This window comes from Porites lutea, chromosome 6, assembly GCF_958299795.1.
Source record: "Porites lutea chromosome 6, jaPorLute2.1, whole genome shotgun sequence".
In the NCBI taxonomy this organism is placed as follows: domain Eukaryota; kingdom Metazoa; phylum Cnidaria; class Anthozoa; order Scleractinia; family Poritidae; genus Porites; species Porites lutea.
In genome coordinates this window covers 33,104,670-33,176,456 of record NC_133206.1, presented here as the reverse complement: position 1 = coordinate 33,176,456, position 71,787 = coordinate 33,104,670, and the positions used below count along the sequence as shown (strand labels likewise).

Genomic DNA, 71,787 nt, shown 5'->3' with positions numbered 1-71,787 from the left:
GGTGTGTGCGTTGTCCCATGTTTCCCATCAGACAACCTGCGATAAGGAGCTACCTTCACGAGTACAACAATCCTGATCGCACGTTACCTTAAAATGTATGACTAGTTGATAATCCTCCAAACTAATCTACTTTCGCCAATAAGTGGTAAAGAAACACCTCAGTCTTGAGCATTTTTTGCTTGTACAGCCAACCTTTTTTTCGCTAATTTTGTTTTGACAACAAAATCTGACGTTAAATGAAACATCCGTTTCCTTTTTGATTTAATCTTTTGGCTCTAAACTGAATTCATAAAAAGGAGTGAAATCCAAACCACAATTGCGAAACTACTCTAACTAACTGCCTTTAACTAGAGAAACCACTAAACGTGCAAGGACAAGCCAAATAAGGTTTCCATGCAACTGTTGAATGGCTTTATGTCTCTAGTTTGCTAAGTTATGCTTTAATAAAATTCTGGTTGAACCTTACCAATAAAAGCTTCACATACGCAGCGTTTAGTCTGGCAAGTGAAGTGTGACAGATTAATTGAATTTGGCGCAACTAGGCAGAAGCTTGCGATGACGTCCAAGATGATGATGATGATGATGACGATAACGGACTCGTAGTTCATTCGAAGAAAGTCTAAACAAACGCCGAAGACAAGCCGATGTATGGAAACCGGTAAACGAATAAGCAAATTGATGATCGAAAACCTGAAAAGGAACCCATGAAAGGAAAATGGAAAAGGGGAGGAGCCTTACCTCACCAGGGGACCCGTTAGTACTTAACTACAATTAAATTAAGCCGAAAATTAAGTCGACGGACTACAGGCCGAACGTGTGTGGAAAGTATGCTTTGTAAGGTTCATCCAGAGCTTTAAATATTATCCTCCCACTTCCCGCCCCAATTGACTGACCAGAAATTCGACGCTTCTCTCATAAGGCAGCTGACTGGGTTGGCTGTGCTGTACTGTTTGAAGTAGGACTTTTTTCGTGCGAATGATGATGTTTCATGTTTATTGGACGTACTATGGCTCACACAGGCTTCTTTGCACCCTACTGTACTGCAACTGACTGACGACCTGCAAAAACTAAACACAACTCTCAACAACAGTTAATATTTAGTGAGTGTCAATAAGAATCGAAAAAGTATAAAAGTTAAAATGGAAAAAAAATCAGTAAACCAATTTTTCAAGGGAAAAAAATGTGAACACTACCAAATCATCTAGTGTAGAGGTTGATAAACATCTTTGAAATGACGGTATGTGTTGATGTCCAGTTCCACTCCGTCGTTTATAGTATTATGACCAAGATCTCTGTTGTCCTGATAGGAATTCGCTAAACTCTTCTTTATTATGTCAAGTCCTCTCTCTATCAGTTGATAATCAAGACAGGGCTGCGACATCAATAGTTGCTGGGCGGTTCTCCTGTGTTCTTCTTTTCTTGTACTCCTTCCATGGCCATATGATTTCCAGTACTCCAAATAAGCATCTATCATGAAATGTTCAATACGGCTCTTGAATGCTGTTATCCCTCTCCTTCCTCACTCTACTGTGATGTTCCCAGCCCAGCAGGATATCTATACTGATATATCTTTTCCTTCCACTTCATTGCATTAAGATTCACGATCTGGTAAAACCCTCTGAAAGTTGACACATCCCTTATTGTAAATCAAGAGTTAGGTACCCATCTTGTGTTCTTCTGACAAAAGCATAGATAAAGTATTCCTCGTTTTTAACACTGGCATCGTTGTCTTCAAGTGATTTCCAGCTGGTTCACCTTTGCAGCAAAAGGCAATCATTGCATTTAGCCTTAGGAAATATCTTTCTTTTTACTTTCTATATACTGATATATCTTTTCCTTCCACTTCATTGCATTAAGATTCATGATGTGGTAAAACCCTTTGAAAGTTGACACATCCCATATTGTAAATCAAGCGTTAGGTACCCATCTTGTGTTCTTCTGACTAAAGCATAGATAAAGTATTCCTCGTTTTTAACACTGGCATCGTTGTCTTCAAGTGATTTCCAGCTGGTTCACCTTTGCAGCAAAAGGCAATCATTGCATTTAGCCTTAGGAAATATCTTTCTCTTTACTTTCTATTCGATGAAACATTTCATTTTGTACCTTGTGAAATAAATTTCAAACAGAACCGGTGCTTATTTGCAGCGTTCTCTATCCCCCACTAAACCAGAAAACCAGGCAGTCGTAGACCTGTTAACTTACAAACAGTTGTAAGCTCCTTTATAGTAATTCTCTTGATATGTCTTCTTATGCCAACCAAAGATCTCAAATGGATTCTCTGTTTCTTGATAATCATCCCAGAAATAGAACAGTGCAAAGAGTAAACTTCAAAGAGGTGACCTTAAAAGTAACGTAAGCAAGAATAGAGGGTTACGAAACGTACCCTTCTTAGTTCATGCGTTCGGCATTTTTCAAGCAAAGTAGAGTGCACAATTAGCCAGCCCAGCTTTCTTAGGGAACACAAAGCATGCAGATAAAAGAAAACCGACATACAAAAAAATGAAGGAAAGGAGATTTGACTATCGTTCGGAAGTGTATACTTAACTGGAGTTAATTTGTCATTCGTCGAGCAAAGGTAAGAGGCGTAAATCCCATGAAAGCCTTAAGAAAAAAAAGACAATAACATATAGTAGACGAAAGGACATTCCAACTTTTTAAGAGGTTGAAGAAGGGCAAGAAATATTAGCCCTTATTTCTTCGTTTGGTGTGAGAACGCAACCAATAAGCCAAAACAGCAGTAAACTTTCATCTCTCTCAAACCAACCATTCTATTTTGAGTGACGTTTCCTTATTTTTCGCGTAAAAGGCGGGTAGTTTCTCTCCCTTTTGTCATTTGTCACCAAAGCGCCCTTTGAAATCTTTCCTGCTTACTTTTCAAGTCAGTTTTTCTTGCTTTTTTCTTGAATATTTTCCACCAGGTAGGAGGCGAAGCTCTAACTACTTATCAAACTTCTGTTAATTCTCCACAAAATTCTGCTTTTTCGTATTCATGCCAGTTATTCGTTACTGTTATCTGTCTGATCCACGTTTTATTCTTTATCTTCTCTGTTTTCCTTCTTGTTATCTTCTACTTAAAGAAACTCGTCTACGCATGTAGCATTCATATTATGGATTCATCTTGTTATCTTGCAAGCTCTGTGAAGACTTCCTTTATATCGCTGGTGCTAACTTCAGTAGGGAACCATAAATGCCACTAAGGATCGACAACTCCTGACCATAATGCATCTACGCCATGACCAGATTGTGATCCCTCTCTTTTGCACCTCTGGAAAATCTAACATCTAATTAGCAGTACCTCTGTTTTTTCGTCACTGTGTTTATCGATCCACCCGTGATCTTGTGTTAGTTTAGGCCGTTCCGTACTACAACAATTCAGCTTGAGACTACCCAAAAACTAAAGGTCGCTAAAACAGCCTCAACTGAGAAATATCTAGACCATGACCAAGTAGTGGTCCATTTCTTTGTTTGCACCTCCGTTCAATCGTGCATCTAGCAAGGGCTTTGTCCATGTTTTTCGTCAATCTGGTTATGCATCCAAGCGAAATTATGTTTGAATCGATCTTGTGTTATTTTGGAGATGTCTCTACCGTTTTGGGAACACATAGCAATTAGAGTATAGAACAAACCCTTGACTATTAATGTAAAATGAAATACAGGTAAGAGGTTTGAATACGCTTCCGAATTGCGTCCTTTACATTTAGACATTTTTTCGTTAGTAGAGCAAAGGTGAGCAGCATACATCTCTTGAAAGCCTTGGGCAACAGAAGAATAGTGAATCAAACTAGACGAAAGAACACACCGACGTATTCATAGGTTGAGCAAGGGCAAGAGTTATCAACCGTTCATTTTCTGATTGGCTGTTAGAGCTGCAATGCAAGTCGTCTCGCCTCTTTGTGCCCAATCTTTTGATCACTTTTAATTCAATCCTGGGAAGAAGCGTTTTGCTCTTTTAGAATCCATTACAGTTAGTCTCTTCTCGTAATCTACCGCCTATCCACGTTTTACTTTCTCTCTTGAATATCTTCCTTTTTCCTGCTACGTAACAATTTTGCTGAGCATCTCCAATTACGATTCAGGTTTTGGATCCACCTGCTCTATATCACTAAAGCCAACTTCAACTGAAATCTATATATGAAAATAACGGTTGGTATCCAGGCCATGACCAGCTAGTGTTTGTTCTCAATGTTTGCATAGTGAGAGACTTTCTTCATTTCTTGGACAATCTGACCGTAGATTCCTGCGGTATTATGCTTGATCTTGTGTTCCACCAGGTACTTTCTTACTTATCAGTTTGCGTTCCTTGTGGTACAATGCGGGACGTTTCCATAGAGGGTCAAAGCGATAATAAGTTAAAGGAATCCTTTTATGCATCTAGCATTCCAATTCAGGATCCATCTTGTTGTCTTGCACTTTTCGTGTGGAAAATCTGACATCTAGTTAGGAATTCCTCTATTTCTTGGTCACTCTGTTTATTGATCCACCTCTGATCTTGTGTAAGTTTAGGCCGTTCCCTACCACTACACTTCAGCTTCAACCTATACATAAAACTAAGGGCCGGTACCTCAGCCCTAAGATTGATTTATCTAAGCCATGACCAGATAGTGGTCAATTTCTTTGTTTCCACCTTTATCCAATATTACATCTATTGAAGACTTTCTCCATTTTTGGTCAATCTGGTTATGGATCCAAGTGGAACTATGTCTGATCTTGTATTGCGTTGAAGATGTTTCTTCTCTTTAGGGGACCACATAGCGTGAAGACAACAGAGTAAAGAACAACCGCTCTAAAAATAAACACACCGTAAGAGGTTTTGATTGAGATCAATGTGATAATAGATTCACGTGTTATTAAGAATGATCTTGGGTTCGATTAGGCAGTTTGTTACTTTTCAGATTGCGTTCCATGGGGTACATTGCTCCGATTCCATTGAGGTCCACAACCGACGTCAATGAATTGATTAACTGCCTGTTAATTCTAAAGTACGTACTTAGCATTCACAAGCACGTTCACTAAAACCAGCATTCTTTTAAAGCGCATCAGACATCTGTTTCAGCTCTTCACAAAACATTTCTTTGATTTCCTCCTCCACTTACAAATTTGGTAAGTTTCCTACAAGTATGTCATCTTGCGCACTGTTCAATGGAAACCTTCTGCCAATATATCTTGCTCATCGATTCCTCGAAACTAGTTCTTAATGACATTACTGAAAGGCTGCTTCCTATGTCGTCTTTTCCTGATCTAAATAATTCTCTAGTTATCGGCTCATGTGAGCTTAGAAAATTACTCCTCAACTTGCGTCTTTAGTTAAAAAGCGCAGCGACTTGAATATCCTTCTGTATATCTTTAAACGCCTTTGGTTCTCTATTCTCGTCTTCGGCCAGGTTCTTGTCTCTCAGTCCTAACAAGAAACCACCAACCATCCTTATTATTACAACCCGTTCCTTGACGGACTATTGATTCTTACCTCGTATAGCGACAATCGTTTGCTCTATAACCCCAACCTTTAAATCATCCGGCTAAACTTTCTGGTGTAACAATCTTGCCCAAGTCTTAGCCACATACCATGAACGAGGATCGTCTTCTTTACAACTTCTTTGACATCTTTGGTTATTCTTTCTGTTGAGTGCCGTGGAGGTCTTTGCATTCCTCGTGTTTCGTTTCTCGTTTCCAGGAAGCTGGAATCAGTTAATCTTCTTCTTAACATCAACAGATTAACGTCAGGAAAGTAATAGTTTTTTTTTGAAACTCCACAAAGTCCTGTCTGTGCGTAAGAGCAAAACATTAAACAGTCTAAGGAAAGAAGAGTATTGGTCGCAGTAAAGCTTCAAAAGTTTATCGCCCATAGTTTAGTAAAGAAACAATTGCTCTGCATTTCATTTGATATTCTTTAATTTCTTGTTTTCGTTTTTCTTGACACAAGGTGAGCAAATGCGTTTCCTCAGAGCAATAGTTTGACATTAGGGACACTAGCTTTTGAGTGAAGTTCAATGATTCGCTTCCAGTAGCGTAGTATCTGATAAAGGTAACAGGCTTAAAGAACTGCGTGCAAAGACAACGACTGATAGTATCTGGAAGACGTAGTAAGCAACTAGAAGGCACAATGTGCGCCTTCAATAGTGTGACTGAATAAGGCTAGGGTAGAAACAATGAGACGGAAGATCCCTCTGGAATATCATAAAATAAAGAGGGAGATATTTGATTTCATTAGCATAGTAGGTTAAGATAACACGCTTACATCGCTATTTGCAAAGAAAAGCAGCGATTATTTCTTGTCTTTCTGGAACAGCTGGAGAGCAGAGGTGCAATTAGAAAGAAGTCTAAATGTGTACTTTCAAAGAACGGTATAGCTAAGGTAAAAGCTAGGGAGCAGAAATTGTTCTTCCATTGTTTGTGAAGGTTAAAAAAGTTTCTGAACTGAACAGAACAGAGGGAGGAAGGTAAGATCCCCTTTAGATGGTTGTCTCACGTTTGTAGCTGAGACCTCCTTGTTCTTTTCCTGAAAACAACCTGTACTAAAAAGAGACAAACGTTCTACCAGAAATTAGTAAAACAACAACGTATATGCAATTGTCATCAACTTCAGTTCTCTTTAAGAGAGTTATCAATGGCAAATAGGTTTGAATCCGAGACACGTTTTTCATGTTGTGTTTTTGTTTCTCACTGCTGTTTTCAAAAGTGAAGACAAGAATCTTAAGTTCTTTATGTTTTTTTGAAAAAATGCTAGTGGGTTTGAATCCCATAAGGCACACTTCAATATAACTTCTATCGTTATGTGTTTACAAAATTTCTTTTTTTAACGGAAGATTGCGCCAGTTAACAGCCCCTCTTGCAAAAAGTTTAACGTCAGTGATGACGTCAATGAGTTTGAATCCTGTGATGCACTATCCTTAAATTTGTTTCTTTCTTATGCATACTTACAGTGCAGTTACGTCCCGCATACATTCGTCATAATACTTAACCGGACCTAACGCCTGTATGCACTCAACCTGAAAAAAAAAAACATACTGCAAGGTAAATCTCGGAATTGAAAATATAATTTATAATACGTACCTTAAAATTGCTAAATCATCACGCCAGACGATGTATGCTTCGTTAAGGGAATCATCTAAAAGCTTCTGTCGTCGGTACAAAATGAAACGCGTAGCTGAAGAAGGGATGTTCTTCTGGCAGGCTGTAAGGTCTGATTCTTCTGGCAGGTTGTAAAGTCTGACTCTTCAGCAATGAAAGCTTAAAAGCAGAGTAGCCGTTTGATCTTGTATGAAACAAAGTCTTTTAGATTGATAGCTTCGGCATTAAAATCTTCAAGACGGATAACTTGTCGTCTTTAAAATGGTGACATCCTCTTGACAGTGCAACTTAAATTTCTCCTGTTGCATCTTGAAGCAAGAAAACTGACATCTAGAAAACTCTTATGACAACTGATGTCCATTTGTTTGGTTCTTTGCGCAGCTATCACATTGCAAGAAAAAACCTGAAAAGGAAGCTTTCCTGAAAAAAATTGTTTCATGTTAGTACCCAACCCTCTAAATAATTTATGTTTAAGAGAAAGACGTCAGTCATGTTGTTTGGTTGATTTTATTTTTTGTCGATGTTACAGCAGTTTACATGACCAATGCTTATTGTCAGTAAAAGATCTTTTGGTTCGATCCACCTGTAGAGAAATGACCAGTTAGTTTGTTTAGCTTATAGTAAAGCAATTATCTAACATAAGAAAAGACACAAGACAACATTTTTTTGATGTTTTTATTTATTTCTAGAAAAAGAAAATTACAAAAATTAAAAGTAAGGCGAGTCGGTGATGAAACGCGCTCCTACATGAAAAATTTGGCATCCAGGGTACTCAACCGAGGAGTGTTCATGTGTCCGCTTAAAACTTAATCGACACCTCGAATGAAACACTCCAGGGTCCCCTAGATGGTACATGCGCAGAATTTGTAACGGCTGCTATCGAGACTTTGTCGATACCAAGCCTTGTCGTTGAGAGACACCGAAATCAGTAAAAGGCCGAAAGCCGAACTGAAATAAAATCCGAGCGTCGAGCCGAATCAAATGCCAACGAAACGGTAAGTTATATACACTATTCACTAACCTGATGCCATCGTCAAGTGTTGTGCTTGAGCCTATTTACTTTGGTGCAACGTTTGCTAAAAATAATCCGAATGATTTGATTGATATAGCTCAATGAGATATTTGCAAATTTATTGAAAACAGTTTTAGCGAAACGTTGTACCAGTTAAATCTGCTCTACCTTAAATTTGGGGTTGCTGTTACACTATGCGAGCTGTCTCCATCCAGGCGCAGCTTAAACGTAGACAAAGCTTCTTGTACGGGAAATATGGAAGTACTGCATTGGCGAAATCCAGGCGATGAGTTGAAGATACATCAGACGTTGAAGTTCGGCCGGCCAATTATTTAGGTACTACTATGTAATGTTTAAAAGTACCTATCTACCTAAGCTCATTGGGGAGGTACTATAGGCTCCGTTCTTGATTATCTCCATGAGTTTTCTGGTTGCTCCGTCACTGATGCAGTATTAGTTACCTAGTAAACTTAACTACCTATCGCTAGATGTCTAGTCGTGTCTTCGGCCGGCCTCTTCCTTTACCATACCATAAGCACACAACGTCAGGAACCCTCCACTCATTGTCTGTTTGTAGTACTACCATGGTGGACCAAGTGTCGTGGGCTGTCGATGAGAAGTGTGACGTCTACCTGCGCCTACAATTTGTAGACAATATGCGCCTGCGTTGTGCAATGCAGGACTTCCTAAATGGGAAATTCCTCCCACAAGGCAAGATTAACAAAAAGACATACACGCTTGTCCAATTGCTAGCCCTGCCATAGCAAGAACATTTTCCCATTTACCTAATATCTCTATAAACTAACTATAGCACGCCAAGCAGACACAAGAGCTATGCAAGACTCTCGCGCTTGTGATACACGCAAGGGAAAGACCATAAAAGATCTCTCTTCATCAAGCGAGTCTCCCACGCGCGCCTCCTGATCTATTTTCATAACACTCTTGTAGCGCTGCAAGGCAAGCTACTATCTTTACTATCTTCTCGTCGCGATGCTGATCCTCTGATGATGTGTCCATCTCGTAGACTGGGCTTGAGGGGTTTTTCACTATCTAACCTATGGTGTGTGCGTTGTCCCATGTTTCTCACCAGACAACCTGCGATAAAGAGCTACCCTCACGAGTACAACAATCCTGATCGCAGGTTACAAATGTATGACTAGTTGATAATGCTCCAAACTAATCTACTTTCGCAAATGAGTGGTAAAGAAACACCTCAGTCTTGAGCATTTTTGCTTGTACAGCCAACCTTTTTTCCGCTAATTTTGTTTTGACAACAAAATCTGACGTTAAATGAAACATCCGTTTCCTTTTTGATTTGATCTTATGGCTCTAAACTGAATTCATAAAAAGAAGTGAAATCCAAACCACAATTGCGAAGCTACTCTAACTAACTGCCTTCAACTAGAGAAACCACTAAACGTGCAAGGACAAGCCAAATAAGGTTTCCATGCAACTGTTGAATGGCTTTATGTCTCTAGTTTGCTAAGTTATGCTTTAATAAAATTCTGGTTGAACCTTACCAATAAAAGCTTCACATACGCAGCGTTTAGTCTGGCAAGTGAAGTGTGACAGATTAATTGAATTTGGCGCAACTAGGCAGAAGCTTGCGATGACGTCCAAGATGATGATGATGATGATGATGATGACGATAACGGACTCGTAGTTCATTCGAAGAAAGTCTAAACAAACGCCGAAGACAAGCCGATGTATGGAAACCGGTAAACGAATAAGCGAATTGATGATCGAAAAACCTGAAAAGAAACCCATGAAAGGAAAATGGAAAAGGGGAGGAGCCTTACCTCACCAGGGGACCCATTAGTACTTAACTACAATTAAATTAAGCCGAAAATTAAGTCGACGGACTACAGGCCGAACGTGTGTGGAGAGTATGCTTTGTAAGGTTCATCCAGAGCTTTAAATATTATCCTCCCACCTCCCGCCCCAATTGACTGACCAGAAATTCGACGCTTCTCTCATAAGGCAGCTGACTGGGTTGGCTGTGCTGTACTGTTTGAAGTAGGACTTTTTTCGTGCGAATGATGATGTTTCATGTTTATTGGACGTACTATGGCTCACACAGTCTTCTTTGCACCCTACTGTACTGGAACTGACTGACGACCTGCAAAAACTAAACACAACTCTCAACAACAGTTAATATTTAGTGAGTGTCAATAAGAATCGAAAAAGTATAAAAGTTAAAATGGAAAAAAAAATCAGTAAACCAATTTTTCAAAGGAAAAAAATGTGAACACTACCAAATCATCTAGTGTAGAGGTTGATAAACATCTTTGAAATGACGGTATGTGTTGATGTCCAATTCCATTCCGTCGTTTAAAGTATTATGACAAAAATCTCTGTTGTCCTGATAGGAAGTCGCTAAACTCTTTTTTATTATGTCAAGTCCTCTCTCTATCAGTTGATAATCAAGACAGGGCTGCGACATCAATAGTTGCTGGGAGGTTCTCCTGTGTTCTTCTTTTCTTGTACTCCTTCCATGGCCATATGATTTCCAGTACTCCAAATATGCATCTATCATGAAATTTCCAGTAAGGCTCTTGAATGCTGTTATCCTTTTCCTTCCTCACTCTACTGTGATGTTCCCAACCCAGCAGGATATCTATATGACCGTGTTTAAATGAAAACAGTCGGATATATCTTTTCCTTCCACTTCATTGCCTTAAGATTCATGATGTGGTAAAACCCTTTGAAAGTTGACACATCCCATATTGTAAATCAAGCGTTAGGTACCCATCTTGTGTTCTTCTGACTAAAGCATAGTTAAAGCATTCCTCGTTTTTAACACTGTCATCGTTGTCTTCAAGTGATTTCTAGCTGGTTCACCTTTGCAGCAAAAGGCAATCATTGCATTTAGCCTTTGGAAATATCTTTCTCTTTACTTTCTATTCGATGAAACATTCCATTTTGTACCTTGTGAAATAAATTTCAAACAGAACCGGTGCTTATTTGCACCGTTCTCTATCCCCCACTAAACGAGAAAACCAGGCAGTCGTAGACCTTTTACCTTAGAAACAGTTGTAAGCTCCTTTATAGTAATTCTTTTGATATGTCTTCTTATGGCAACCAAAGATCTCAAATGGATTCTCTGTTTCTTGACAATCATCCCAGAAATAGAACAGTGCAAAGAGTAAACTTCAAAGAGATGACCTTAAAAGTAACGTAAGCAAGAATAGAGGGTTACGAAACGTACCCTTCTTAGTTAATGCGTTCGGAATTTTCAAGCAAAGTAGAGTGCACAATTAGCCAGCCCATCTTTCTTAGGAAACACGAAGCATGCAGATAAAAGAAAACCGACGTACAAAACAATGAAGGAAAGGAGATTTCAATATCGTTTGGAAGTGTATACTTAACTGGAGTTAATTTGTCATTCGTCGAGCGAAGGTAAGAGGCGTAAATCCCATAAAAGCCTTAAGAAAAAAAAGACAATAACATATAGTAGACGAAAGGACATTCCAACTTTTTAAGAGGTTGGAGAAGGGCAAGAAATATTAGCCCTTATTTCTTCGTTTGGTGTGAGAACGCAACCAATAAGCCGAAACAGCAGTAAACTTTCATCTCTCTCAAACCAACCATTCTATTTTGAGTGACGTTTCCTTATTTTTCGCGTAAAAGGCAGTTTGTTTGTCTCCCTTTTGTCATTTGTCACCAAAGCGCCCTTTGAAATCTTTCCTGCTTACTTTTCAAGTCAGTTTTTCTTGCTTCTTTCTTGAATATTTTCCACCAGGTAGGAGGTGAAGCTCTAACTACTTATCACACTTCTGTTAATTCTCCAAGAATTTCTGCTTTTTCGTATTCACGCCAGTTATTCGTTACTGTTATCTGTCTGATCCACGTTTTATTCTTTATCTTCTCTGTTTTCCTTCTTGTTATCTTCTACTTAAAGAAACTCTTCTACGCATCTAGCATTCATATTATGGATTCATCTTGTTATCTTGCAAGTTCTGTGAAGACTTTCTTTATATCGCTGGTGCTAACTTCAGTAGGGAACCATAAATGCCACTAAGGATCGACAACTCCTGACCATAATACATCTACGCTATGACCAGATTGTGATCCCTCTCTTTTGCACCTCTGGAAAATCTAACATCTTATTAGCAGTTCCTCTGTTTTTTCGTCACTGTGTTTATCGATCCACCTGTGATCTTGTGTTAGTTTAGGCCGTTCCGTACTACTACAATTCAGCTTGAAACTACCGATAAAATTAACGGTCGCTAAACCTCTCAACCTTCTCAACTGAGAAATATCTAGACCATGACCAAGTAGTGGTCCATTTCTTTGTTTACACCTCCGTTCAATCGTGCATCTAGCAAGGGCTTTGTCCATGTTTTTCGTCACTCTGGTTATGCATCCAAGCGAAATTATGTTTGAATCGATCTTGTGATATTTTGGAGATGTGTCTACCGTTTAGGGAACACATAGCAATTAGAGTATAGAACAAACCCTTGAATACTAACGTAAAATGAAATACAGGTAAGAGGTTTGAATACGCTTCCGAATTGCGTCCTTTCCATGGAGACATTTTTTCGTTAGTAGAGCAAAGGTGAGCAGCATACATCTCTTGAAAGCCTTGGGCAACAGAAGAATAGTGAATCAAACTAGACGAAAGAACACACCGACGTATTCATAGGTTAAGCAAGGGCAAGAGTTATCAACCGTTCATTTTCTGATTGGCTGTTAGAGCTGCAATGCAATTCGTCTCGCCTCTTTGCGCCCAATCTTCTGATCACTTTTAATTCAATCCTGGGAAGAAGCGTTTTGCTCTTTTAGAATCCATTACAGTTAGTCTCTTCTCGTAATCTACCGCCTATCCACGTTTTACTTTCTCTCTTGAATGTCTTCCTTTTTCCTGCTACGTAACAATTTTGCTGAGCATCTCCAATTAAGATTCGGGTTTTGGATCCACCTGCTCTATATCACTAAAGCCAACTTCAACTGAAATCTATATATGAAAATAACAGTTGGTATCCAGGCCATGACCAGCTAGTTTTTTTTCTCAATGTTTGCATAGTGAGAGACTTTCTTCATTTCTTGGACAATCTGACCGTAGATTCCTGCGGTATTATGCTTGATCTTGTGTTCCACCAGGTAGTTTCTTACTTATCAGTTTGCGTTCCTTGTGGTACAATGCGGGACGTTTCCATAGAGGGTCAAAGCGATAATAAGTTAAAGGAATCCTTTTATGCATCTAGCATTCCAATTCAGGATCCATCTTGTTGTCTTGCACTTTTCGTGTGGAAAATCTGACATCTAGTTAGGAATTCCTCTATTTCTTGGTCACTCTGTTTATTGATTCACCTCTGATCTTGTGTAAGTTTAGGCCGTTCCCTACCACTACACTTCAGCTTGAACCTATACATAAAACTAAGGGACGGTACCTCAGCCCTAAGATTGATTTATCTAAGCCATGACCAGATAGTGGTCAATTTCTTTGTTTCCACCTTTATTCAATATTACATCTATTGAAGACTTTCTCCATTTTTGGTCAATCTGGTTATGGATCCAAGTAGAACTATGTCTGATCTTGTATTACGTTGAAGATGTTTCTTCTCTTTAGGGGACCACATAGCGTGAAGAGAACAGAGTAAAGAACAACCGCTCTAAAAATAAACACACCGTAAGAGGTTTTGGTTGAGATCAATCTGATAATAGATTCACGTGTTATTAAGAATGATCTTGGGTTCGATTAGGCAGTTTGTTACTTTTCGGATTGCGTTCCATGGGGTACATTGCTCCGATTCCATTGAGGTCCACAACGGACGTCAATTCATTGATTAACTGCCTGTTAATTCTAAAGTACGTACTTAGCATTCACAAGCGCGTTCACTAAAACCAGCATTTTTTTACAGCGCATCAGACATGTGTTTCAGCTCTTCACAAAACATTTCTTTGATTTCCTCCTCCAGTTACAAATTTGGTAAGTTTTCTACAAGTATGTCATCTTGCGCACTGTTCAATGGAAACCTTCTGCTAATATACCTTGCTCATCGATTCATCGAAACTAGTTCTTAATGACATTACTGAAAGGCTGCTTCCTACGTCATCTTTTCCTGATCTAAATAATTCTCTAGTTATCGGCTCATGTGAGCTTAGAAAATTACTCCTCAACTTGTGTCGTTAGTTAAAAAGCGCAGCGACTTGAATATCCTTCTGTATATCTTTAAACGCCTTTGGTTCTTTATTTTCGTCTTCGGCCAGGTTCTTGTCTCTCAGTCCTAAACTAGAAAACACCAACCATCCTCACTCTTACAACCCGTTCCTTGACGGACTGTTGATTCTTACCTCGTATAGCGACAATCGTTTGCTCTGTAACCCCAACCTTTTAAATCATCCGGCTAAACTTTCTGGTGTAACAATCGTGCCCAAGTCTTTGCCACATACCATGAACGAGGATCGTCTTCTTTACAACTTCTTTGACATCTTTGATTATTCTTTCTGTTGAGTGCTCTTGAGGTCTTTGCATTCCTCGTGTTTCGTTTCTCGTTTTCAGGAAGCTGGAATCAGTTAATCTTCTTCTGAACATCAACAGATTAACGTCAGGAAAGTAATAGTTTTTTTTTGAAACTCTACAAAGTCCTGTCTGTGCGTAAGAGCAAATCATTAAACAGTCTAAGGAGGAGAAGAGTATTGGTCGCAGTAAAGCTTCAAAAGTTTATCGCCCATAGTTTAGTAAAGACACAATTGCTCTGCATTTCATTTGATATTCTTTAAATTCTTGTTTGTCGTTTTTCTTGACACAAGGTGAGCAAATGCGTTTCCTCAGAGCAATAGTTTGACATTAGGGGCACTAGCTTTTGAGTGAAGTTCAATGATTTGCTTCCAGTAGCATAGTATCTCATAAAGGTAACAGACTTAAAGAACTGCATCCAAAGACAACGAGTGATTGTATCGGGAAGACGTAGTAAGCAACTAGAAGGCACAATGTGCGCCTTCAATAGTGTGACTGAATAAGGCTAGGGTAGAGACAATGAGACGGAAAATCCCTCTGGAATATCATAAAATGAGGAGGCAGATATTTGATTTCATTAGCATAGTAGGTTAAGATAACACGCTTACATCGCTCTTTGCAAAGAAAAGCAGCGATTATTTCTTGTCTTTCTGGAACAGCTGGAGAGCAGAGGTGCAATTAGAAAGAAGTCTAAATGTGTACTTTCAAAGAACGGTATAGCTAAGGTAAAAGCTAGGGAGCAGAAATTGTTCTTCCATTGTTTGTGAAGGTTAAAAAAGCTTCTGAACTGAACAGAACAGAGGAAGGAAGGTAAGATCCCCTTTAGATGGTTGCCTTAAGTTTGTAGCTGAGACCTCCTTGTTCTTTTCCTGAAAACAACCTGTACTAAAAAGAGACAAACGTTCTACCAGAAATTAGTAAAACAACAACGTATATGCAATTGTCATCAACTTCAGTTCTCTTTAAGAGAGTTATAAATGGCAAATGGGTTTGAATCCCAGAAACGTTTTTCATGTTGTGTTTTTGTTTCTCATTGCTGTTTTCAAAAGTGAAGACAAGAATCTTAAGTTCTTTAAGTTCTTAAGTTCTTAAGTTCTTTATGTTTTTTTGGAAAAAATGCTAGTGGGTTTGAATCCCATAAGGCACACTTCAATATAACTTCTATCGTTATGTGTTTACGAAATTTATTTTTTTTAACGGAAGATTGCGCCAATTAACAGCCCTTCTTGCAAAAAGTTCCACGTCAGTGATGACGTCAATGAGTTTGAATCCTGTGATGCACTATCCTTAAATTTGTTTCTTTCTTATGCATACTTACAGTGCAGTTACGTCCCGCATACATTTGTCATAATACTTAGCCGGATCTAACGCCTGTATGGAAGCTGCACTCAACCTGAAAAAAAAAACATACTGCAAGGTAAATCTCAGAATTGATATATAATTTATAACACGTACCTTTAAATTGCTAAATCATCACGCCGGAAAATGTATGCTTCGTTAAGGGAATCGTCTAAAAGCTTCTGTGGTCGGTACAAAATGAAACGGGCAGCTGAAGAAGGGATGTTCTTCTGGTAGGCTGTAAAGTCTGATTCTTCTGGCAGGTTGTCAGCAATGAAAGCTTAAAAGCAGAGTAGCCGTTTGATCTTGTATGAAACAAAGTCTTTTAGATTGATAGCTTCGGCATTAAAATCTTCAAGACGGATAAGTTGTCGTCTTTAAAATGGTGACATCCTCTTGACAGTGCAACTTAAATTTCTCCTATTGCATCTTGAAGCAAGAAAAATGACATCTAGAAAACTCTTATGACAACTGAAGGCCATGTGTTTGGTTCTTTGCGCAGCTATCACATTGCAAGAAAAAACCTGAAAAGGAAGCTTTCCTGAAAAAAAAGTGTTTTATGTTAGTTCCCAACCCTGTAAATAAGACGTCAGTCATGTTGTTTGGTTGATTTTATTTTTAGTCGATGTTACAGCAGTTTACATGACCAATGCTTACTATCAGTAAAAGAAATTTTGTTGGGTCCACCTGTAAAGAAATGACCAGTTAGTTTGTTTAGCTTATAGTAAAGCAATTATCTAACATAAGAAAAGACACAAGACAACAGTTTTTTATGTTTTTATTTATTTCTAGAAAAAATAATTACAAAAATTTAAAGTAAGGCGAGTCGGTGATGAAACGCGCTCCTAGATGAAAAATTTGGCATCTAGGGTACTCAACCGAGGAGCGTTCATGTGTCCGCTTAAAACTTAATCGACACCTCGAATGAAACACTCCAGGGTCCCCTAGATGGTACATGCGCAGAATTTGTAACGGCTCCTATCGAGACTTTGTCGATACCAAGCCTTGTCGTTGAGAGACACCGAAATCAGTAAAAGGCCGAAAGCCGAACTGAAATAAAACCCGAGCGTCGAGCCGAATCGAATGCCAACGAAATGATAAGTTATATAAACTATTCACTAACCTGATGCCATCGTCAAGTGTTGTGCTTGAGCCTATTTACTTTGGTGCAACGTTTGCTAAAAATAATTCGCATGATTTGGTTGATATAGCTCAATGCCGAGATATTTTGCAAATTTATTGAAAACAGTTTTAGCGAAACGTTGTGCCAGTTAAATCTGCTCTACCTTAAATATGGGGTTGCTGCCACACTATGTGAGCTGTCTCCATCCAGACGCGGCTAAACCATAGATAAAAGCTTCTTGTACGGGAAATATGGAAGTACTGCATTGGCGAAATCCAAGCGATGAGTTGAAGATACATCAGACGTTGAAGTTGGGCCGGCCAATTATTTAGGTACTACTATGTAATGTTAAAAGTACCTATCTACCTAAGCTCATTAGGGAGGTATTATAGGCTCCGTTCTCGATTATCTCCATGAGTTTTCTGGTTGCTCCGTCACTGATGCAGTATTAGTTACCTAGTAAACTTAACTACCTATCGCTAGATGTCTAGTCGTGTCTTCGGCCGGCCTCTTTCTTTACCATATCATAAGCACACAAAGTCAGGAACCCTCCACTCATTGTCTGTTTGTAGTACTTCCATGGTGGACCAAGTATCGTGGGCTGTCGATGAGAAGAGTGACGTCTACCTGCGCCTACAATTTGTAGACGATATGCGCCTGCGATGTGCAATGCAGGACTTCCTAAATGGGAAATTCCTCCCACAAGGCAAGATTAACAAAAAGACACACACGCTTGTCCAATTGCTAGCCCTGCCATAGCAAGAACATTTTCCCATTTACCTGATATCTCTATAAACTAACTATAGCACGCCAAGCAGACACAAGAGGTATGCAAGACTCTCGCGCTTGTGATACACGCAAGGGAAAGACCATAAAAGATCTCTCTTCATCAAGCGAGTCCCCCACGCGCGCGTCCCTATCTTTTTTCATAACACTCTTGTAGCGCTGCAAGGCAAGCTACTATCTTCACTATTTTCTCGTTGCGATGCCGATCCTGTGATGATGTGTCCATCTCGTATACTGGGCTTGAGGGGTTTTTCACTATCTAACCTATGGTGTGTGCGTTGTCCCATGTTTCCTATCAGACAACCTGCGATAAGGAGCCTCCTTTACGAGTACAACAATCCTGATCGCACGTTACCTTAAAATGTATGACTAGTTGATAATCCTCCAAACTAATCTACTTTCGCAAATAAGTGGTAAAGAAACACCTCAATGTTGAGCATTTTTGCTTGTACAGCCAACCTTTTTTCCGCTAATTTTGTTTTGACAACAAAATCTGACGTTAAATGAAACATCCGTTTCCTTTTTGATTTGATCTTATGGCTCTAAACTGAATTCATAAAAAGAAGTGAAATCCAAACCACAATTGCGAGGCTACTCTAACTAACTGCCTTCAACTAGAGAAACCACTAAACGTGCAAGGACAAGCCAAATAAGGTTTCCATGCAACTGTTGAATGGCTTTACGTCTCTAGTTTGCTAAGTTTTGCTTTAATAAAATTCTGGTTGAACCTTACCAATAAAAGCTTCACATACGCAGCGTTTAGTCTGGCAAGTGAAGTGTGACAGATTAGTTGAATTTGGCGCAACTAGGCAGAAGCTAGCGATGACGTCCAAGATGATGATGATGATGATGATGATGATGACGATAACGGACTCGTAGTTCATTCGAAGAAAGTCTAAACAAACGCCGAAGACAAGCCGATGTATGGAAACCGGTAAACGAATAAGCGAATTGATGATCGAAAAACCTGAAAAGGAACCCATGAAAGGAAAATGGAAAAGGGGAGGAGCCTTACCTCACCAGGGGACCCGTTAGTACTTAACTACAATTAAATTAAGCCGAAAATTAAGTTGACGGACTACAGGCCGAACGTGTGTGGAAAGTATGCTTTGTAAGGTTCATCCAGAGCTTTAAATATTATCCTCCCACTTCCTGCCCCAATTGACTGACCAGAATATTCGACGCTCCTCTCATAAGCTGGCTGACTGGGTTGGCTGTGCTGTAATGAATTTGGAGGCTGTCTTTAGAGGAAAGCGGGCTGACTGTGTGTTGAACTTTGGACACTGGTTCAAAAATTGCCATAGCAGGGACAGTGGTGAGCTAACGAGAAAAAAAACACATAGAAAATTAAAATTTGGCATCAGGCATTACTGTAGAACCAGGGAGGATTAGTGTCTTTTGTGTTTGTTTATTCAGACTAACGTTTATGGGGTTTTAATGGAAAAATCGGCTGATGTAAAGTAAAAGGTCCGAGAGTTGTTGTTTTCGTTTTTTTTATTCCACTTTTTTGAATACGTGCGCTTTTTTAACTCACTAAGCAAAAACAGTTCGTTTGAACTTACACAGAAACAGTTTGACTTGTCTCTTAAGGAAAGGATTATTCTTTTTTAGTAGTGTTTTCCTCACTGAACCAGCTCAAATTCTCGGCATGATTTATAGCCTTAAACGAACTGAAATGCCATAGCGCGGTAAAAAACAACGATGAGCAATTCCTCGAATAACTTATACTTACTTCGATAAAGGCTGATTTTACAACCACATAACTATTAAGAGTATAGCATCATTTTTCCTTCCCTATGTTCTATTTTCAGAGAGAAGAGTACGGACCGAGATGTATGCTTATTTTTTGTAACCCCCTGGTTATTTAATATCTTTCTCTATTTCATAACTTGAATTTCTAAAATTTGTCGCACACTAGAAATTGCTTACGGAGACAATATCGCGTTAATGCTAAGAACCGTTTTCTATGGACAGTACTGTATCTGCCTACTGTTTTTTTTTTGTTTCCAGAGAGCAGCTGAAATGCACGCTACAAATTAATTTTTTGAAAATCAAGGAAGACGAGTCAAAGGGTAGGGTTTTGTTTCTCCTACATTCGCCTTTGAAATGGGTTTGCATGGAATCTTATAGAGCTAACAGTATAGCAGACAAATCCTTAACATACTGAATATCCTATTAGGATCATTTATAATTTGCAGTTTGAAGAGAGCAATCTCTAATTCTTTTTTTTATTCAACAAAAATAACACTTGGCTTCCTGCTTGCTTTATTGTATAAATGACCGGTTTTAAAAGACCGGCGAAATTTTATTAAGCCGACAAAACATTGTTGAGCATTTAAACGAGCTTCGCTGTCAATTCGCTGTCACTATCAATTACTGCATATAGCGCTGAGGTTACGAAAACTTCGAGTTAAACTGTTTTCACGGTTTTTCTCAACTTTTCTGGTCCACCCTTTATTCATCTTCTCTACTTCAAGAAATAAATTATCTTGGCAAGTAACTGTTTTGGTTCAACACTTATTTCTATTATAAATGAGTTACGTACACAAAAATATTTTTAATAGCACAGTGGTGACTCGAAGTGAAAAAGAAGTCTGTCTGCAGAAGTTATGTTGTTCAGGCTTTAACCTGGTTGTACAAATGATTGGTTTTATTTTTGGATGACGAAGCTAAGAAAAGTTTCTGTTTGTTTCTGCAAGCTTTACGTTTGTTATTGCTGTGTACAGCCGGTTGCGGCAACTTCAAATAAAACATATACTTCTCTGTTTTTGTCAATTTTTCGGTCACATCGTTTTTTCTTCTCCCTCCTTAACAAACAAAATTATCTTAAGATAATTGTTTTCGTTTAATTTTAATTCATTTTGGCGATTAAAAAAATTATTTACTATGAATAATTTTCGCAAAGTTGTGAAGGGCCCGCATTGTAATGTTGTTCAAACTTTACGGTGTAAGTTCTTCATTCGTATTTACTGTAAACGTTTAAAAAAAAACGTCGTAAAAGTTACTAAAAAAGACAATTAACAGACTCTCGCATTGCTAAAGAAAACATTGAAATTATTTTGCTTTAAAAGGAAAAAGATAAACTAGAGCAACAATTCTTACTTTTTTAAGTTTGCCGCCACGCGCGAAGTTGCACATCTAAAATTGAATCCTGGTTATCTTGCTTTGAACTCTCGTTTCAACAGTAAATTTCTGAAAAGAAAGCAGTTGAACATGTGTTAACATCTATTATCTTTGGCTGATAAATACTAATGTAAAAATAATTTATTCTGGATGAGAAAACAATAGATTTTCAGTCACTCGACTTCTTTGAGTCGCAACTTTGCACGAAAATTGGAAAGCAAGTCACTAACCTGTTTCTTTTTTTCTCTCATGTAAGTTATATGCTTGAGAAGTCTTGAGACACCTTCTACACCGTTTCCTTTTGATAAACTGGCGAAGAAGGAAGGAATAGTTATGTTTTTTCCCCATTTTGTGAAGACGTGTCGCTGCTTTCACACTCGTATGTTTGTTTGGCAAGAACGTGGCTCAAAAAATTTTTTCTAGCAGAGTTTCAATTTGGCGCCGACTATACCACGTGGTTAAATACTTATCCGTGATTGGTTTATCGCTTTTTTCCTTGGCAGGTGTCAAAGGCTTGTTAATCATCCAATCAAGGGCCAAATTCAGTTTCTAGGAAATGGCTTTTTTAATTTAACATTAGTTTATTTAAGTTACAAGCGAATTCAATTGATCTACTCTCCCTGCAGCCTTGCAATGTAGTTTTTTGTAATGTACTTTTTCTTCATACGGCGTTTCACAAATTTTTCACTTTTTTCAACCCAAAAAATAAACGTTTAAGCGAATCTAGTCACGTGGTCTCCAAGGGAAGCACGAACATTGGGAGCAAAATACATGAAGTATCCACCTTCGTTTTGTTTCCTGGTGAGGATTTCCTTGTCTGCGATTTCTTTCGTGCATTTTTGACCAGGAAAAGCTAACTCTGAAGATGCCTAACAGATCGAAAGTAAGATATCTACAACAGACGATGGATCCGTCAAGGTAAGGCTAGTGAAACAAAATCAATTCTGTTGCATTTTGAAGCCACACCCCCCGGTTTAGGACTCTATAAAATAACCAGTGAACTAACCCGTAAAAATTTCAGTAAATAAATGCATTTATTCCTGATAACTTCAGTATGAAATGACTCTTTCCCTGGGTAATTTAATGAATAGACATTTTGACCGAATTCTGCAAAGATTCTTTGTTATTTCTGAAAAAATGTCTTTTAAAATAGAGGTTGTAACTAAGCTATTCGAAACTAATTATTCCATTTCTATAGCACACATCTAGAGAGCTTTGCCTCTTCTTAACTTAAGTGAAGGAAATGTGATGAAGTCCAGTCCCATTTGACAAGTAGGGTGATCCTGTTGCATGGAAAGAGCAAACACAAACATAAGGGTGCTCATACAGGTGGCCGGGCAGGGCGGGGTGGGGGTTTATATTACTGTTAAAATGGCACAATGCAAAGCATATAAACTCGATGATCAGTTATGTGTTTGCACCCTATTAATTTCTGTTATGTTCTGGCTTCCCTTGAGTGTGATCCCGTTTAATAACTAGTTGTCCATATAAAGCCAGTGTCCATAAAGCAGGATTTTACTGTACTTATGAAGAAATTATTTGTAATAGGCTCACCTTTGACTTTAAGTTTCCAGTATGGAAATTAAGATGGTCTGTGATAAGCTTTTCTTTATTGTTTCATTTTCCCCCTCAAATGTTACTTCTCTTGTTTGATAAATGGGTAGCATGTGTTTTAAAACTTCACCAACTTTGTTCTCCACAAAATAAAATCAAAAATCTTACCAATGAAAACAACCGCCATGATTCCGTCATGTGTGGTCTTCTGCAGTAAGGTATAAAAGCAATCTTAAGTTGTCCAGTCAAGTTTCTAGACTGTGTAGTTTTGCCATTTCTGGGTAACTCAAGCTAGCTCTTGCTAAGATAATTTAACAAATATTGAGGCGTCTCGACAAAAGAATTTGATGACATAATTCTAACCGAAGATATCTAAAAAAATAGCGGACATAAAAGTCAGGCCTTTTGATTATTTGTTTCAGACGTAAAAGAATCTACAAGAATCTCACAGTAGTGCAAGGGCAATCATGGAAGCCCATTATTAGAGTTTGAGGACACAACTGGGACATGGCCTCAGGGGGGGTACTGCCATATATGGGCTATATGGGTATGTGCCGCTGTAAAGGGTATGGTTTTCAAGCAGTTTACTCTAGGATAGGGTGTATAAATCAGAGCATTTAGGTCTAGAATAGGGTATCATTTTTCAGGAAACTGATCAGTTGGTTGAAGATTTTTAGTGATCTCGGTAGTTTCTGGAAAACAGGTACTCTAGGGTAGGGGGGATTTGGGGAGTTTACTCTAGTATAGGGTTGCAAAATTCAGCTGAGCTAGCTCTGGTATAGCAGCACATCCCCTCCCAGAAATTCCTAAAGTACCCCCGTCCGGGGACATGGCAGTGTGATGGAATAGTGAATACTGTGGGCCTTGAAATATTATTGTCAGTTTGAGTTAAATTATTAAAAGATAATGTGTCAGTCTTTGAGATAGAATTGCAGTGTAAATAAATTAACCAGGAACAAGTTCAGAGATCAATTCATTGGTTCTTTAAATAAACAAAAACTTCAGTTCTGTTGTTGACAGTTTTAATGACTGTCAGCCACCTTAATCAAAACTGAGAACATCTGTAGGTATATTACTCGCACAATGGGTTGGAGATCAAACCCAACTCTTAGGTTAAAGATGACTTGGGTGAAAATTTTTTATTTTGATTAATAAACATGGCTGCCACTGATAGTAACTGTCAAAAACAGAACTGAATATGTTTGGAGAACCCATGGATTAACTGTTTAGGTCAAACATTATCTTTTAGGCCAACTTAAGCCCACAGAGCTGAGAAAAAAAATTCAATGCCAAGCACCCTGTTTTCTTAGTGTCTGAATGAGCTTGCCATGCACTTATTTTGAGATCTAAATCCACCACTACAGGAGGTTTTTAGCCTCACTGACATTTCAAAGTTGGTGATGAAGAAAGCTGTAGTAAGAATTTGATTCCTTGACATCTCAAGTCTGTGAACTTATGCCTAAGGAAAATTTTGTTACACTATTGGTGTAATCTCGGTGGACTAGCTGCATCAGTATTAAAAACTTAAATAATAAGAATGACATCATGTAATAACACTTTATTTTGCATTGGTGACTTTATTTAAGGTAAAACTTTTACAACCTTTGTTCTCAACATGTAACTGTCCTCTAAAATAATAAAATTTTATCGTCAACAAAAGACACTGGAATGAGTATGAGTGGTAAGAGACTTCACTGGTAATGCAGAGGGGATACGTTTAAACCCTGTTCAAGCCTGAATTTCTTTCAGATTTTCCCCTTGCAACTGCTTAAGTTGCATACATATCTCTGACAATCTTTCATGTTAAATCTTTCTTCTACAGTTCATGTATTAAGTTTTGAATAATCAGGGGTGGATCCAGGGAAGGGACCCAAGTTAACATAATATTCCCTCTTTCCAGGAAATAAAACTGACCTCTCCAATAATGTGTCAAATAATACGGCATTTTTTTAACCCTTGGTCCCATTAATGACAAGCAACTAATTTCTCCTTTAAATTAAACTGCTCAATTAAGGTTCAAGGTTATGAGAATGCAGTTATACCTATCTCTGTACTCGACTTTTTTTTTAACCTTAAATGAGGCACGTTTGAGGAACAAGCCACATTTCCTAGCGCAATGTTCGTAAGAGTTGTGGCCGGGAGGCCCTAGGGATCAGCGAACACATCACACAATACTATTTCCTGACGTGCAACTAAATAGAGGGTGTAATGTCTGCTTTTACTGAATTTGGACAAAGAGAAACACAAATATATTAGTGAGTTACGGCTACAAAAGTGGATACAAATAAATCAGCAGAGCAGTTTTAACAAAATGCCTTTATTTTAGCTGTTACTTTTACAAAAATTGTAGTTCTGCATCAGGGCCTGATAAGGACCCTTACTACAAACTTTTATCAAAATTAGTATCAAAAGCCTCAGTGCATGTCTGGCTGGCTTCATTCTTCTTTGAAAAGAATCTGGAAATGAAATGAATAAAACATTCATTTTTGTTTAGCGTTCATACCTCCTAGCTCGTCAATTATCCCTAATACCGCATAGGCTCCCATGCAGACGTTCTTACGCTTGTCAATGTAATCCTCTCCACAGCGAGGACAAAACCCTAAGAACGTCTGCGCATGAAGCCAAATGCTGTTATAATTTGAAACGATACAGTGTATAGCTACTGACAATCATGATCCTTATCTTGTGTCCCTGAAAATTACTTAGTTCAGTACATCGTGCCGAACTTGGATAAACAAGTTATAAGTGGTACTAAAAAGGAATGTATACGTGTAGTAATGAAAGTGTAAATGATCCTCGCACTCATTTTATATATATTTTCATTCATGAATATAAAAAAAAAATTATTAGATATCTCAGCTCTCAAATTCTCAGGGTTACACAACAGTTGATAGCCCTCAATGAAGACTACGTCTTATACCGTTTTTGAAGCAATCGATTGCAGTGTACTATAGTGGGCTAGTGAGCTAATAATGAGCTTACACCAATTAGTAAAATCCAACTCGTGGTCTATCATCAATGCTGCGTTCTGATTAGTTGAGTTACTACTAGGCTATATGTTATAGCCCACTAGTAGCTAAAAGTGCCGGCTTTTTGGTGGCAAAAAAGGAATTAAGGACTAGCTTTAACTAGCTAAAGTTGTTTTGTCTCGATATTTTTTGACCAACTAGTTGGATTTTACTGAAACAATTATTCCTCTCGCCCTCATGGCCTCTGAGTCAATAGCCCATTTGGCCTTCGCCTCATGGGCTATTGACTAAGAGCCCTTTCGGGCTCGAGGAATGGTTGTTAAATATCTTTCCTGGGTACCCAAGCATTTCAAGACAATAAAAATACATTAGTAGTAGTAATGATGATGATGATGAGAACGACGATGACGATGACGCTGATAATAATGCTTCAACACTTGTATTATGTTGCCTTCCGACATCAGCACTGGAGAGGCCGAAACAGAAAAGATCAAGAAATACCAGGATCTGAAGAAACGGGTAGGAGGGTCCTGGGAAAGCGAGTTTGACAACTTTGGATGATTTGGAACGATTGCACCCAGATTGTACCGGGATGCAAATCCTAGTGGGCATCTTTAACTGATGTGTAAACCTGGTTGTGCCACAAAGCTTTTACCTTGTTCATATCCATTTAAAATGCATTATCAAATTTCTCGCACTTTTGTCCCTCTGACACAACAGTCACTGGCACAAATGGATGTTTAGTGTTCATCAGATAGTTCTAAGTGAAAAAATTTCCAGGTTAGGGTTGGGCTATATAGTTTCGAATTTAGGTTAATAATGTCTTATTAGGTGTTAATTTAAAAAGTTATTACAGTCGTGTATCATGAAACCCCTTAACCAGGAGCCCATAACTCGAAGACTGCACTCCCTTGTGCCTGTGAAGCGGCTTATTCACAGACCAATCTATTTTTAGATCAATTTTCCTGCGCCTTATGACTATTAAATAAGTCTTACAAATCATTCAGCCAAAACTGGAGACCAGAAAATAGTATTTTTGATGTTTTGCAGGCATTTACTTTTTCTTTTTGTCATTATCATACTATGGATGTGTAATACAATGAATGATGCTTTGATTTTCGTGGGAAAAATACCGCAAAATACTGCTAAAAATAAACGGATTTGTGAAAACGTCATTGCATAGGCTAAGTATGGCAGTCCTTCTTCCCTTTGCCCATCGCTTTTACCCCCCGCCCCCCCAAACACACGCCTGATCACATGTTACCCTTCACGAAGCCTTCTATCTGTTTCATCTGTCAGTAACATCTCTTTATGCATGTTTCTACAATTTAGTTCAGTTCATGCACAATAATTGATTAACTTGGAAACTTATGTGTAAATTAGAGGCTGAGCCTGGTGGGTCCCAAGAGGATTATACAGCAAGTTCAGAACATTTTCTCCCTTTTCAGTGCACAGAGTAAAAGAGCATAACAGGGATTTCAATTCACTTGTACATAACGTGTTCATCCATGCAAAAGGTCAGTTTAGGAACATGAAATATATCTTAGTTCAAGAAACATCTTGGAAGGATTAAGAGAGAGGTTCCACATCCAAAATACTTACATGAGCGTACTGTAGGCCTTTGTGTCTTTCATCAATACTAGCTTTCTTTCCAATCCAGACAAAGCATTCCTTGCCAGTGTCACAAATGAACACTAAAAAAGGTAAATATAATTATAAACAATAATTGTTATTATTGGATGAGGGTTTTGCGATATCTACAATAATAAAGGTCAAAGTAAGTGTTATTATCAGCTTAGGCTTGGCGAATAACACTTACTTTAACCTTGATTATTCTGGATATCACAAAAACTGAACCTAATAATTTATTGTTCTGTTGTACATCCATTGTTTTGAAGAGAAAATGGACAGACACAGCATCGCATGGAACATAGTTTGACATTGCTTTTGGAAATTGTGCATTGCAGGCACAACCTACAGAGTAGTCACTTAATCTGATAGCGGATAATTAACTAATATGAAGGTTGGGCTAATTACCAAAATTAACTGTAGGCTCTTAGCCAATGAGAAAGCAGATACAAGCACAATTTACAATCATCATCATTACACAACATACAATCCAAACCTGAAAGTTAATTTAATCTCCGCGTAATGTGATTTAGACCACCATAAATTCAGTGTTATTATACCAATTTGAACAAAAGCATTTCCTTACCATCGTTACTATCCAGTTTTCCTTTTGAAAAAATGCCTTGGTCTTCCAATTCCAAATGCCCACTTGCATCACTTAGTTTAAAGATAGTTTTCTTGAAGTCATCATCTCCAGGCTGTAAAGAAAATAGTAAATCAAAGTGAAAATAATCTACCAGGGCTGGGGTGGGGGTGGGAACCTTTCCCCATCTACTAAGTCATTGAGGGAGCCCAAGTCACTTGACAAATTTAAAAAGGCCACCTGCAATGTAACAATTTGATTAATTGATAGTTAGTTCTTAGTAAGTTCTAATTTAGTTATAGATTTGTCTTTTTCACTTAATGTTTTATAGTAGGAGGACCCCTCTCTAAAGCACTTTAGGCTTATTTAATGAATAAAATTATTGATAGTTAGTTCTTAGTAAGTTCTAATTTAGTTATAGATTTCTCTTTTTTGGTAGGAGGACCCTTCTGTAAAGCCTTTAGGGTGAAGTAGGCGTCCTCATTAAACATTGTCATTATTATTACTATGAAGATAACCTTTGGCTAGTTTGATCATAAATATGAATAATAATAGAAACAAAAGAATTTCTAGCAGTCACAACAATAATTTTTTTTGGACACTAGGCATTGGGCTAGCAAGTTTAATATATCACTTGCCCATGAGGACAAGCCACTGATCGAAGAAAAAACTGAAGTGTTTCAAAACATGACAAGTATTTGCAGCCCATCCTAGAATTTTAGAACTTTCATGACTCTTTATCGAGTCCAGACAGAAATTTTCTGTTCTTGAGACAAAAGAAGAGTTCAGATTTGCTAATCTCTCAGCACTACTGTTGGAGTCAACACAAGTTCCACAGTATGAATCGCAACCAAGGATATGTTTTCTTTCCAACTTAGTTGAAAACTTCTTGACCTCTTATGGTACATCTTTTTTGCTTCATGTTGTGTGTGGTCCTTTGGTAAGCCATGAATATCTGCCTTAGCATAACTGGCCATTTTCTCAAAGTTAGTTTTTTAAAAGAGCTTCTTCATTCTTGTGGTAGGGCCTCCAGGACCTATCGCCTTCCCACATCATCTGATCTGCTTTTAATTTCCCGTAGCACAGTGTCAGAGGTCAGAAGGTATTGGTGTAATCCAATCACTTCTACCTCTATAATTTGGATGACTGTCATGACACACCTCAGTGAATGGTTCTGTGTCAGGCATATCTCTCTCTTGTCCCACTCAAACATTCCAAACTACGGCAGTTAGCCATGAGAAGATTCAGTCTATCGCTGTTATAATATAACCTTAAATATGTGAACTGTCAAGTATTTTTTCTTTACCTCCATGTCACCTGATGGGTCTCCAGAAGGAAGTACCTTGTCAAGATGGAACCCTAAACGATCATCATCTAATGCAAGTCATAGTACAAGTCAATGTTAAAGACATCATTACAGAATCATCAAAGTATCATTTTTGTTTTTTAACTTTATTTACAGTCAAACTTATATATTAAACTTTAGTGGTCACCCTCTATTATGCAGTCACTTGCAAAACCTCTGGAAATACTTTCCCTTAATTCTGTGGTTCCAGAAAATATCTATACTCCAATAAGAAGTGAATTTCATTTGCCTGGATTTTCCATTTCTATTATAAATGATTAAATTATTTGAAGGAAGATCATTGCAGTTATATACACAACTTATGCAGTTGCGAAAAGAAAGCCTGAAACTGTGATGATCATCCTTCAAATAATTATTCACTTCGCAGTTCACATATATGTTTTTCATATATTCATAATTTCATCATCATCCTTTCACAGGTTTATAACGAACCAATTCAGCGACCTGCTCCCAGTTGGCTTGTGAGCTTAATATTGGTAGAGAGCTACACCGGTATCGCAGAGGTCAAGGGTTCGAATCCCGTACAAGCCTGAATTTTTTTCAGGCTTTCTTTTCGCAACTGCATAAGTTGTGTATATAACTGCGATGATCTTCCTTCAAATAATTCTTCAATCCGCAGTTCACATAATTATATGTTTTTCATTTATTCATAATTTCATTAAAAAAAATGGTGAAGTTGAACTTATTTATGTCTTCAAGATTATGATCTACCAGGTCGGTAAGTATCAAAATTTAATTTGGAACTAAATTCAAAAATGAATTTGGAAAAGATCACTTGGAAAATCATTTAATCACCCAACTGCTCCCCCTGTGGAATATCATGGGCCTCTTAGAAAACCACATCCCAACCATGGAATTTCCAATTGCCTCCATGGTGGAGGTATGGATATTTTCTGGAACTGCATAAATGCGGGGTGACAGCTAATAAATATGGTTTGACGGTATCTATTATTGATTTTCTAATTCAAAAATTTGGGCAAAAGCAACTTTTCAGCAACCAACAAACTTGTGGGAATCACACTGATAAATTTATAGGGAAAGGGAGTGAATTTCACTCAGTTAGTGGGAACTGAAATTTGAACTTACCAATAACCTCTGTTTTTACACCTCCTCTTTCAGACTAAAACATAATTACAAGAAAAATAATAAAAACTAAAAGTAAAAATAAAGGAAAACGGGCGAGGGTCTATAGAATAAAAAAAAAAAACAGAGTCAATGATAGTTTACTATTTACAAAACTGTTGCGGAGAATTCAGTTGGAGAGTAAATGGAACAAGATCACATCCAGCTCTTGGGTCATTGCAGTGAAAAACTTCCAAGAGAAACAGAATTCCTGAAAAGGTGGTCCTGTATTCCCAGCCAGAAAGTTTCAAAGACAAATTTGTGTTCCATATCTTCAAACCATATTCAGGCTTAACTGCAGCTGCTTTTTGGTACATGAAACTGATTTGTGCGAATGGTATGCATGATTCCAGGATGAAATTTAGCAGTCCAAAATATTGCTTAAGATTTGCCCAAACCATGAATGGACCACCTATGTAGGTGACCTCATTGTTAATAAACCCTCTTAATGACTTATTGGCACTGACCTCCAACTGTTGCAAATACTGTGCAGCTTTGATACGCTCATCCTTATCAGACTGACTGCCATTGATCTTAAAAATACAGAATATATTTATCTATAATTATTATCATCTCAATGCAAACATGCAACATTGGGGTATAATTTCCAGAAAAATCTATACTTGCAATGAAGGGAATTGATGACTCAGAAAAATCAAAATCCCAAGTTTGGTTTTGGTGTCCAAGCAATTCTTCCTTAAGGATCACTATGTCTTAAACCTTTTTTGTTGATCAATAAATGACTTTGAAAAAATGTGGTAGACTATAGAGAAACTTGTACATTAAGGTTACCTTTGTAGTAAATATATTAATTTTTGTGGAGACCAAATCCATTAACTACATGTTTTGAATGCAATATTTGTTGCCTAAATTGCTATTATTAATTATGAATATCTATTTTTAGAAAAACTGGATCAATAAACTGTGTTGCTGTCATTGTACAATAAAATGGAAGAACAGTGAACATCTTCCAAGCATATAATAATAATCATGGTCTTTTTTGGGAAGATTAATCTGTCTGTTGTAGTTAATTTTTTATCTCAGGTAATTTTTATTTTTCCTTTCTTTCAACTTCGTTAGCAACATTACCATACCAGGAAACAAAGGAAAAACAAAAATTACCTGAGATAAAAAATTAACTACAACATATATATGTTACAGGTCAAATTTGATTTCAGGTTAACAATTTTTAACCTAGACTGATTCCTATTTTCTTTTGTTTTCTAGGGCTAGGAGACATTGGAAATTGAGAATCAACCCAGGTTAAATCAAAATTAACGAGAGGACAACCAGAAGACCAACAACTACTTAGAGAAGGACAGTTGAGAAAGACTGAAACCAAGCAGGGTGGAAGAGCTGGGAAGTAGCCAAAGTGGTTGCACAAGACAGAAAGTGTTGGTTTGACAGCACGGATGCACCTTCTCGTGCCATGAGACATGGTGATGATGATGATTATTATTAATGGATTGAAGAACCCTACCCGGGACCCTCCTTGATAGCACCCATTTTAAATGGGTGATAGTACCTTATATTTTGTAACCTTTTCAGTAGTCCTGTATCCACCCATTCAAATGTATGTCAATGCATGTTTGTGTCTGAGTGTATGTGTGAGAGAGGTAACAAATTAATAATGACTGAACCAGGTAGAATTGGGGCTTACCTGCCAAACTTTTAATCCAGTATCAAGGACATAGACATTATCAGGGGTGATGCTTTCTTTGCAGTAAGGTACCTGTGTGATCACCACATTGCTCCTCCGGCCTCCCTGCAAGAAACCATTAACAAGGGTTACAGACTGATGTAGGTGTTTTACCAGCATTTTATGGACCACAAAAAGTCCAAATATTTGAATTTCCAGGTCACTCCACTGGGTAGTGGACAAAACACTGGCCTCCAGATCATTGACTACCCCCATGGACTACCCAAATGGACTACTCTAAAATGGACTATACCACTGAAGTTTAGTGATTTGGGTTAAGGGTTAACTGCAAGAGTGCATCAGTTTCCATTTAGGGTCTTAAGGGTCTATACAAGGAAAAGTGGCCTCAAACTTGACTCACCCTACCCACCATAAGAGTTCCAGTAGCTCAGTGGCTGGAGTGTCCGAACCAAAACTTGGAGGGTCATGAGTTTGATTCTCACCTGGAGCTCGTAACATTTTTCTGAGCTTTCTGGTGTTTGAATTTTCCTTCTTCTTTAATAACTTAGCAACCGTGATGCAGTTTGTGTTATGTTTCTGTACCCTCAATGCTCAGGGATGTCATGATCATTAAGATTTCAAGTTGCCAGGTAAATACAACAAGTAGGTGGGGAATAAAACAGCTAGGGATTTCTTTTGGTTGTACATTTCTTCCATTTACCTATGAAAGAAGCCGGGGACCACGCTCATAGTAGGCGGGGGAAATCCCTAGCACCGCCTCTTAATGACAGCTCTGAATGCTAATACTCCAACCGCCCTAATCTCCTAGCATAGACATCACATGGTGTGTGCAGATAACCATAAACATTGCAATACTCAAAATACTTTCCAAGGACTTTTACAGGTCCCTAGAGTAATTTTAAAGCACTACTTCATCTCACTGCATAATTCTCAGAGCTATGCATTTATCCAGCAACAACATTGGTGATTAAATGACTTTTTTAAGAGGGTGGCTGAAATTTAACAGGTTTTTAAGACTATGTAAGCCAAAGTTGACGTACAGCACTGAGGTAATGTAAAAGGCTTAGATAATAAAAATGCAACTGACCTTGTTCCAAAAAATTAGTTCTTATTGTAATAATGACACTGTTCAATGTTGATCAGAATTCATCAAACACAAAAATTCAAGACATTTACATGTACCTCATCATTAAATTGCAATAAACGTGGCTTGTACTCTTTCGGCCCAACTCTTCTAAAGCCAGTGTCAGCCCTAAAAAAAAAAAGGCAAAAGGAACGCCATTTGAAGCTGGTCTGACTACATGTACTAGCTTTTTCTTGTCAGTACATCTGGCCAATAAAAATCCCAAAACGTTTTGTTTTCTCTCCTCCCCTCTTCTTTTGCCTTTCTTCTCCATTTTTTTCCTTCTAATATTGCTGGACAGTTATTACTCATCTGCATTTCAGCATGAGATGTTTCCCTGAAGTTCCAGGGGATTGTAAAGGTATCTTGAAGGAAGCACAGGTGGGAAGTTGAACAAGATTTTCATTGGAATTTTCTGACCGGTCAGCTTTACCTTGCCTATCTGTCAAGATGGTGTCTAGGGTTCTTCAAGTTGATGGCATGAAGAAGCTACTGCTGTACATGTGGGTGCTGAATTATAGTTTCTGAGTTTTGAGCTAAAAAATGTTCTTCTCTTTTTTGACCTTAATCTTTATGGCTTTTTTGATGATGTGTCAAATTCACACATGCTTTGATTAACACAAGAAAGAAAAAGCTGTTGTCAAAATATATCTCGTTTGTAATACCATCACCTGCAATTCATCAACAATACAGGGTTATATGGTAACTTATAAGAAACCAAGGCAACAAAGCCCAGGAAAAAACTCACTAGAAATTATTCAAAACTTGATAATTATTAACGTACCCTCCATCCATAGTTTCCAAAACTTTGAAGTAAGATTTAAACAGGTCACTTTCAAATTTCATGACCTCACGGTGCTGAATAGGCTTATCATTCAACTACACAGGAAAGAGACATGCATGACTGAGTTATTATTTTATTATTTTAAACCTGAAATCAAAATAAGGATTGTCACTAACATTTCAAGTTGCCGTGAGCATGCAATTAGTAGGCGAGGAACTAAACAGCAGCCCTAGCCTTTAGCCCTGGGAAGGGCGGGGTTTTCTAGAGTTTACAGTACTCTCCTTAAATTTTAGCTCAGCAGGTAAGGGACCATTCCTGACTGGTGAGGTAAACATATGTGCCAGAGGAGTTTTAAATTTTTCGTTCTACCTATGGGATTTTTTGGGGCAAAAAAATTTAGCAAGTATTTTTATGGGTGCATTGATTTAAGCAGGGATTTTTGAGGGGTATTCAACAAAATCTGATAATTGGTGTAGTACTGTGCAAGTATGTTGGCTGCATCTTTCTGCCGGATAAAGTACAACCAGACCTGTTTTGTGGTTAATAATTAAATATTTATAATGCTTTCTATTGATAGAGTATGGGAATGGGATTATTGTTGGTCCAGGATTTTTTTAATTTAGTTGGAAACCCCAGGGATTTTTGGAGAGCACAAAAGAGGCATAAGAGTTTCTTGAGGCACAGCCGAGAGCTACTCTAGCCTTTTGAATAAACTAGGAAAAAACACTAAGAATCACAGGCACACAGGGTAAAAACAAGCACGATGAGCCCATCTTTTTATTGCAGTTTTTCAGTTTCCTATATATGGCTGTCAATTATTGTGCAAAGTTTAAAAAATCGGGATAGTACAGATCCTTTTCAAGGAATGAACAAAACAATAAATAATTGACAAAACTCACAAAAGTGTCCAGTTCAACAGTTTTGTATGCTGCTGTTCCGTACTCGTCTTGTGTCGACTCTTTTCCAATCCAAAAATGGACATCATACAAAAGCTGCAAAATATCATTTATAGGGAAGAAAAGAGGCACATGTAAGGACAGGCTCAGAGTTGGCCACAAAACTGTATCAAGAACTTGCCTTTAATTTTGGGCAAGCTGATTTTCTTATTTTCATCTTACTTTGATTGTGCTTTGTGTTTTATGTAGAGGTACAAATGGAACTATAGCGTCTTTTAGTTTTGAGCTATTTTCCAAGTTTAACCAAATAATTATTGGTTACAGTGTGCGTATGTTAGAACCTTGCATATTCAGGGGTCTAGAAGCTGGAACCTGGGTACCAGCACCCGTTTACTCTGAGCACAGTGCCCACGTTTAAACAAGACAGAAAAGCTGATTCAAATTCAAACTATTAACTTTCTAACTTTTCCTTCCTGCATATCTTTAGCTTCCCCCTGACTTCTTGTTAAGGACAGAAAAATTTTTAAGTTACTGTTGATTAGGTACAAATCTCTTAATGGTCTTGCCCCAGTGTATATTAAAGAGCTGTTACATCATTACACTCCTCGCCATACACTTTGTTCTAGTGATTCAAACCTCCTAGTTATCCCCAAGACTACTATGTACAGTTACTTACGGTGATAGATCTTTTGCAGAAACTGCTCCGAAGTTATGAAATCAGCTAGTGCTTGCCATTAGACAAAGTAACTTTGTTGTTAGTTTTAAAAGGGCTTTGAAAACCTATCTGTTTCGGAGTTTTTAAGAACTTTAATTATAACTATTTTAAAATTGAAACATTTCTCTACCTCATCACTTTCCTTGTCCTTGTACGTGTTGAGGATGATGTATGAATCACCACTGTAGAATTTGCCATAATCTTCTTTGGGCCAATCTGTCACCTTAAAAAGTAATAAAATAATAAAATTAATAAAATTAATTTATTGGAGAATACAGAGCTAGTAGTTCACATCATCAACCCATGGATGCAAATCTCGATAGGTAGGACTGTCAGTCACATTTTAGTGATTTGAAAACCTAGACTAGCTCCAAGTCATTTAGACAATAAATTAATATTATTTGTATTGATAGCGATAAAGCAGATATTGCACCCTTAAAGTTCTAGAAACAGAACCACGCCTCCAATCACTTATTTACTTATTAAATAAGCACAATGACACTGTTATGCTGTTAAGCAAAAATTTAAATTATGACATAAGTTGGTCTTATCTGGCCAGTCGAAGTTTCTTTTGACACCTCCACACAACTCTAGATATATTTATATAAAAAAATGCATCCAATATTTGTATAGTTATGGCCAGTTTCCGGGTATTTTAATACAGTTTACTACTGCACAAAATATTTTAATGAAACCAAGAAAATGCATATTATTGATGTCTTGGTCGTCGACTGCTGGGACCACAATTTAATCTGTATTGTGACCAGCTGATGCACAGAATTGTCCAGAAGAGAGAATAGTATACCGAAAACAAAAATCATGATTCTAAAAATGACCATTGTCTTTCACCACTGCACTCATCTGCATTGCTGCAACTTAATGTAACACACCCATATCACACCCGTCAAATGGAAAGTTCCAGCAGAATATTTTCCTATATTGCATGCATCATAAAGTTTGCATTTTTTTAAGGAAAAAGACTTTGTGAGCTAAGTTAGGTTTTGAAAATCTTACTTGAAAGATGAAAAGCAAGAAACCAATCAGTGCTAGTATCAACAGTCTATTTAAGTCCATAAATAACAAACAGATTTGGCTTTTGAGGTTGCTCTACCTTGAATTTAACGATCCGCCAAATTTTCAAACCAGGACTTTCACCAGCTCCTTCCCAAGCTTTTTCTTTTCCAGCAGCTTCTCTTTTCACCTGTTACGAAGACAGTAAACAGTTAATTAGTTTCTATTAACATAACATCACATGTACATGTACGATATGCTTAGCTACCGTTCGAGTTGCCTCGGATCTCTGTGCGTCGCTAAAATAATTTAGTTTAAAGCCCAAACATGTATCGCTCTGTGACAAAACAACGCGGGCTTTAACAGATCTCAAGTTCTCACATTTTTCTCTACATCCGAGCCAAACAAAGCCAAATTGCTGTCTTTCCAGTCATACTTTTTCGCCTTCCTTAAGCCAGACATGTTCGCTAGGAAAAATGAACGTATGTACTGACAACAAACCGAGCAGTTCTGTCTGAACACAAATGAGCACAACTTTCACTCCTACGTGAATATTTATCTAAACTCACTGACCTATAAAACGAAAGCATGTTATTTGATTGGTCAGACAGGGCAAATATTCGTCACGCCATATAACTTGTTTTTCTATTCCCTTGCGAGGGTTGTCCCGCGGGTATCGACGCTCTTTCAGGGGTAGACACCATTCATCACGGACCTGAGCGCTCCGGGGTAGCGAGCCGGTCTCTCTTTTCTTAAGGCTTTTTTTTCTTTTTCTTTTTTCTGTAATCCAGGGCTGTAATGTGAATGTTTCCACGTCTACGGGAAAATTGTTTGCTGCCGCAGGTGGATAACCATCACGAAAGCCAGTGAACACTCTGGTTTTTAACACGCACGCAATTTTTTAGTTGTTTTCTGGCTCTATTATATGATATTTAATTTTTGTTACATAGCAAAACTGTTAGTGTAAATGGTGTTAATAAAGGAGATAAGGTTGAAAAAGCTGAAGAGAGCTTGAGCTGCATGTGGCTAGAATTGCCAGTTTTTCATGAGGACTGGGGCTGACCACATTCGTGCCATGTGACAGGAGATCTGGTGCTTCTATTGTGCCACGTTTCAGAAACCAACAAGCGGTCTTTCCTCTTGATTTTGATTTAATTTTCGGCAAATAACTGTGTTACATCGAGTGATCCCCGTGGAGCAAAAAGAAATATCCACTGTTCTTTGTTTTCCGTGGCGAAACATATAAAATGTGGCGCAAGCCAGTGATTGTATGTTGCTTTTTGATCGGGTTGGCCATACTTTGTGTTGCTCCCCCTGTCAAGAAGGAGAAGAGAGTGAAAGCTGAGACAGAAGGTGAAGAAAAGGGCGATCCAGAATACGCTCGTTATCTAAAGCAGGTTATTGAAATTTTAGAGAATGACGATGATTATGTAAAGAAATTACTAAACGCCTCTGAGGAGGAATTAAGAACTGGACAAGTTGCTGATGATTTGGATCTCGTGAAGCACGATGTGAGGACAAAGCTCGATGAACTGAAACGACAGGAAGTCGAGAGGCAGCGAATGATTCGTCGACAAATGAACGATCATTTAAATGGGCTCAAGGAAAGAGAGTATTGGAATCCTTTATTTGATGATGAAAATCCCAACTTCTTTGGACCTGAAGATTTCAAGAAGCTTTTATGGAAGGTAGGTTTTTGTAACATACGTTGCATAACAGGACTCTTACCTAAAAGTAGCAAAAAAATTAAAACGGTTATGTAGAAAGCTGGATCAATAGAATTGGTGAAAGCTATTGCAAATTTTTCGAGCAGAAGGTCTTGAGAAAACGCAAGTTTGTAGAATTCCCGTGCCTGAGCAAATACATTAAAACTTAACGTATCAAGATAAGTGAGGAAATTTCCTTGCTATCCCTCATTTTTTGTCAGCCTCTTTGAGGAGGGAAAAAAAATTCCAATGGGTTGTGACAAATACAGTAGAACCCCGGTAACTCAAACTCTAAAGGGAAACAAAAAACAGTTTGAGTTAGTGAGGAATTCGAGTTATCCAAGTTTGAGTTATCAAAGTTCTACTGTAGGGGGAATTGGTGTTACAGTCGAGGCAGGTCAAGCGTACCCCCTAAGATTCTATTAATGAATTGATTATTTGAAAAATGAATCCGTTAGTCGTTCCGGTAACTAGTATCAAATTCAAATCGGCATTCCTGCATGCATACTGAGTAGTGAATATTTTACGAGAACTTCTCTGTATTTGGTCAGATTGAAAATCTTCACATGGGTTAAATTTCATAGAAGACATTTACATCAAATTCAGGGAAACTTAGCTGGTAGAAATTTCGTAACTGAATTGCGTGTGAATTCACAGCTCATTACACATGCAAGAATGTAGACATGAATCTGAAATCTACAAATACCAACAGATTCAACTTTCGAATAATAAATTCATTTATGTAAACTTGGGGGGTATGCTTGACTTGGGTTGACTGTAAAACAGAAGGTCCACAGCTAAGCTGTTCATTGTTATTAGAGAGCTTAAGCAGTGAATGTTTTTGAGGTCACGGACGTCAGGAAGGTTGTGCCTGGTCTGGATCGAGTATGGCATTTGTGGCGCGAAAAGCGAAGATTAAGCAATGATTGGTTTTGGCATAACATGAGTTATGGATGTCTTGTTGTCTTGTCCAGTTATGGACGTTTTGTCTGTGAAATGTCTTCACTCATGACGTAGCATTTTGAATTTCAGAAAGATCTTTGTCGCTGAAGGGCTGAAGGGGACTCGTACATTTTATTTGCCCCATTCTCATGTGAACATTTCATCTTTCACATTTATTCGCCAAGCTTGAAATGCCGTCACGTACTATTTGATTGTGTAGAACAGTGTGTTGTGTATCGAACAAAAATTACCATACATGATATCGAAGTTTAGCAGTCGATTCTATTTGCAGTTTCATGAACCACAAATGAGATTTAGTTTGCCATTCATTTTCAAAGTTGAATGTGCCAAATATCACAAGGCTCTCGCTAGAAAATTTTTTCAGGATATAATAATATAATCAACCCGATGCACAAAAATATGCAGTCATAACATTTTCATTTAAGACTTTAATATTTTTCATTGTAAACAAAACAACAATTCATGCAGTTGAAATTAACGGCCGTTAAAAGTTACAAGAAGATAGAGCACTCGGAAATAAGATGTTTGTTCATCTGATGATGATTCACATGGACAAGAAATTGAGTAAATCTTGCATAAATCCCATAAATTTTGCCATCTTCCATTTCTGCACCCAGTTAGAGCTAGCTGGGTCATGCTGCCTGTCAAAAACAAATTAGAATCAGAGACTGTTTAGCTGATGTTTACATCTCTGAAAACTCTGAATGAAAAGCAGAAGAATTTTCCTTGGTTTTAGGCCAACAATTTAACCACAATATCTTAAATTACCAAATAATTTTTACCCAAACGCGAACTTTCGACTACTAGAATCTCACGTTCTATCTTGAACTTCAAAAGTGGCGTTCTGGGGTCAGCAGCCTGACCTCATGGACCTAAACACCTGTGCAGTATATTCCACTGGCGTGAGTGACTTTCGGTTGGCATTTGTGACCTCAAAAACGTCTGCTGCTTAAGCTCTCTATTGTTTAAATGTGCCCTTGTTTGAAGAAAAACTGCAACCCACTAATTAATAGGCTTTTGAGTAGCATTGAAGGGGGTTGATGGAAGGGAACACAGAGCACTAGCAGAGTTGACAGGAAGGACAAATGGCCTCCTTTCACCTCCGTGTTTCTCAGTGATGGATTAAATGACCCTCTGAAGAGCGATCATTAGCAAGTAAGGAGGAGATGGCCATAGTAGTGAAGTTTTTTGTGGGCACCATTCTAAGCTCACCAAATCTGACTTTGTGAGCAGGGAGAGCTCTTCCTTTACATCACTGTAGTGCAACACTTATGACTTACTTGCCTATCTTTGTACAGTGTAAATGGGGCACAAAAAAGTGACTTGGATGGGGTAGACTTCAAGGTAGACTGTAATACAGCAAATAGGCAGTGGTACATCTCCAGACTCCAAATATATCCCAATAAATCATTTGAAAGGAAGCCATCCTGCTTTTGAAGGCTGAAATGGTCTGGCTCCGGTTGTTCAAATGTTGGGTAGCGCTATCCAGTGGATAAGTGTTAGGGAAATCAATTGTGTTATCCCCTGGATAGAGATTTGTCCATTGGATAGCGTTATCCACCTTTTAAACATCTGGGCCCTGTTGAATAACATTTTTATATACAATATTATAAATGTTACTAATTGCAGCACCATGAAGAAATGGATAAGCAAGATAAAGAACGCAGAGATGAGTTCAAAAAGCATGAAATGGATAAGGAACATAAAAGACGAGAACATCTGAAAGACCTTGATGAAAAGGCACGCCAAGAAGAAGAGTTGAGATATAAAAAATTACAAGAGAAGCATCATAATGCATCCAAGAACCTTCATCATCCTGTAAGATGATTCTTTTTTCCATTTTTTACTGTATCTTTTAAATACCTTTGTGGTTACTAATATGAATTTAGATCAAACTACTGTCTCTTACTCTTACCTATTGGCAAGGACATTTACCACAAAATTGCATTCAGGTTTTCCTTCCCCTTAGCCAATTTATCAGTGTGTAACTGCAAAGCTGAAAGTGATCAAGACTCCCAAGTTAGCCCAGCCCAAGTTATTTGCCAGAGGGGTACTCTGGAAATAAGGTCCAGCTAACTGCACTTAATAAGAGAGTAGAAGGTGTAGAAGTGAACACCAAGCACGGCCATCTCAACATTCAATAAATTGACTTCTATGATTTTCCCTTGCTTGCAGGGAAGTAAGGCTCAGTTGGAGCAAGTTTGGGAAGAAACCGATGGCCTTGAAGCAAAGGATTTTAATCCAAAAACATTTTTCAAATTACATGGTATGTGCTATGGTGTTTTGCAATTATTCTTTTGTAGTGAAGTCTGCCATTTTAATTATTAGTGCCAAAAAAGAATGATACATATGTATAAAAAAATGCAATTTTGTAAGGTATTAAGCATTTGTAGGAATGTCTTGTGTCAAGTCTACATAATGTAGATGGTGAGGAGAGAATCTAAATATAGACTTCAAGGTTTCTAGATACATGTATACAGGGAAAACATGCTTTCAAGAGGGTGTCCAAAGAGTGATTCTGTGAAATTGGTTGGAGTGGTACCCACAAAAAATAGTGAATTTGGCTGAAGAAGTATTGAATTAACATTGCATCCTCCTATGGAACTAGTTTAATAGAAATGACTCCTCTAAAAGTCCAGCAAAGTGTATTAAACAAATAATAAGGGAGGACCATAAAGAACAACCTGATACATGCAAATGATATTACATGAGTTTCTTTTTCTGCAGATGCAAATGGTGATAACTTCTTAGACACTTCGGAGCTAGAATCTCTGTTTATTAAAGAGGTAAGGACAGTATTTTTTATTATTAAATAAAACAATGTTCATTGTACCATTCCAGTCCTAGTAGATGCTAAAACCAAAATTCTCAAAAATCCTAAATTATTTTCCTTTGCTAAATCTTGTTTTTTGATGTGGCTTGTACTTCAGGTTGATAAACTTTATGATGAGAAAGATGAAGACTATGATCCAAGGGAAAAGGATGAGGAGATCGCAAGAATGAGAGAACATGTGATGTCTGAGGTAAGTGAAAATTTGAGTGGCTATTGAGTACATTCTTCAGAGAAACCAAACTTAAACCAAAAAGGTCAAGATGGTTTTGCATCACTGGATGGTTTGCAAGGGCCAAAAGAGCCAGTGATTAATAGTTGGAGTGTTGGCTGCTATCTGTCTGTCACCTCTTTTTTAATCAGTGATAGATGTTGTGCAGTAATTTTCTTTTGCCTGATGATGCGCTAATTTCCTTCTGTAGAGCCATGAACACTCACTAGATAATTCATGGTTCCTTGTTTTTGCACTTCATAACAGAGCTGTCATTAAGACGTGGGGGCCAGGGATTTCCCCCAGCTAGTATGAATGTGGCTCCTGGCTACTTTCATTGGAAAATAGAAGAAAAATAGAACCAAAAGAAATCCCTAGCTGTTTGATTCCCCACCTACTTGCTGTATTTCCCCGGCAACTTGAAATCTTAGTGACATCCCTGTCACTAGATCTTCAGCATTATTTCTCTCAGCCATCATTTCTCTCTTTGATTATTGAAGCATCAATCCTCATATTAAGGTGTAAAGTTCATTGTTGGTTTTACAGTGTAAGTGTGGCCTAAGGGCCAAAAGAGCCAAAAGAGCCAATGATTAGTTACTAAAGAGTTAGAAGGCTGTAAGAGTGTTGTGGCTCCTAGAGTTTTCTTCTCTCCCTACAAACCAACATTTCTAAATTAAAGTCTAATCAATCAGTGATTTAAGAATTGCTTCGTTGATCAAGAGTATGTTAAGCAATAGCCCATGTAATAAAGAGAATAGTAATTATGATAATGGTGATGACTATTATTATTGTTAAATGGATTAAAGTTGTTACAAGTCGCTGTTTACAGACAAGGAGGGTTTAGTCAATTATTTTTAGTCTGGGGGCTGGAAATCTCTATTATTGACTGCTTTAATTACTACAGACTTGGACTAAATGAAAGATTGATGCTGATTTTCATTACTACTGAACTTTATATGCTGTATTTCAGATTGACAAAGATAAAGATGGTTTTGTGTCACTTGATGAATTTTTGCGAGCCAGCAATGGTGATGAGTTTGAAAAGGATGAGGGTTGGAAGAGTGTTGAAGAAGAACCTCCATACACTGATGAGGAACTAGCAGAGTTTGAGAAACAGCTTGCAGAAGAAGAGGCCAAAAGAAGAGAAGCTGAAAAGCATGCAACAGATACCGCTAAACATCTTGCTGGTGGCGTTGTGCAGGTTGGTAATTTATTACCCCATGGCAGGTTTTTTGTGGCCCATAACGCTAAGAAAACTGACTAATCTCTTCCTGAGTGTGTTATGTACCTTGTATACCTTACAGGGCATTGAATCTAACATTAATGTACATGGTGGCTTTCTGTAATGTTTCATCAAAGCAAATTATCACTTGAAAGGCATTTGAATAGAAGTGACATGAAAGGTTCTCATTCTGCTTGATAGCCAATATAATATTAGACACTGAGGGGTCTTGGGAAGGGATATTTTCTTTATTAGTGGCAAAATAGGCAACTTCTTTTCATGTTTTTTCACATTTGAATACTGGCAAGTATCCTAGACCATTAAAACATGCTTTTTAAAACTTTTTTTCTTATAAGCAGGCAGCAGAGGCAATCAATAAACATGCGGAGGGATTAGGAAAGCAAGAACAAACACATGATGAAACTCAACAACAGGAACAACAGGAACAACATACATCTTAAGGAGCTTTACTACTGAAAGAGAAAATAGATAATGAAGGAAGTTCAAGAAGCACGTTGCTAAAGTGTATACTCTCTGAGGCAAATCTAGGATTTTAATGACTGCTGCTGAAGTGGAATTATCTTGGTTGGTTTAGGCCCTGTCAACACAAATCAAGACATTCTTGAAACCACATATTTTTTTAACCTGGATTTGTGTGTATGGGGCCTACAACCCCACTCCACAGAGCAGTTTAAAAAAGATGCTGTTTTGTTGAGCGGATTCACTAGTTTTCTGTGGATGGAAAGCTAATTTGTGTAAAAAATACGGGGTTTCAAAAACATCTGGATTTGTGTAGACAAGGCCTTAGAGGCATGCTTCCCGACAAAATTTTGAAATTTTAGTCCACAGAAATGTAGTTTTCAACATTTTGCCGGGGAAATCACAGTCTTAATTGCTGAAAGTGAATTTGCATCTTTTTGTAATGGTCATTTTTGCAAAATGAGGCATTTTTGAGACATAAGCAATTTTATCTTAGGGTTTAAACCCAACCACCGCTAGATCAGATCTGCCAGAGACTCTTATCAGTCTTATCAATGACTTTTTAGATGAATATTGTGCCATGTAAGCAAGTCACTTTTAATCTAATGCAAATTTAAAACCTTGGTTTAACTGAACTCTTTTGTTACTCACATTTTGTGGTTAGTTTGAAAAGAAGTGTAGGAGACAGGCTTAAATGACAGAAGCAGTAAAGATGCTGCCCTTGTTTAGGGAGACAATTAATTCATTTTCAAGAAATTTGTAGCCCTGACCGGACAAACCAGGAATAAAGTCTGTTCCTACAAACACTATTAATAATAATGTCAATAATTGACATGAATGTATTCTAGTAGGTCTATCCCTGAATTGCCTTTGATAGGTCATTTCTCAGTTCCAAAAACTATCACTTACAAAGCTAGGCTAAGTGCAAAACCTTTCTTGTGAAAATGAGCTTGATTTGCATGAGACTAAAAAACATTTTTATATCAATGGCCTAGCAGTTGGCCTTGCTTTTAAACAGAGGCTTTGGGTAACACGAAAATGGCCTAATTTGGGTAAAATAGATCAGTGTGTTACCAAGAGTGACCAACATCAATTTTCTCCTAACAATGTTAATACTTACTACTCAAGAGAAAAGGTTATGAGAGTTAATAAAATAATCAATCAAAGGAAAATGCTTTGATCTTTTAACAAAATCTCTCAACTTATTCTTTGAGAAATGTATGGAGATCAGTCTGGAGAATTTTCGTGTGGATATTTGAGCTTAAAAGGGTTAAGATTGAGAGCTAACTATACAGTGCAACTAGTTATTATGGACAGCAGCAAATACAGGCAGTTTACTCAAAGTGGATACGAACCCCCTACCTTTGTTGTAACAACATCTCCGTAACTCTTGTTATCTTGTTGTAGTTCCTTGCAGTTTATAACTGCCCTTAAAAGACAATGACACACCAGTAGATTCGTTCCTATAGAAACCCAAACTTAGCACCTGCATAATGCTTGCATTCAACTTAATCTGTGCTTTAAATGTGTCTGTCATGAAAGTTAATGCTTTGTGGGTTTGCACTTGATTTTGTTATAGACTTTTCAATAGGTAGCTTTCTTTTGTACAGGGCCCTCTTTAAATTATTAGCACTTATTAATAAGATGTCCTTGTACGAAATGTGCCCAATATTTAAAAAATAGATGTGATGGAAGGAAACTAATATAATGTGTACAAAAACCTTCAATTATTCTCTGTTCATCAGCCAAGAGGCAACCAAAAAGTGTCTTCAAAGTACAGTAGTTTTTGTCATCTGCTATAGGTCTTATTTTAAACAAAACAATACTAATATCATGGATTTCAATCTCAGTTATTTTTGTGAGCAAAGATTTTGTTCGTTTTTACCAGAAAATTAACTTAATAAATCAATAAAGACTTTTGATTTGTAAAAGTAGCCGAGCATTTTGTTATCTATTTGTTTTATTATTATTTTCCAGATGAGTGAAGGGTCTGTGATTGAAAAACTGTGGTGTAAATAAATTATGCCTGTGATTTTACAAATTAATTAAACAGTTGCGTGTGGAGGAGGGTTCAGGTAAAACAACAACGGCTCTACCATCAAGAAAGTCATAAGATATTTCATGTGGAAAGGGGGGTTGTTGCTTCCTGCGAGCAGTGGTTTGACTAGGCTAGACGCCTGGTGTCGCCAAACCATGTTTAGAGTGAAAAAGAGTGAAAACTTTCATAAGGCAATGGAATTTAAAAGGTGGGATTGCGTGATAAATCTCTCTCCACTGAATAGCACAATTGGTTTCTCTAATACATATCCATTGGATAGTGATTTATCCGGTGGATAGCGCTATCCGTCTTTTGAACAACCCGGGCCTGCAGGCTGTTGGGGGATGGTGGGGGTGGGGGAAGGGCGCTTTGCCCTTCGCAATATAGGAGGCATGCATGTGTTGTGGTTCAGTTTTATCCTTGGTTCAAAGCTGATTATCAAACATTTCCATACCGGAAAACAATGAAAAATAATTATTTAAACCAAGGATGAACTTGAGACAAAGCGTCGCTGTGGCTATATTCAAGTTTCTCTTGTGTAGGCTCCAACCTAAAAGTTTTGATTCTACCCTATAAAACCTGCGGGTCGTTTAGATTTAAAAACATAAAGGAGAGAGAGAGAAATAAAAATAAAATTTGGTTGTTAAAACTGTTTTGGGCTGTCGTTTTGGGTCTCTAACACATTTCACAAAGGTTCTACAGCAAACCTTCAAATTTGGCAAATGGCGTGATCGATTTTACATTTTCAGCGTCTAAAGTGGTTTGTCTCTTGACTCTATGGAACACTTAGACTTGGCGAAAAAGGTCAGATTTGATCATTTTTCTCGTGATTTGGAAAAAACAATCTTTTTTTGCTAGTCGACTTTGTCATTCAGAGACCTACTAAAAAGGCAGATTGCTTTCATTTGTCGACCAATTTTTCAACAATTTACCCGTGAAAAAATAAGCAGTTCTTCCTCAATGATAAGTATGAAAATTGGCTTCAGGGAGTTTAAGGGAAGGGGAAGAGATATAATGTTGAAATATACAAGACTTTTAATACTCACGTTTTGGTGTTACCTGACTTGGTTGACCTTGGTTGTTTCTGTAAAACGAAGAAGACGCGCGAAAAATTGACCACCGCGCGTGACCTTAACACGTGACCGTTTCTCTTGCTCAACTCTCTCTGAAGTTTTGCAGGACATTGCAGGACCTTTTACTTACACCCATATATCATCGGTTCAGTGCCTTTTTTCGGGGCTGGGATAACCATGATAGGACCGAGCACTGAACCTCGGATTTCCTACTGCCATCAAGGGGAGAGGCCTGGGGGCTGGGTTCAACCCCCGGGGGGTACTTTAGGACTTTTTGGGTGGGGATATGCCGCTGGGACCCTAGCCTATTCCAGAGCTAGTTCAAGTGAATTTTGCTACCCTATACTAGACTAAACTCCCCAAATCCCCCCTATCCTAGAGTAGCTGTTTTCCAGAAACAACTGAGGTCACTAGCACAGTCCAGCCAAAACAACACCAATTTGATTTTTTTTGTATTCTTGAGTGCAATTCCCGGTTTCCTTAGTCTAGATTAAAATCTTCAGCCAATTGATCAGTTTAAATGGAAAATGATACCCTCTTCTAGACCCAAACACTCTGATTTATTTACCCTATCCCAGAGTACACTGCTTGAAAACCATATACTTCACAGCGGCACATACCTATATAGCCCATGGCATGGCAGTACCCCCCCCCCCCCGGGCTTCCACCGCATTTTGGCTTAGATAGATTGTGCTCTAAAAGGGAGCATAATATAGTGCTCGCAGTGCTCGTATATTTCTAAAACTATGCCAATAATTATGCCAACTGCAAGGTCTGCATGAGCCAACATGTCCAACCTCATGGTCTTGCATCATATAACATAATTTTGAAGAAAGATAAAGAATCATCTTTTGATCTGAACTGACAACAACAGGACTTACGGTTTTGCTTTTCTCGAAAACTGTCTTAGTTCAATTGCCAAATATGACAGCAAAACAGCAAAAAAACAGCCTCGTCCCCAGGCCAAATCGCGTCATCCGATTGAGTTTGAAGGGTGACGTCACATCAGGAATCGTTGATGACGATTGAGAACGAGGCTGGCAAAAAAAGGTTACCATCTTTGAGCCACCAGGGTATAAATAGCTGAAGTTTAAACCAACACCTCTTCTCCCATTTTACACCCAACAACAGTCTTATCACCTTCTTGATGATAATTATGACGACTTCTCCTTCAACAAATCAAGCTTGCCTACTCATGATCAATAGTGCAAGCTGGTTATGCACTATATTCAAGACTGATGATCCAAACGCATGTCACTGACTCACTCAGAAACTTCATTAGACTACAACTACCACATTGCCCAACGTAAGGGAATCGAAGACACTCTTGGATTATGGATTCCGGATCACAGATTCTTTGTCGTGGAACTTGGACTTCGGATTCCGGATTCCTTGAACTGTATTCCAGATTCCAAAGCCCAGGATTCTAGATTTTCTCGGATTCCGGATTCCACAAGCGAAACTTTCCCGGATTCTGGAATCCAGATTCCATCATATGTGGAGAACCAGAATAGAAAGCGTTTCGCATGTCCTTAAGTACAGTAATAGCCATAATTTGCATAAGAAAATAAAATCCTGAAGCAATCTGGTAGTTGTAACTAAAGCTTCACAGGATTAAAGTAAAAAAAAATAAACTAAAAAGAATAATACCAGCAATAGATTGTACAATTTTTAATAAATAAGGAGGGTAACTGTATAAAGTTTCGTAAGCATTTCAATCAAACTTTTGTACATTATTATGATTCACTGATTGTTTTTACTCCAATATTTTACAAGCAATTGATTCAACAAATTAAAATATTACTAACATTGTCTCAAAAATCATTTATAAAAATAAGACAACTTTTTTTGATTATCTCCAAAGTTGTGTTAAATAAATAATAATATCAAAAATGAAAAATTATACATGTATATATTATTCAAATTAATCAATTATCGTCACTACCAGTGCATGAGAAACCTGCGAACTAAACTTCCAAGCACGAGGCGAAAAGTTCTGTGAATACTTATATAAAAAATCTGAATAATGCTCGAGATAGTAAACTAAACTCAGATGAAGTTCTACTGTATGAGCAACTGTATTCTGCTAGGATTCTCTCTGTAACACTTCCAACATAATACAATGCAACAATGAACCTTTTGCAGCACTGACATTAGCCGGTATTTCGAGCATTCAATAACTCCATGGCTACCAACATTAAATAATTTAGAGGACCTACACATTGTTAGACTACACGCCCTTGAAGGAGACGCTGCCGGTGGTAGTCTGTTGCAGGATTATCATCAACTGTAGGCAGTAAAGTGATACAAATGGCTGGAGAAAGTCATGCCCCTGCACTCTCAGTTTCGTAGGCCTCTGTGTTACGATTTCTCAACTCAAGCATCCAGTGAGGTACTTATAAGGGAGGTCTGGGTTTCCTAATACAGACTTTCTTCTTTACAGGCTTATGAATCCTTACATGGATTTGAGAGAGGTTTTTGGAACCAACATAATTATCTATAAGACCTGCCTCAATTTCTCTTCAAGAAAAAGTCTGTCGACATAACAGACAATGAAGTCTTCCTCACTGAATGTGAATTAAGAAAGGTTATTAGAAAAAACCCCTTCTCCTTATAATTCCTTCACCCTAAAGCCAATTGCGCAGGTATGTAGTGTGTGTGGTCCGAGTTAGAAGATCGCATTCTGTGTTGTAAACGGAAATTTACATGGTACTCTTTTGTATATAGTTTCAATAACATTTTTATATCTTACTACAACAGACCAGATATGGAAAGGCCTTTCAGCTTCCTGATTGGCTGTATAATTCATAGAGCAGGATAAATAAAACTGCATATGGTAAAGCATTTCTTAGTTGTGGTGGAATATAATAATATGGTTAATATTCACGGCTGCCTAGGTAAAAAATACAATTCACATACAGCTATACTTTGTCTAGTTATCATAAATTTAAAATAAATATTCTCTGACAAAAAAGTGCCACCTAAACCCTAATTTCCCTAATTTCATACTGTACGCTTTATTGGCCTTGGTTTATTGTCAACTAAGGAATCATTCCTGCTTTATTAATCTATTCACTGGCAGTGACTGGCATAGCCTTGGTCAAGAAAGTTGGGATGAAAGCAAAAAGAGGAATGAAGGAGGAGGAGGAGGAGGAGGAGGAGGAGGGAAGAAAAGGAAACCTCCTCCCCCCCTCTTCCTTTTTTCTTGCTCTCATTTAACACTTGCGACGCAGGCTATAACTGGCAGTGCATGAATGTGTGACTTGTATGACGAAACTAATAACACTTCCTCTTAAATAACTGAGTATAGTAATTATTATTATTATTATTATTATTATTATTATTATGTATAATATTTAGATGACAACAAACCAAGAAACTGTTGTTAACTGTCCATGTCTATCTCCACTAATCTTTCTCCACCATATTTTGTCGCCAGATCTTGAACAAATTCTTGTTTCAATTTATTTAAGCACCTGCACAGAAAAAATTGTACAAAAGAATCAACAAAATTGCATCAAGAAAGGATTTAAACCATGACATTTGTAAAGCAAATAATGAGTTGCATTCAATTTACCAAAAAGGTTTTTAATGATCTTAATAATAAAAACACTCACTTTCTGTACAAAGAACTTGACCTAAACTTGAAAATGTCGAAAGAAGGTGAGTGTGGCATATGAACAATAAAAACGTTTGGCAACACAACAAACTCGTACCTATGGACAAAAAAACATCAATGAGTGTGTTTTCAAACAGTCAAAATGGGCCCCCTGAATTTTCCACCCCAGTGTGGGAGAAAGATGGGAAGAGCACCAAAAAAGGAGGGGATAGAGAGAGGAAAGAGGGAGGGGTTGGGTAAGGTAACAAATCAGGAAACAAACTGAAAAAAGGGAATTTTCACTTAAGTGAACAAGAATCTACTTGCTGTGGGCACTTTAAGATCCCCTTCACTGTACACTATGTTGATGGATCAACAAAAAGTAATAGCAATAAATTTCTTGCTACTCAGACGAGTTTCATGAGAAAAATGCAATGTTACATTATTATCATTATAATAATATGACTAACACATTGTCACTTAGTAATTTAAAAATATTACACTTAACTATGCACGTGGTATTATTGCAAAGTTAAATGCCTTAAACATTGCCCTTAACATAAAAGAGGTAATCTATGATAAAACCTTTAGCACCGCAAGCTTTCAGTTCCATTTTGGAATCTTTATCAAGTGATGGTGTTCAGCATTTTGTCATGTAAAAAACAAAAAATAACTTCACCCTTGAGCTTGCAACTCCATGATGTGGGAGACTTTGTTCCATCCAAATCCAACAAACCGTTTGTCATATCTGCTGACATTTCTCTGTACCACCACATAAGGTTCAAAGTCCTCTTCCCATTGTACCTGCAATGGACAATAATCCTTTAAACCCAAATATCATAATTCAAATTCTCATTTTCTTTCCCCATATGTTTTCAATAGAAGTAGTGGGGAGAATTTGTTGAAGTATCAAAAAGATTCATCTTCCCTGATCATTAACTCAATTCTCGTGACCACTCAGTTTTCTAAAGCATTGATATAATAAGGAGAAATTTCATGCTGATCACTCCTCTATTCTAGGGTGTAAAGGGTTAATAGGCTCTTGGCAGCTAGTAGTCTGTCAAGTGTTACAAAACTGCCATGTTGGAGAGCAAGGGATTCACTGGGACAAGCCAATCAGAAAGCTCACATCATTGTATCTCTTGCTCTCTAGGATGACGGTTTTGTAACACAGGAATGGCTAGCTGAAAAGGGCCTGTACAGTACCGCAAATGATCCCCAACCGCAAATGATCCCGAGACCGCAAATGATCCCCAAAATGGACCGCAAATGATCCTCGACCGCAAGTGATCCCTAAAGTCGACCGCAAATGATCCCGTGAAAACTTGAGGAATGGAATGGATTTTATGGGACTGATTACAAAAAAGGACTGATTATAAAAAAGAAACCTTTTTCTCTCGCCTTTTAAAGAAAAAGGGAAGGAGGACGCTACATCTCAGGTCCATTTATGCAAGGCGAAAAAAAAAAAATGGAATAAATCTGAAAAGGTATGGTATTAACCGTATACTTCTTCCTTTGTCGATTGCTTCAATTTTCTTTCAAGAATGTTTCGTCTTTTGAAAAATTTAAGACAGGCAGGACGTTACGCAGAAAAATTATTTTAACGCCTAGAAGCTCAACATTTCTATTCAGGAATACAAAGCCGGGCACCCTCTACAAGAGCTTTATTGACTTTACTGATCTTTTTGAAAGCGTGAAATTAATCAGCCAGAATATTTCATTTTGATTTTTCTCTGAAGTGTTAATTTTACGTGATAAACAGCAAGACATTTGTTCGTAACTTAGGTGCCCGTTACGAAACAAGACATGATTTAACATAAACACAATTCAAAATGCCCCCGAACTTATCAATGTCCACAGGTTTCGGTTTATTTCGAAATAGCAACTTTCTTACATCTCATGAACGTGTTGTGAATAGTTATATTAGCGTTTTTATGTATATTCATTTTTTGTGCTTTGCTGAAGACAGTTACCAGAAATCTTAACCTGGTAATGAGAAACGCAAAGCCAGGGTAGTTATCGCGTGACAAAACATCGTAAGAAACCGTCACATTCCCGGACTTAAAGAAAATCGCTTATGATTATTCGGATCCAGGGGGCACTTAGGAGAAAATTAAACAACCTAAAACCCTTATTTAGCGGCAATGAAGAGCACTGTATTTCAAAAGAGGTCAAAGGAAATGCTCTTGGATCAAAGGGCAAATCATGCCGACCAGAAACAACAATAACCGCAGAAAATGCGTGTCATGACCTCTCACTATGAAATAAGCAGCAAAAATCACATTTGCTCAGACAAAACGTTTTCCTCAGAGGTATAATCTACCCGCCAGAGCCGGAAAAAAGTCATTGGAGCAAGCAGCATTTTAGCGTGAGGTAAAAGTCGTGTGTTGCCTACCTACTTCGTTTTTACTCTTGAATGATTTTTTTTCATTTAGTTTTTATTCATATATTTATTTGAGAAGTAAAATTTAGCTTTTAACCTGACTTATTGTAATAATAATAAAATCGACACGATGATCCGCTAACTTGAGTCCAAGTCATTCCTATTTTTCTTTCGGGATCATTTGCGGTCGACTTTGGGGATCATTTGCGGTCGAGGATCATTTGCGGTCCATTTTGGGGATCACTTGCGGTCTCGGGATCATTTGCGGTTGGGGATCATTTGCGGTGCTGTACAGGCCTATTGCACATCATTTATTTTCATTACATACCGTGTATCGAGTAGTAGCAGTTCTCCATTTTGCATAATTTGTTGGTGCGTGGCCCTTGCTCCATTCATGATGCCTGAAGAAAAGAAAAGAGATTAAAAATAAGGAGCAGACAACTGCATTACTAATCACTTTAATAATTTTTTTTTGTTCCCCGACCCACACCACCACACCAGCCACAGTCATGAAAAGCAAAAGACCACATTTTGCAGTATTTTACACTTGATGGAGGTACTGCAGCAGCCTGAATTTCAACCGCCTCCTCTGCTCACTGAGTCACTCTGGGAGGGAGGCATGTAATACTGTCTGGTGATGTCACTATCAAGTATGAAAATTATATGACCTAATAAATCGGCATGGCAACAAACCAGAGCCACTACCAGGTTTCTGGGTATAAGTGAGGTCACTGGACAGTATTAACACCAAGTGCTTTCAGAGGCCTTTCTTTCTAGTGACTTAGAGAGTGGAGGAGGTGGATTAAATTCAGGTTATTACCATAGCCTTCAAGTCATGGGTTCTGAGGCCCAAAGAAGAGTTTAAAAAATTAAGCAACAGCAACAGGCTAGTAGCAAATTATAGAAGTTTGTACTTTGTTCCGAGGCTGAGGCAGGGTTCATGCAAAAAATTTTAACCATTTTTAAAGAACTTTTCAAGGACCACCAACCAGGAACGTAACATCACAGATTGTACAACAATGCACATTCCCAGTCCATTCTAACAGGACTTTAAGGCTTGAACTGTTTGCTCCACCAACCTCTCTAGATTTTTCAGTTCACTTGTCTTAAATTGATTGTTAATTATTGCATAAAACAAAACACGCTTTATGTAAATCAACATCAACTTCTCTGAGCTATGTTTTATATTCTGTCTTTGACAACCAAAAAACATTAAAAAACGCTTTCCATGCCACTACATTTAAAGCTGAAAAAAATTCAAGGACTTGCATAGAAATTCAAGGACTTTTCAAGGACTTGCATAGAAATTTAAGGACTTTTCAAGACTGTGTGACCCCCGTGAGGGGTATTTATCTACCTACCGAAATGTAAACATGGTACCAAGGTCCCACATTGACAAAAGCTGGGCTTTGGTCTTGGGAAATGTCACCTTGTAATGAAGACTCTCAAAAGCAGGAACAATGAGGGCCTTGAGGAAGGAAAACCATCAAGTCATTCAATTTATGCTTCATCTTAATTCATTAGCATTTAAGCAGAGTTTTCAGTAGTACATACACAATCACAAAAAAGTTTGGCATCTGTATGGTTTTCTTACAAAATGAAATTTTCAAAGGCTCACAGAAACAAAATGATAAAGAAAGAAATGCCAGAATGCCAGAAAAATCCATTTCCTGTGGTAATTCTTAGCCATTCACTTAAGCTTTGTTAAAGCACTAGATCTAAATTCTTTTTTAATTCTTTTCTCTTCTTTTTTCCTATTAGTGGCCCATCATAGTCCACTTTATTATTAAGATTTGAAGAAGATAGAAATCTACTGAATTAATATCCACCTTTATCCTTCAAAACGTTACCCAAAAGAAGAGATAGGACACTTAGAAGTAAATGCCATTTTTCAGTGGAGTTCATATTTGAATGGAACAATGGTGAAACATTAACCTTACTAATCAGAAATATGAGGAAGGCTAAATAAACAATATTCCCTTGTTTCAGGAAATATAGAAATAAATGGTTGACCGCTAGTGATACAGACCTTCTTATTCATATTCGAAGACATTTTTAAGGTTTGTCTGTCAGAAAAAAAATAGAAAGAACTGGCATTACATAAGATTAGAACTGATATATAACAGAGTTTATTTAACATGCATGATCACGATACATTTTTTAATTGTTTTTTAACATACCTCAAAGTGGTGTAAGTTCCTGACACTGGTACAAAGTCAATGTCACTTAGAAAGACAAAAGGAGTTCGAGCATGTTCCAATGCTATATTTCTCAGGTAATTCACAGGATAGAATTGCTGTAAGACAAACCAAAGTTGGTCAGCTGGTAAAAAAAAGCAAGTGAGACCAGCTCCAGTTATAAAGTAGTTTCACACTGCTGTGTTTACTCTTTTCCAAGTAGTTTTGCTTTCAAAGACCACAAGAAGTGACAATGACAGTTAAAAAGTACTTACTCCTTCCTTGAAAACAATGTGATATCCAACATTTCTTCTATTGACTAGCTCTGAAGAGCTCTGCACATAGCTCAACAGAAGTTGTGTCTCACTATCAGACATATACAAGGCCAAACTTATTGGACCTGTGAATAGACGAGAAATGTGTTCCAAGTTGAACCTCTAAGTTTCGCAAAGAATAGCTTTTGAGAAGGCTGGTTATTAGTCACTATACACATAGTAACTGATTTTTTTTAGCACCAGAAAATTGAAAGCTACTGTAAAAATGACTGAGCAGTCAAAGTTTGTTGATGAGGAAATGACAACAGGCATGGAGGATTTTTTTCTGTTTTCCTAAAGTTCGCGGCCAAGAAACAGGAATTAAATAAATAAAAATTTAGAGATAGCACATCCACCATGTGGTTCTTTGTCTACCTGATTTCTAGTCAAATTGGAATTTGGAAATGTTGGTTTTTGAGGAGAGGGGTAACCTGGAGTGCCTGAAGAAAAACCTCTTGGAGCAAGGGAGAGAACCAATGACAAACTCAACCCACATATGGCATCGACACCAGGATTTGAACCTGGGCCACACTGATGGGAGGTGAGTGCTCTCACCACTGCGCCACCCTTGCTACCCAGAGCTTCTAAATCTTACCTTCCCAGTGAAGGCATAGTGTTTCAATCATCTGAAGTCTGTCAATAGAGAGCTGTACCACAAGGGTTACATCAAAAGGATCTTCAACCTGACAAAACATAGAGATGTATAACAAACTGATGCCAAAAAGATCTAAACGCCTGCCACAAACACACTAGGGTGTATTTCATGACACTGTGTTATTAGGCATACAGTAAAATTCCGAAAATGAGTCCCTCCAAATATAAGCCCCCCAAACCAGTAACACAAAAAAACCCTCTGTTAAATCGCCCCTCCAAATATAAGCCCGCTGGGGGCTTGCACTTGGAAAATTGTCCTCAAATACAAAGAAAACAAAGCAAAAACAGTACATTTACCTCCAACTATAAGGCGAACTGAATCAATTTTGAAACAAAATTTCCCTCCATAGATAAGCCCCTCAAAAAGAGCTTTTGAAAAATATAAGCCCCTAGGCTCATTTTCAGAATTTTACAGTATTGAATTTGTACGTTTGAGTCCAGGCCTCTCGTAAGTGTTGTCTTTCCAAGTGCAAAAACCTTTCTCCTGCAAAACATTTCTGGGGAACTTAAATCTAAATTTTCCTGGTGGAGCTTACCATGTTTTACGCCTGTAAGTAGCACAGCAATGACTATAGAAAATTCTATTGAGAACCCTGTGATGACTGCTTTTGTGGGGCATTTGCAACTTTAGGATTAATGAAACTGGACATGCTTGAAATGGACTAGGCCATAATATTAAACCCATTTAGTAAGTAAGCGTGCTATTGCTGAGTAGGTTGGGCAAACGAGACAAATGTTAGAAAATATTTTTTTCTTGTACCAGTTGATAAACAATCCCCAGATTTGTGGAAATTTTATTATCTGAATGAACAAATATGGCACAGTCATAACAGACAAAAAAAAGGTTGTTTGTTGTTTTTTGTTGAACATTCCCTTACTGACTGAATACTTACTGGTGAAAAATCGTAATCCATATAGTAGAGATGGGTCCTGTGAATTAAATCCTGTTCTTGTTTGAACTCATAGCAGATATCTTCATTATCTGTATTACCTGTACTCTGAATTCAAAAATAAACAAGAAAATTAAAAGGAAAAAATGTACTGTCATAAAGGAAACCTTCAGGTAATGGTTGCAGACATTAGTTTTCAAAAAATTAATTCTCTGCCTTTTCCCCAATAAAAATAAAATCTCCCTGACAAAAAACAAAAATTTTAGGATTATACAGTAGTGGTCTTCCCTCAAAGCCATTCTGTCCATTTTCCAATCCTTGTTCTTCAATGAAAGACACCCCTGACAGAAATGTGAAATGCTTCAGTTTTCCTTGCCTTTTATCAATATATATATTTCTCTTTTCACTAATTCAACACAAATCTGTGAAAAATACTAAATAAGTTTAATACTATATAATACCTTTTCAAAAAGAGTCTGCTGAGATTCGACTTCCTTTGTAGCTTCGTTAATAGTGTTGTCAGCGTCATTACAGGGAAATATCCATCGCCTAAAAAGATGAAAGATATTGTCACAAAATAGTAGTAAACACAATGACGACAATGATGATGATGATGATTATCATCATCACCATCATCATCATTACATACAGTTTCCTTTGTTTCCATGAATTGAAATGTATCAAGTGAATAAATAACAAAAGAAGATACAAATTGGAGCTAACAATAACAATAATCATTATTTTTTTTTTACTTCCAAAATGGAACCCCTCACTGTAATGGCAGAGATGGTGGAACAGTGGAACAGAGATTGTAGAAAAGTAAAACCGAGATGCGGAACAGTGCAACAATAATGCTGACAAAGTGGAACAACAATGGTAAAACAGTAGAAAAGATATGGTGAAACAATGTAACAAAGATGGTGGAACAGTAGAACAGAGATGGTAGAACAGTGAGGGTGGAAAAGTGGAACAATGATGGTTAAACTGTTAAAAAGACATGGAGCAACAGTTGAACAAAGATAGTGGAACAGTGGAACAATGAAAAGATGAACAGCGATGGTGGCACACGAGAAGATTCATAGTCGAATAGTGCAACAGTTATGGTGGAACAGTGGAACAATGATGCAACAGAGAAACAGTGATGATGAAACAGCGCAACACAGATGGTAGAATAGGGAAACGTTTATGATGAAACAGAGGAACAGTGATAGTGGAACAGTGGAGCAATGATGGTGGAACAGTAGAACAGTGATAGTGGAACAGAAGAACAGTTATGGTGGAACAGTGGAACAGAGATGGTGGACCAGTGGAACAATGATGGTGGACTAGTGGAACAGATATGGTGGAACAGTCGAACAGAGATGGTGGAACAGTGGAATAATGATGGTGGAACAGAGGAACAGTTATGGTGGAACAGTGAAAAAGAGATGGTGGCACAGTGGAACAGATATGGTGGAACAGTGGAACAATGATGGTGGAACAGTAGAATGGTGGAGCAGTACAACAGTGGAACAGTTATGGTAAAACAGTGGAGAAGAGATGGTGGAACAGTTGAACAATGATGGTGGAACAGTGATGGTGGAACAGAGGAACAGTTGCGGTGGAACAGTGGAACAGAGATGGTGGAACAGTGAAACAATGATGGTGGAATAGTGGAACAGAGCAACAGTTATGGTGGAACAATGGAACAATGATGGTGGAACAGTGAAACAGTGATAGTGGAACAGTGGATCAGAGATGGTAGACCAGTGGAACAATCATGGTGGAACAGAGGAAGAGCTATGGTGGAACAGTTAAAAAGAGACGGTGGAACAGTGGAACAGACATGGTGGAACAGTAGAATGGTGGAGAAGTACAACAGTGGAACAGTTATGGTAAAACAGTGGAGAAGAGATGGTGGAACAGTGGAACAAGGATGCTGGAAAAAAGGAACAATGATGGTGGAAAAGTAGAACAGTGATGGTGGATTAGAGGAAAAGTTATGGTGGAACAGTGGAACAGAGATGGTGGACCAGTCGAACAATGATGGTGGAATAGAGGAACAGTTATGGTGGAACAGTGGAACAGAGATGGTGGACCAGTGGAACAATGACGGTGGAACAGAGGAACAGCTTTGGTGGAACAGTGAAAAAGAGATGGTGGAACAGTGGAACAGACATGGTGGAACAGTGGAACAATGATGGTGGAAGAGTGGAACAGCGATGGTAGACCAGTAGAAGAATGATGGTAGACTAGTGGAACAATTATGGTGGAATAGTGGAACCATGATGGTGGAACAGTGATAGTGGAACAGAGGAACAGTTGCGGTGGAACAGTGGAACAGAGATAGTGGAACAGTGAAACAATGATGGTGGAACAGTGATAGTGGAACAGAGCAGCAGTTATGGTGGAACAGTGGAACAATGATGGTGGAACAGTGAAAAAGTGATAGTGGAACAGTGGAACAGAGATGGTGGACCAGTGGAAACATGATGGTGGAACAGAGGAACAGCTATAGGGGAACAGTGAAAAAGAGATGGAGGAACAGTGGAACAGACATGGTGGAACAGTGAAACAATGATGGTGGAACAGTGGGACAGCGATGGTGGAACAGAGGAACAGTTATGGTGGAACGATGGAACAGAGATGGTTGAACAATGGACCAATGATGGAGGAACAGTGGAACAGATATGCTGGAAAAGTGGAACAGATATGGTGGAACAGTGGAACAGTGGAACAGAGATGGTGGACCAGTGGAACAATGATGGTGGAACAGTGAAACAGAGATGGTGGACTGGTGGAACAATGATGGTGGAACAAAGGAACAGTTATGGTGGAACAGTGGAATAGTAATAGTGGAACAGAGGAACAGTTATGGTGGAACAGTGGAACAGAGATGGTGGACCAGTGGAACAATGATGGTGGAACAGAGGAACAGTTATGGTGGAACAGCGGAAAAGAGATGGTGGAACAGTGGGACAATGATGGTGGAACAGTGGAACAATGATGGTGGAACAAAGGAACAGTTATGGTGGAACAGTGGAACAGAGATGGTGGAACAGTGGAACAATGATGGTGGAACAGTGAAACAGATATGGTGGAACAGTGCAACAGTGATAGTGGAAAAATGGAACAATGATGGTGGAACAGTGGAGCGGATAGTGGAACAAAGGAACAGAGAAGGTGGAACAGTGGAACAGAGTTGGTAGAACAGTGGTAAAGTGCAACAGAGATGACAGAACAGTGGAACAGTGATGGTGGAACAGTGGAATAGTGAGGGTGGAAGAATAGTAGAAGAATGATGGTGGAACAATGGAAACGAGATGGTGGAACAGTGGAACAATTATGGTGGAACAGTGGAAGAATGATGGGGGAACAATGGAAAAGAGATGGTGGAACAGTGGAACAATGATGGTGGAAGAGTGGAATAGAGATGGTGGAACAGTGAAACAGTGGAACAGTGATGGTGCAAAAGTGGACCATCACTGTTCAACTGCTCCACTGTTCCACGATCACTGATGCCTTATTTATAACATTATGCTCAGTATGCTTTGCTAGCAATAACATTTTTAGTGCATTGTTATTACCTCAAGAAGTTACCATCATATTCCAAGAATGTGAGGTAAAGGTTTCTGAAGAACTCTCCATGTTTGTTCTTTACCAACAGCTTCTTGGGTGAGTTCCAGTGGATAACCTAAGAGTAAGAGTAGAATTTAATTAAAAACATCAAAGGGCAGCAAATCAAATAACATGAATAAGTAGATGTGACTGAATGGAATTGAGGCAAAGTTAAACTTGAAAGAATACTGGCCAGTGGTGTTGATTGTAGTGGAGGACACTCTACAGAGGAAGCTAAGGTATACGTTGAAAGGGTTTGAAGACTTTACAGTTGAAGTTGGTGACATTCCAGGTGGAATTAAGCCTGTTTTGCATCTAAACAACCTTCTGACCTCCAACCTCTAGGACACCTACACCCATCCTCGTTTATTGTTGATGAGTTTACTGAAGAAGTAAACTCTGTATTTCTTCAAAACGAAATTTCTCACTATTGTCTTCATCGCCTTTGAGTGTTAATTTTCTAGAATAAGGCATGTTAAATTTGACTTCTAAACTTCATTTCTGTTGACATACTAGACTTTGAGACACAACAGAACTAAAAGCAGTAGAAACCACTGCAATGAAGTACATTCAAAATCAAAGCAAATAACTAAAGCATTACTGACACATGTTTTACCTTCAGTTCAGAAACATCCTTGTAACATGTCTACAAGCAGGAAAAAAAGATATCACTTAATTTGAAGAAAGAAAAGGTGTGCAAAAAAATTTTTACATCGAAAATTAGGGAAATATCACAAGATGTTCTTGCACAGAGCTCTTCAGTAGGAAAGAAAGGATAAACAGCAGTTCAGATGCCAAAGGGCAAACTAGAAAGGTCTATACATACTGCACTACGTGTGTTGTCCCCAAGTTGTACGTTCCATGTACATGGTAGTTTGAATACCAAATGTGGATGACTCTTTATCACTGCATTAAATATGTCCTAAAAATATATAGTATTCCTTTGAGTATATTTACAAAACATTTAACTTAAAAATTTCAATGATACAAAATATACCATTATCCTGTATTGAGCTCTTGTTAATACTGATGAATTGCGTCACCTTAAAATTGCCATCATTATAATTACTGTAAGTTCTAAGAAAAAGTTGGTTAAATAGGCCATTCGCACAATGGCATCCTCCTACTGCTACTACTGCCACTACTACTACAAAAACAAAAGTTACAGGAAGAATTTCACATGCCATATTTATTCAAAAACACATTAATAATAATAACAATAATAATAATAATATATAATAGTAATAAAAGCTTTATTTATACTGGAGAAATCTATCAGCATTATACAATGCTGGTCTTCCCAAGATGTTCAGTAAACAAAATTTATAATAATATTGTTCTACAATTACCTTTCAAAGACGCTAAAAACTGCTAACATAAGACTACTAAAAACTGCTAATTTAAGAACTACTAAAAAATAATTAAAAATATTACGAACCACTAAAAACTATTAAAAACACTAAAAAAATCCAACTAGTTACACTGTACATTTATGATTACTAATGTCACTGTTTCTCAGTTGTTTAAAAAGATTAAATTTAAAAGAGCCTATACTAGTTGTTTTTCTAAGTTCTGTAGGGAGTGAGTTGCAGTTTCCAGTCACTTGCCCAAGCAATTTGGAAAGTCTTTCTTCCTGAAGAAGTCTTACATTGTGGTACGTCAAGAGTGCCTTGGTTCCGCAGAGTAATCCACAAACCAGATTTTGTAAAACAACTGTGCAATGTATAAGAGGAACAAAGTGATGAACAGCTTACTTGATCAGCCAGTGCAGTGGACAGCATGTTCATGAGTTCTTTCTCAGCTGTGAGTCTCCACAGGCTAGCCCACTTAGTCTGCCGCAACTTTAAAAGGTCCAGTAGGATAACACCAGTGTTGAACCCTCGGCCCTAAAGCACAAGCATATCTTAACTCATAACATTACAACACCTGTACAAATTGAGTCCTCTATCACAATAATTATTACAAAGCACTTATAGACCCTATTTTTATCTACTCATGAATGCAAGACCTAAACTGATACTGTTTAACTGCGGCAGGACTATCTCAGACAGTAGAGCACATGATTGCAGAGGCTGACGTCACATGTCCAATACCCATGACGAGACCAAAACTCAGAGACTTAAGAATATTAAACTGAAAGATGAAGGTACTGCCTTTGCCCTGAAAATAGCCACAGCTTTGCATGGCTCAGATGACCATGTAAAATGGCAGTCCTGTCTCCGGCATGTCATCAATTAATACTTTTTGTGCTAAAACTAATACTTTATTTTCAGTATATGGAGTCTTGTATTTTATTTGTTTGTGTGTTTGTTTTGTTCATTTTCGGCTTTTTTAAAAAGAACATGCTGTTTTACATCATGATTAATTTTTACATTTCAGGGTTAAGAATCAAACTAGGATGAAACAAACTGAATTTCATTTTACACTACAACATTTGTTTTGTGAGAACTCACCAGTGCAGGCCAAGGTTTATGGTTTCTCCACAGTTTTCCAAGGTACCAGTCACTTTGATTCTCCACCAGACCAATCGCCTGCACAAAAACAAGAAAGATTAACAGATGATGAGATGATAACTAACAATAATTCAATGAGGCTGAGCATGATCTGAATGGAGATAGAAGAGGAAATTATCTGCTGAGGCCGATAACACCCTCCTCCTATAATGTAGTAAACAAGCTTTTTTCTGTAATGCATAGAAACATACAAAGAAATGACTACTTCAAAATACTTGACTTCAAAACCAGTGAATTTGAACAAGAAATCAGTGCTGACCTTTTTACCCGTGAGCTGATCAAAAATCCTCCACAATTCAGCAATATCAGATGCAAAAATAACATCAGTATCAAGAACAACTACCTGTAAAGTTAAGTTTAAACCAAGAGTAAATCAAAAATGGTGCTGTGATTAACACAATACAAATTCGTTCTGCAAAAATTTAATATTTGGAAACAAAAACCACCTGCAACTGTTGGGACTGCAGAAAAAACAAATAAAACAAAAAATTATGGCACTAGATTTCAACCATACAGTTGAGTGTGCAAGAAATCACCTCAACCTAGTAAGACAATATTTTTTCTTTATATAACTAGGTAAATTGTTTTAAAAGTAACATTAAAGTATCATTATTGATTTTTTTGGGGGCGTCCACATGCAAAAACTTACCTTGTCCAAGGATTGTGGAATTGCTTCAGTAAGAACCAACTTCATTAACCCAAAAATTCCAGAGTAGTGTTTATTTGGTATCCAAGATACTTTCTCCTGTAAGTTGAAAGATCCAAATAATGATCAGTACAATCTTTCTGGATAGTTACTGAGTGGTTTTTCATTTAGAAGAAGGATAGTCTAACCTAACAATGTAAAAATCTGAATGTAGATACATCCGCATTGGGACACTCCCAGCAATTTTTTGGCATTGGAATAAAAACTGTATTTTCCACAAAAGATTTGGTCAGTATGGTCCTCTTAAAGCCTTGCCCCCTTAAATTTGGTTCAATATTTTTGGAAAAGATAGATATAGCTTTAGACGTTGACATCTATCTTGTGCTTTCATTAATATCAAAACCAGAAGTGTTTGCAAGCAAGTGATCTGGAAACACTTACAGTATCAGCATTAACACACAATTTAATGCTCATCACAATGTGAGAATCCCAAAATAAGTGGCTGGACTTTGCAACTTGGCCTGTTTTTAGATTTAAGTAACTTTGAGTTCTATTAAACAATACTGCTATAAATATTTAAATTATACCTTTAACTTTTCTGTACTGTAAAAACTAGTGTCAACTGAAAGAAAAAGAACACTGGGTCAGCCTAGAATGATGCATACAAATGAGTATGAACAAAAAGCAAACTGACGAAACTACTATTATTTTCATTTCTGCAATATGCTTAATTAACACCCAGTTTTCAGTATGTACTCCAGTTTGTATTAACAGTTGCAAGTTCCACCCTCTCTGGTGCTTAAGAATAATAATAATATTACTGCGTCATCAAGGCTTTATAAACAAAAACTTTTCTGCCTTTCTGGGAATGAAATTAAAACAACAAAATAAGTGCTCCCTTCAAGTTATCACCCAACTTCCCTTCTCTTGGCAATCTAAACATGTACCCTGAACACCATTTTGATCTTTTACAGTACATAATATACTTTTCCAACATGTTCTTGCCTGCCGTTATTTCCCAAGTTTTAAAGAGGACAGTTAAAATCTTCTCTGCAATGGCATCTGAGATGAAGTGGAAGTGCAGAGGATTACGGCGATGAAACAGAATAGACTTTATCAGTGTGACAACTTGCCGGCTTGCACTGTGACCAGCACAAACCACTGCGATATGAATAACCTGCAAAGAGAACACAAGTAAGCCATGTGAGCCAATGATACATGTGCCAAACCACAATAATGTTAATATTGAAAATCTGTTGTCCTTGCTCATTAGTATTAGGTTCCACAGGTGTGAAGTACGATGTTTGACTTTAAAGCCTGGTTTTCACTAGCGACAAAGTCGGAATCAGAGTTGTAATCTGTCCCTTACAATCAAGGTTTCCAGAGTCACAAGGAGAAGTGGAAGAACTAAACCAATCACAAAGTGTGGAAATGAAAACTGTGATTGGCTAATCCTTCCGCTTATATTTCTGACTCTGACAATCTGGTTTTCGCTAGATCGTAAATGACAGTCATAAGCGGAGTCAGAAGAAAATGAAACGTTTCGATTCTGCCAGCTCCAATTCCATCACGCTTATGACTCTGCTTACAACTCTGACTTTTTATTTTCACAAGGTCATAAGTGCTCTTATGACGCAATTTACGATTCCGACTCCGGCTTTGTCGCTACTGAAAACCAGCCTTAAAAATAGCCACCAAAAAGTGTGTACGTTTTACTTCCTTTGCGAAGCTACAGTCATTCTTCATGCTACCATTTTTACTCAACAACCCCTGAAAAGTAGAAGTTAACTAATTCATAGGCAATATAGTGAGTGGCCAATTTCTCGCCTGAAAATTATCACCTGATAACAAAAGTTTACATGTTTCAGATTACAAAACTACCCATGCACATAAATTTTTAGTGAAAAAACAGAAGATTATAAACAAGAGTATTTTAGAAATATATTATTTTCACGATAATGCAAACAATAAATTGCTTAGTACATAAATATCCCACACTATGAGTTGTTCTCTTTGGTTGACTTAAGCTTGGATTTTAATAATAAAATATAAAGCCAAAACAAACGAAGACAAATATGGTAAAACTTTTAAGGCCAAAAAATATTGACAGCAGCTTTTCGGATATCTAAGATTTGACTTAGATTATATATTATCAATCATACTGCTCATGACGATATGAACGTTGACGTGATCCTTGCAGTTACAGTAAAAACCGCTTAACCTCAAGAAAATTTCTTGCTTGACTAAGATAAGATTTATTGGATTTGTTCTCTACAAAACATCATGTATGAAAAAAATTCCTACCTCACAACGGTATGGTCTTAAGTCATTTAAACATGATGTAGTCTTGTTCTCATTTGCAACTGTAATAAAAAAAAAAAGGAAAAAGAAAAAAAGTATTTTTAAATCATAAACAGAAGGGTGCAAATAACATATTTTTCACACATGAAAAAGTACCTTGACTGTCCCTTTCATATATATCTTGCAATCTCTTCTGAATCACTTTAAGTTGCCTTTTCAACTCAGCATTTTCTGCCTGGACACTTTCAAATTTCTGAAGCAAAACATGCCTTCCATCGGCTTTGGGTAATGAAGGATCTCCCTCTGTGAATTACAAATTAAATAGATTTTAGGTATGCAATGCAGTCTTCAATCAAAAATAGATCTCTAGGGAGAGAATATGTTTTCACTTTTTGTGCACTTGCAATTTTTTTCAGCCTTCTATGTCGTACAGTATAAGCACAAAACCTGTGCATAACCTGTTTTGTCGAAGAAAGTAAACTGTGATTACTTGTAATTCAGAGGCTTTATATTGTACTACAATAAAAGTTAATCATACTAGCTAAAATATAAAAATGTAAAAAAATTATCTGCTCTCTTTGTCCTACAGGTAATAGACTCATTAAACAAATAGAATCTGTCAGGATTCTTCCTTAGATTGTACTTGGGCTGATTAATGAGTAGCCTTGGCGAATAAGAAGTGTAAAGGATAGTCTTTAAAACTTCATCTTATCCATGTACTTAACACAAAGGTCATCTCTTCTTTTCTTTATTCTTGCTATCTTTGCTATTTGCAAGGCCTGACTAAGCGTCAGGATGAATTATCCTCAAAGCCCTCTTTTTTGCACTCCCTTGATTATTTAATAGTCCAGAATAGTCTGCCATACAGGGACAGCATAATATTCTAATACAGGTCTTACTGTACTAAGATAAACCTCAAGAATGTTATTTTGGGCCACTCCAGCCCTAAATAATAACCTACGAGAGTATAGCCATTGGAATCTATATTAGTTATTCCATTTAAGTTTATTATAATGCCATATAGCATGCCAAAGACTACCGAGGAAGAGAAAATGGAGTGTTCACTTCTTGCATCAGGGAAAATAATTTTTTTGACGCAACAGGTCACACTTCACCTGCGTGTTATGTAGCAAGCCAATCACCATGATTACCCCTTTTTTGCAAAAATTCTTTGAACTAGGAAAAAAAAAATTGATACAATAACAAGCAACGACTAAGGCATGATAGACTCTCCTTGTTTCTGAACTGAATCAACAACTCCCCTAAACTGACAGACGACCAACATTTTGATTTAACTGACAGTTGGCCGATTGTCAGTAAGCAGTTGGCCAGCAGTCAGCCAACTGTTGGTCAACTGTCCTTCAACTGTTGGTTAACAGTAGGCTGACAGTCTACCACAATGAGCATTCACCATTTGAAGGCTGACAGTTACCCAGTGAAGAAAGAACATAGACTTGACAGTGTGCAAAGAAAGTAGTGTCCCAGAGACTAGGCTAGGGCTGGCAAATTTTGTGGTTGGGATAATGGATTCTAGGGATTCTAGGTTTGAAGTGAATTATTGATCAACATATTATTAATTATATGGGCTAGTAAAAATTGTCTTTTTTGGGTTAGTATACCCTTAAGACAACTTGCCTGAAGGGCAAGCTGGAAAGTTCCAGAACTGTCATTAAGTGTCATAACCCACAGCAACTATTAGGGTTGATCAAAGTGGAAAGCTAAAGATGATACTATCTGCTACAACTGACTCAGAACTTATAACAACAACCCCAAGTTCCATTGAGTTTCTTTGCACCTTTCTGGTGGCAGGAATGTGGACTGTTAGATATAGACTTCCTTTCAGCTTGAAATAAGAAAAGCATATGACTTGAGCTTTGGGGGTGCAGACCATGAGCCAGATTTAAAGCTGTTGTAATCTCTTGATGATTCTCAGTGTCAATAACCCATTTTTAATCTAACCATTCTTCATTATTTTTTTCTTCTACTCCTTAGGAAGTATAGAGGTTTAATATATTTTATTACCATTATGAGAATACCTTGCTATCTGCTCAATCAAAATTTAAGAAGACAAATAATACAAACAAGCAGTCATGCTGCAGACTACATTTCTTGCAGTTTGTTTGCTTTGAGATGAATAATCACTGGGGCTATTTTAAAAAACATAAAGGTATGCTAAAGTATAACTCAGCAGGAAGGCTAATTAAGTTTCACAGCAGGGACTCACTTAACTTAGGGAAAAAATAATCTCCATTCAATGTGCACACACAATCTATAGAGCAAATAATAACAAACTGAACTCTCTCTCTTTCACTTCCTTATAAGAGGTGCTATTCCATGGAACAAAGGATCACTATAAAAACAGAACAGACCAGTTCTAACAATCAAGCAGAACTTTTTTAAAAATTATTCTATTCTATTCTATTCTATTGTTTTATTCTAGGATATATAGCTTAAAAGAATGTGGCAAATAAACCAGCAAGTATAAAACTATCTGCATGTTGGAGAAATGCACATACCCCCTTACTAACAACAGCTGTTTGTCTCTCTAGTAAGATTATATGTCATGCACGACCTTCCCAGACCAATTATTGCTTAGTGTGAATAATAACTTTAATTAACATTTTTCATTGAGTTTGAAGGAAATAAAAACACAATCTTTTATACAGAATCTTGCTAATAAGCTAGATGGCTGGTACATCAAAATAAATAACACCAAATAATCAATATCTTTTTTAATGAACTGTTTTGTGCCACTGATATCTTATCATTAACTGGCATATTGAATACCAAGTCTAAATTTTCAAACTAATATTGAATGAGAGAGAGGATTTTTAAGACAGAACTGCAAGTACATCTGGGATTTCATACAGTAATGCTTCCAAGAGGATTTTTCAAAAGCCTTTCATCATTTTCAACCTAGTTTACCCTAAAGAGTGATTGAACAATCTTCTTCAATAGAATCTAAACTTGGGAAAGTCCTTTTAATTACCCACAAATCATATCACATGCCTGTTCTAAAACAATTTTTCGCATTTTTATCACCATAAATATGATCCAGAGAAATGATATCCTTGTTATCTTTGAGAAAAAGAAATGACCAGACAGCCACAATAATATTATTGGGAAAACATTAATAGAAAATCACTGGCTGAAAGCTTTTTTGAAGCCCCACATACCTTCCTACTGAAAACTGAAAAAGAAAATATTCCTTGAAAAAGTTATACAGCACTGAAATATTTTGAAAGTACTTTAATTTAAGTGTAAATTGGATAACAAAACAATGATTTTAAGAAGTCCACCTTTAAGTTTTAAATCATGCTCTTGTACAGATGGCTATAGGGATTAGCTGCCGTATCGGATAAACTCATGTCAGCTGTTAACCTCATAAGAAAGTTTTAATTTTAGAAGTAAGTCATCTTGGGTGACAACTAAGGAAGATAAGGATCAGTTGGTATAGAGAGCTGCCAAATTATCAATAACGACTTAAGGAAATATTAAATTCCAAACTTTGAAACTCAAAAAAGCTCCAAATTTTAAAGTCTTTGGTGACGCTTTTTCTTAAAATATTTCGAAGACGTAAGCGTGGCTGAACGCTGTACAAATTTGTGTGTGTTGGAATTAAATTTTTTCATTATTGAGTATTTAAGTAAATTAAAAAGGGAGTAATAAGAAATAAAAGCAAGCGTGTGTTTACTCCTAAAATAAGGGAAAACATCAGTTCGCTTTTCAGTGGGCAATAATTTCAATCCCAAATCAAACAAATCGAACATAAATCGAGTTGGGACGTGCGCTACATGTCACTATGAAAGATAAAGACAGTGCGGATCACTGCCAATAACTACCTAAATAACTATAAAATGCGTTCGTTACCTTTAATGGAATTATCTGCGGGTGTAATCCACCACAACACAAGCGAGGAACTCAGAGATAGCGAGAGCAAAACTGCGATGGTCCGAATTTTCACAAATCCCATGCCGGCAGTCAACATGCTATCTCGAACTTCTCTTGGCACAAATTAAGAATATTGAACGTGTTTTCCGAATGTAACTCGCCACCGCACTTGAAGAACATCATTGGTTCAGGATATTGGACGTCTAATTAGCAGAGTTGTGCATAAAGTGCTATAAAAACATTTACTACGGAAAGGCCTGCCATTACGTGAGCAAATGTCACATCTCGAATTGTTTATGGTACGCGCCAAATGCGGAGTACTAAACGTGCGCGAGGCACTGGTAACTGATGACGTAGATGATGGGGTGTAAGGTGGATGGAAGGTGTGGAAAGAATGGTATGTGTTGGTAATTGTGTTGGTATGCTACGCCTACAGATTGGATCTCTTTTTGAGTGTTTTAAATTGCTCAAATTACCGAAAGCGAATCTGCTATTTTGTCACTTTTAAACTGGAAGATATTACATAAGGATCATTTTTCAGGTAGGATGAGTTGTCTAAAGGGTCCCAAAATTAAGGACACTGTACAGCTTTTTTCACTTAATTTTTTCCTTTCTATCATCAGTCCCTTTAGCATGGAGATGATAATGACAATACATGTAATGTCAGGACCCGGGAGGGGGGTACTTTGGGAGTTTCTGGGGGGGGATGTGCCGCTGGGACCCTGGAACCCTTAACCTATACCAGAGCTAGTTCAGTTGAATTTTGCTACCCTATACTAAAGTAAACTCCCCTAATCCCCCTTATCCTAGAGTAGCTGTTTTCCACAAACTACTGAGGTCACTAGCACAGTATAGCCAAAACAAAAGCTTATACCACAATCCCTAGTCCAGATAAAAGCTTCAACCAACTGATCAGTTTCCTGTCATGCTACTAAAAAGAAATTCATTTATTATTATTATTATTTATCATAATCATTATTCATTATGCAGGGTTTGCCCAACCTTAATACAGCCCTTAAACTAGTTGTTTTTTAATATTAACTAACTGCTTTGAAACAGAAATTGTTACCAAAAACCGAATCAGCTCCTGCAAAAACGAATAACAAGGGTACTAACATTTAAGAGAGCAAAGCATCAGTCACATTATAAAGGAAATTATTGGCTGTACAAGTTTCAACCTCTGTAGTGAAAAATTCAAAGATCTGCTCCTAAAAGGTTCCCATGCAGCTAGCCTGTTCCAGGCTCTCAGATAGTGGGAAAGACGTGAAACTAAAAGGCATGCAAAAAGTTGGCGGGGCGGGAAAAAGGGAAAAGGAAGGGAGAGCCTGTAATCATTTCTTTTACGACCCTCTTCCGCCCACTTTTGGCACGTTTGAGATAATTAGATTTCAGCTGTCAAACTGTTGAAATATCCAGGAGTTGGAATCTTTCTCAAATTTCTTGCTAGAGTATTTCACCCAGCGTTAATCCCTTATGCAAGCATGAGCAATTTGGAGTGCGAAAAGGGGGTGAGTAGGCAGAACACAACTTTTACCTTGTGCCAAAATGCTGCTTGTTCCAATGGATTTTTTCTCTTTCAGGTAGATTATGCTCTGGAGTGGTCTACGTTTTGACCGAGAAAATGTGATTTTTTGCCACTTGTTTCATGCTGAGGGCGTGAGAGGTCGCCACCCTTGCTCTCCCCAGTTTCCTCCCACTTTTGTTTCAAGTTTGCGCTTTCTCAATTCAGCGGACCCGACTATCTCACTCGGAGCCTGGAACAGGCTACCATGCAGCATGCAACTCTCTCATACAATGTAAGTAGTTAAAGGCAACTTGCAGGGTGCAAAGAAAATCATTTTTACAGCTTGCCTTTCGGGCAAGCTGAAGCTAGAGTTTACTAGCCCAGACGTCATTTCAAATAGCCCCAAACCTTTTTGACGAGCAGAATTGATTTCAGTTCTTCTGTTATTCAAATTCCTCAAAAAACATCACT

At 37.7% G+C, this 71,787-nt stretch overlaps 3 protein-coding genes across 6 annotated transcripts; 1 reads left to right on the top strand and 2 right to left on the bottom strand.

Annotated features, from left to right (window-relative positions):
• Positions 1-24,768: 24,768 nt before the first annotated feature.
• On the bottom strand, positions 24,769-36,864 carry LOC140940987 (gelsolin-like protein 2). Its single transcript, XM_073389942.1, has 14 exons — positions 36,707-36,864; positions 36,426-36,515; positions 35,445-35,537; positions 34,603-34,695; positions 33,704-33,798; positions 32,979-33,048; positions 31,797-31,901; positions 30,604-30,669; positions 30,101-30,134; positions 28,955-29,022; positions 27,652-27,763; positions 27,039-27,130; positions 26,092-26,196; positions 24,769-24,923 (listed from the first exon to the last, which is right to left on the bottom strand). The coding sequence occupies exons 1-13, from the start codon at positions 36,785-36,787 to the stop codon at positions 26,107-26,109; spliced, it is 1,089 nt and encodes a 362-aa protein (XP_073246043.1). The 5' UTR covers positions 36,788-36,864; the 3' UTR covers positions 24,769-24,923; positions 26,092-26,106.
• Positions 36,865-37,419: 555 nt separating this feature from the next.
• On the top strand, positions 37,420-45,671 carry LOC140940343 (nucleobindin-2-like). 2 transcript variants are annotated; one of them, XM_073389290.1, is made up of 7 exons: positions 37,420-38,013; positions 40,624-40,812; positions 41,170-41,260; positions 41,722-41,780; positions 41,925-42,017; positions 43,006-43,236; positions 43,617-45,671. In XM_073389290.1, the coding sequence occupies exons 1-7, from the start codon at positions 37,573-37,575 to the stop codon at positions 43,716-43,718; spliced, it is 1,206 nt and encodes a 401-aa protein (XP_073245391.1). In that variant the 5' UTR covers positions 37,420-37,572; the 3' UTR covers positions 43,719-45,671. The 2 variants fall into 2 exon arrangements, with proteins under 2 accessions (XP_073245391.1, XP_073245390.1); XM_073389289.1 differs by having other exon boundaries at positions 43,614-45,671.
• Positions 45,672-48,492: 2,821 nt separating this feature from the next.
• On the bottom strand, positions 48,493-70,136 carry LOC140940843 (xylosyl- and glucuronyltransferase LARGE1-like). 3 transcript variants are annotated; one of them, XM_073389807.1, is made up of 24 exons: positions 69,792-70,136; positions 66,078-66,224; positions 65,925-65,983; positions 64,626-64,797; positions 64,208-64,242; positions 63,624-63,719; positions 63,234-63,317; positions 62,915-62,992; positions 62,216-62,347; positions 61,288-61,383; positions 61,078-61,107; positions 60,431-60,537; positions 57,326-57,413; positions 56,868-56,972; positions 55,916-56,003; positions 55,282-55,406; positions 55,010-55,125; positions 54,859-54,895; positions 54,191-54,297; positions 53,158-53,230; positions 51,126-51,250; positions 50,466-50,564; positions 50,221-50,324; positions 48,493-49,415 (listed from the first exon to the last, which is right to left on the bottom strand). In XM_073389807.1, the coding sequence occupies exons 1-23, from the start codon at positions 69,907-69,909 to the stop codon at positions 50,234-50,236; spliced, it is 2,208 nt and encodes a 735-aa protein (XP_073245908.1). In that variant the 5' UTR covers positions 69,910-70,136; the 3' UTR covers positions 48,493-49,415; positions 50,221-50,233. The 3 variants fall into 3 exon arrangements, with proteins under 3 accessions (XP_073245908.1, XP_073245907.1, XP_073245909.1); XM_073389806.1 differs by having other exon boundaries at positions 48,493-50,324; XM_073389808.1 differs by lacking the exon at positions 63,624-63,719 and having other exon boundaries at positions 48,493-50,324.
• Positions 70,137-71,787: the final 1,651 nt, after the last annotated feature.

Excerpts from the sequence above, each read along its gene's own strand:
- LOC140940987 (XM_073389942.1), bottom strand. The coding sequence starts at position 36,787 with ATGTCTGGCTTAAGGAAGGCGAAAAAGTATGACTGGAAAGACAGCAAT. Across the intron at positions 34,696-35,444 it reads AGGACAAGGAAAGTGATGAG|CTTTTGTATGATGTCCATTT; the intron begins GTAGAGAAATGT and ends GATATTTTGCAG. Across the intron at positions 30,670-31,796 it reads CTGGATTAAAAGTTTGGCAG|ATCAATGGCAGTCAGTCTGA; the intron begins GTAAGCCCCAAT and ends TGTATTTTTAAG.
- LOC140940843 (XM_073389806.1), bottom strand. The coding sequence starts at position 69,909 with ATGTTGACTGCCGGCATGGGATTTGTGAAAATTCGGACCATCGCAGTT. Across the intron at positions 62,348-62,914 it reads ATAAACCTTGGCCTGCACTG|GGCCGAGGGTTCAACACTGG; the intron begins GTGAGTTCTCAC and ends CTTGTGCTTTAG. Across the intron at positions 61,384-62,215 it reads CCACTGCACTGGCTGATCAA|GACATATTTAATGCAGTGAT; the intron begins GTAAGCTGTTCA and ends ATATATTTTTAG.
- LOC140940343 (XM_073389289.1), top strand. The coding sequence starts at position 37,573 with ATGTGGCGCAAGCCAGTGATTGTATGTTGCTTTTTGATCGGGTTGGCC. Across the intron at positions 38,014-40,623 it reads TCAAGAAGCTTTTATGGAAG|CACCATGAAGAAATGGATAA; the intron begins GTAGGTTTTTGT and ends TACTAATTGCAG. Across the intron at positions 40,813-41,169 it reads CCAAGAACCTTCATCATCCT|GGAAGTAAGGCTCAGTTGGA; the intron begins GTAAGATGATTC and ends CCTTGCTTGCAG.